At 39.2% G+C, this 72,089-nt stretch overlaps 1 protein-coding gene and 1 pseudogene across 2 annotated transcripts; one reads left to right on the top strand and one right to left on the bottom strand.

Moving 5' to 3' along the window:
* The first annotated feature begins 25,544 nt into the window (after positions 1–25,544).
* LOC109268859 (gametocyte-specific factor 1-like) lies at positions 25,545–37,355 on the top strand (annotated as a pseudogene).
* A 2,976-nt stretch (positions 37,356–40,331) lies between these two features.
* Positions 40,332–65,207, bottom strand: SPAM1 (sperm adhesion molecule 1). Of its 2 annotated transcripts, none has more exons than XM_019452615.2 (4): positions 65,110–65,207; positions 54,071–55,227; positions 53,529–53,618; positions 40,332–40,932 (listed from the first exon to the last, which is right to left on the bottom strand). In XM_019452615.2, the coding sequence occupies exons 2-4, from the start codon at positions 55,025–55,027 to the stop codon at positions 40,387–40,389; spliced, it is 1,593 nt and encodes a 530-aa protein (XP_019308160.1). In that variant the 5' UTR covers positions 55,028–55,227; positions 65,110–65,207; the 3' UTR covers positions 40,332–40,386. The 2 variants fall into 2 exon arrangements, with proteins under 2 accessions (XP_019308160.1, XP_019308159.1); XM_019452614.2 differs by lacking the exon at positions 65,110–65,207 and adding an exon at positions 65,027–65,062.
* Positions 65,208–72,089: the final 6,882 nt, after the last annotated feature.

Raw genomic sequence — 72,089 nt, 5'->3', positions numbered from 1 at the left:
AAATGATAATATAAACATAATACATAAAAATATATATTAATAACTTTCTTGTTTTGGTCTAGGGGTTCTTTTGATTACTTCGCAAGGTATATTAAGGGGTTTATACAGTTGAACTCTTTAACATTTTTTAATAGATAAGCATGTACCTGAAAGTAATTTGCTTAAAATTTTCAAACAGAAATTTGCAAGTCTTTCATCTTTTAAAACGTCCCTGTTTTCTTTTTCAATGTGTTTATCATTCAGTGGTCCCTAAGCAATGGTTACATTAGCACATTATAGTAGCATATTTTTAAAATATGCTGTTATAAGTTTATAGAGTATGGATATGGTTTAATTCTAGGAATATTAATTATTTGTGAATTTTTATCATTCAAATATTAATGTAGTCTGAGAGCAATATACTTTAATGCTGTACTTTATTATTTTTTAAGTTTATTTCTTTTGAGAGAGAGTATGTAAGAGCATGCAAGTGGGGGAGGGGCGGAGAGAGGGAGAGAGAGAACCCAAGAAGGCTCCCAGTGGTCAGCACAGAGCCCAACACTCACAAACCATGAGACAATGACCTGAGCCAAAATCAAGAGTCGGTTACTTAACCAACTGAGCCACCCAGGCACCCCAGTGTTCTACTTTAAAGTTCAAAGAAGTTAGTTCAGTTTCGTTGTCTATAACATTTTATTTTCAAATGGGTATGCCCATTTAGGTGTGCAAATTTCAAAAACTACAAAAGAGAACAAGAAAGCAAATAAACAAATCAGATTGAAGTGTTTTGATACATTCAATACTGCATTGCAATATTGATAAAAAGTGGAAGTTTGGGGTTCGAGAGTGAACGGCTGTAAAAGAATTCTTGAGACGTTTTTGGTGCAAACAGGTGATTTTGTTATAGCACAGGGATGGGACGTGTGGGCAGGAAGAGCTTTCCTGGGATTGCAAGGAGTGACTGATGATATACTTGTAAGTTTGTGGAGGGAGGGGATAGACATAAAGTAACTTTCTAGGCCATTTTGACCCTTTTAGGACCTTGAGGGGCAGCTGCTGTTAAGATCAGGTTACTTTGAGTCTTTAATGAAAAGCATGAAGGCACTAAGGCAGCCAGAGCTCCCTGAAGAAGGTCATGCTCTGTATGTTTTAGGTGCCTGTCCATGGGCTGCAAGCTGTAAGGAGATTTAATTCAAACTGCATTTTTCTTGCCTTTGTTCTCATCAATATGCTTTTAATGCTTACATATTTTCTGTGAAAATTCATGGTTAAGACTAAAGAAATTGCTTGTGTTTAGCAAAAAGCAACTAATTGAGACATCTCAACTGATTTCAACATCTCAACTGATGTATATTCATCATTAAATATTTTGATAAGAGTTTCTTGTCATTTATGTATCTTACTAGTTAGCCAACGTGGTAGCTACAACTATTGTTAGTTAATATTTGCTCCCCCCACCCTACCCTCATGGGTATCCTGAACTTTTCTGACCCTTGACTTTGGGCTTGGCCATGCGGCTTGCTTTGATCAATGGGAGATTAGGAGGATGTGATCGTCAGAGGCTGGAAAGCACTTGTACAATTCGGTTTGTTTTCCTGCACTTTTGCTGTCGACAGGAGAACATGCCTGGGCCAGCTTGTAGGTAAATGGAGCCCATCAGCCGCTGATGAGCTGCCCCAGATAACCCTAGCTAACCCCAGCCATCCGCAGACACATGAGAAATAATACATAATTGCTTCTTGAGGCACTGAGTTTGGGGACGGTTGGTTGCACACCATCCTTTCGGCAATAGCTAATGTAGAGGCCACTTGCAGGCAACCAGCTTGCACGATGGAAACCTGAGTAGGAAAAAGGGGCCACAGCCACCACTGAGCTACATGCAAACAGACAGTGCAAAGGGGCTTATTAAGCAACCCATCTCTAAATAGCCGTAGGCCACAGCTCACCAATTAAACCAGGCGCAGTTCCCAAACTTACCAAAATAGGGTTAATTCCATACCTTCCCTTATTCCCTCACCCCACCCTATAATTGTGGCCCCGCACCACCACCTCATTGCGGACGGTCTCTCCTTTACTGCTCTGCCAACCACTCCCTTGCTGTGTATTCAATACACTTCTGTCTCTTTTGTTCTGCGTTGGGTGAATCTTTCGCCACCTGGGCTGCTAACCTCCACCCGTTCAGAGAGCCCCACAGACAATCCAAACGGACACCAATAAGAAATGCAAGGGACAGATTGCCGTGCCTGGGTTTGAGTCCCACCTCTGCCACAGACTAGCTGTGTGACCTCTGCCCGTTTAATCTCTCTGAGCCCGTTTTGCAGCCTTTTCTAACTTGGAACATAAAAACGGGAGGCTCCGGAAAGCAGCTTTTCTGGGAGAAAAAGAACTTTGCACTAATTGGCAAGTTTGACAATGTAGAAATTATACTGAGAGACTAATTGAGGCTGTAGGAGGATTTAATGGTAGTTATGAAGAAAAATATATAAATGAAAAAGAAAGGAGTCAATGATCACCTTCATGAAAAGCAAAAGTTATATAAAAAGGAACCACGTAGTACATGACTCGGCTCAACAGTAAACAGTCAAGATAATTTCAATGCTGAGTACTGATATAAACAAAAATCGTGCTAAGTTGAAAGGAAGGAGCAACTGGAATATATTTATATTTACCCTCAAATTTCTCAACATTAGCACTTTAGACATTTTGGGCCACGTAAGTCTTTGTCGTGGGAGACTACTCTGTGCACTGTAGGATGTTAACCTCATCGCTGCTCTATCTACTAGAGGCCAGCAGCACTCTCCCCATGTTGAAAACCACTGGTGTGCACTAAGACAGCAAGACGTAACGTCTAAAACTGTTGAGGTCCTTAAGCTATAAAAGTGTGTTTGGGGGCCTCTGGCCAGCTCAGTCGGAAGAGCATGTGACTCTTGGTCTCAGGATCACGAGTTCAAGCCCCACATTGGGTGTAGAGATTACTAAAATAAATAAATAAAACTTCTTTAAAAAAGATAGGAAAGTGTGTTTCAGTTACTGATTTTGCACCATCTGTTCCGCATGCAAGAAGTCCATTCCCCCTTCCCTTCTCCGGAATCCTGGAGCACGAGAAATGCCCACGTTCAACTGTGCTGTGTAATCACATTTAGACTTGCTTACCATTTAGTCAGGCTAAAATAAAGGATCCTTAGATTAATAATAATATGACTACATCAGTTTCCTAGGGCTACTGTAATAAATCACTAGAAACTTGTTGGCTTAAAACAGCAGAAATATATTTTCTTACAGAAATGACCAGAGCAGGAAGCTTTTATACCTTTCAGACAAAGAAACAAGCTTGCAAGGAACGGACAAAACAAAGGGGTGGGGGTTTCAGGTAGTAAATGGCAAAGAAGCAATTAGAAAGATAAGGGTTTGTTTAACAAAATCTATTTGTAGATTTCTCTAGTCTTTGGATTGATAAAAGTCTGTCTCCAACAAAAGGAAAATTTATTTCCTGCCTTTGGGTAGAAAAGGGGGAACTTTTTCTACATTTACTACTTCTTAATTGCTGTCAGCCTGAAAAAAAATTTTATGTCAAAGAGGAAGATTTTGAGGTGACATATTCTGGTTTCCCTCACATGCGTATAACCTTCTCTCCCTTGCTTGTCTCTCTCTTGTACATCTTTCCAAAACTCCAAAAACCTGGAAAATTCTGCTGTGTCTATTCCATCATCCAGCAGCTGATGATAGGGAGAAAGGAGCTAAAAGGACTGATATTTAGTTTAGCACTCAGAATTCAAGTGCACCCCAATGCTGGCAGGCAATACAAATACTTTCCCTAGACATGTAGTTCTCTTACTATTTTATAATCTTTTGTGTTTCTGGACTCAATTCCAAGATGGGGGGGGGGGGGGGGTTGGAGGCTTCTGCAACACCACAAGCAATTCTTGGGACACCAGCAGGGTGTCTGAAAATTCAGTATAATTTAACTTAATTCTGACACTATCTACCCAAAGATAGCATTAGATTCCACAGATTGAGGGCTTGCCCTCACCCCACCCCCCTGCAGATGCCAGTCACAAGCCCAGATTGTCACCTGTGCTTCTAACTGGCTATAAGATCAGACGTTCCAATGACCTCCTCCTCAGGTTTGATTAATTTGCTAGAGCAGCTCTCAGAACTTAGAGAAACATTCTGCTTACTAGATCAGTGGTTTATTATAATAGGATATAACTCGGGAGCACCAGATGGAAGAATGCACCGGGCAAGGTATGGAGGGAGGCCAGAAATGCCATGCCCTCTCAAAGCATGCCGCTCTCCCCTAATCTCCATGAGTTCACCGACCTGGAAGCTCTCAAATCTTATAGTTCGGGGGTTTTATGAAGGCTTCATTAAATAGACAGGATTGATTAAACCACTGGTCGTTGATTCAATCTCCAGTGCTGTCCCTCAACCCTCTCACCACAGAGTGGGTTCTCCTGGTAACCAGCCCCCATCCCTACATCCCGAGGCAATTTCCAAAAGTCACCTCATTAACATAATAAGAGACACGTTGGTTGCTCTCATCACTTAGGAAATTCCAAGGATTTTAGGAACTTTGTTCCAGAAATGGGGGAAAGACCAAACATATATATCTTACTATGAATCACAGTATCACACATAGCTCCTCCTGTTTCCTCAAAGCTCTGATACCCCTTCTCCTGATACCCGTTCTCCTATTTTCTCATCAGATGGTGACCTTGCTTCTTAGGCACTAAGAAAATAGAGGCAGTCGGATGAAAGCGTTCTTATCTTCCTCCCTGCTATCAACCAAACTATCAGCCTCCCTACATTTACAAATCCACATAGTCTGGCTTTCCTCCTATTTTTAAGAGTAAACATCTGGGTTCCAGGATACGGCCAACCCCTCACTGGTGCATTGTCCCTGACCACTTCTTATAAACTTCAAGGATTTTGCTCCTACAGTAATCCCCTTACCTCCCGTGTCATCAAATTTTCTGTCTCCACTAGATCATACTTACCAGTTGACATACTTGAATAGCACCCTTCTTTTAAAAAAAAATAAGATAAAGAAGACAAAATAAAATGCCCCGGGACTTCACAACTGTGTCTACTCATTGCCTGTTCCCTTCACGACAAGACTCCTCTGAGAACAAAGTCTCCACCCTGCAGTCTACATGTTCACAGTTCATTCTCTGGTGAATCCACTCCAATGAGGTTTTGTCTCCACTGTTCATGGACATACTCTTGTAAGGTCACCAAAGACCTCCAAGTGACCAAACTGGTAGCCAGGCAGTCACGTCTTACCTGACCTCCCCACGGCAAGGGCGGCCATGGCACCAACACCATGCTCTCCCGGTTCCTCTTTTGTGCACGTTTGCAACTGTGTGTACTTGACTCCACTCAGGTCTCCTACATTCCTCCCTCCAGTATATCTTCAACAAAGCCGCAGGGCTTGTTTTGTTTTGTTGTGTGTTTTGTTTGTTTGTTTGTTTTTTTGAGAGAGAGAGAGAGAGAGAGCACACAAGCTGGGGAGAGGGGCAGAGAGAGAGAGAATCCCAAGCAGGCTCCACACTGTCAGCACAGAGCCTGACATGGGGCTTGATCTCACAATCCTGGGATCATGACCTGAGCTGAAATCAAGAGTTGGCGGCTCAACTAACTGAGACACCTAGGCTCCCCTCTTTTTTTTTTTTTTAAGCACATATATTAGTCCTTTATTTGAAAATCTCCAATAGCTCCCCGTTGGTTCACCTAAAATGTCTTTGTTCAACGCCTGTTTCCACATGGGGGGCTGACTGGCAGTCTGCACCCAAGAGCTAATGTTTAAACCTCTGCTTCCTGGGGTGCCTGAGTGGCTCAGTCAGTTAAGTGTCTGACTCTTGATTTCAGCTTGGGTCATGATCTCGCAGTTGGGAGTAGACTGGAGGCAGGCTCTGCACTAATAACACAGAGGCTGCTTGGTATTCTCCCATCCCTCTCTCTCTCTCTTCCCCTCCCCTGCTCACACTGTCTCATTCTCTCTCAAAATAAATAAACATTTCAAAAAAACATACAAAAAATAAACTTCTGCCTCCCTAAAAATCTTATCTGAAGAGGGAAAAGGACCAAGTGTGGGGACAGGAATTCCTTCTTTAGCCTTTCCAAGGCCAACCTTCCTCATCCCAGCTTCTGGCCCAGACCCCTGTCTCTTCTTCAGGGACATACTGATATTCACTTCTTCAAAAAAGACCTCTTTCTCCAAAGCACGGGAGTGTGGCTTTACACTGTGCCTTCACCAGGACACACAGGTCAGAATAGAAGCAGTGGTGGCAAATCCTGGGCTCCAATCCCCACTCTGCCAACTGCCAGCTATGTGATGTTGAGCAAGTTACTAAATCCCCCTGTCCTTCCGCACCTGCCTTTGTAAAATGGCGATAATAGTAGTATTTGCTTCATGGGGTCCATGTAAGGAGGAAGTGAGATAATAGATGTGGAATTCTGGAAACAGGGCTCCGGACACAGCAAGAGCTCCTAACATTAACTAGCTGTAATGCAGAGATATGCCTGCACCCGTTCACAGGACACGCACAGGTAACCAGGAAAAATGTTCTCTGGTGAGAACCCTCATCATGGAAGACCTAGTCAGCGTATCTTTGTTAGGCTGAAAAAGAACATGAACCCAGCGTGTGGCAGAGCCTTGACCTGCACATGAAGTAATCCCCACACTGCTCTGCAAAAGCTCATTTAGGAATGATGGTTTCCACCTTCCCTTCTCCCAAGTCCCCTGCCTCATCCCCATTGAGAGTTCAAAGCTGTCGACCTTCCCTCTTCTCCAGGATCCTTTGAAGTTCAAGTTTTACTCTAATCTTTAGTGGAGCCTCAGGGCCTCAGTAATTCATCTGTTCCTTTTATTATGCCTCAGTGTTTCTGATCAAACAGAATTTGAGCAGAAGACAGAATCCATCCTGTCAGACAGCAAACAAAGAAACTCTCATAATAGCCCAGTGTTCTCCCATGGCCTCCAGCCTTAGGTGTCCTGGAATGCTCCTGCCCTGTAGAAAGGCACTTAACTGTCTTGAATATAGAAAAGGGACAAGCATAGTGAAAGGGCAGTTGAGCTGTTAAATGTATCTGTGTCATGAGTATACTGATTGCTAAGTTTTCAAAAATGCTTTACAAGTATAGCTTGGTTGGTAGATAGGTCAGCAAGTTTTTTCTATCAAAGTCTGGATAGTAGGTATTCTAGGTTTTCAGGCTATACTGTCTGTCTCAACTACTCAGCTCTGCCAGTGTGAGGGAAAGCAGCCATTGGCAATAATAACTGAATGGGTTTGACTGTGTTCCAATGATAGGCTATTTACAAAAGGAGGAGTGTATTTGGCGCAAGGGCCATAATTTGCCAAACACTGGCCTAGTATAAACTTTCTCAAGGTGGGGCGCCTGGGTGGCTCAGTCATTTAAGCATCTGACTTCAGCTTAGGTCATGACCCAACATTTCATGGATTCAAGCCCCGCATCAGGCCGTGCACAGACAGTGAGGAGCCTGCTTGGGATTCTTTCTCTCTCTTTCCCTCTCTCTCACTCCTCCCTGACATGAACTTTCTCTCTCTCTCAAAATAAATAAATAAACTTTAAAGAAAAAAAAGAGTTGGTCAATCTGGAGTCATTGTCCATGCCACCTTCCTGGTTTTTTCAAAACCTATGCACCTCTATAATCGTATTGATTATGAAATTATTAAAGCTTACTCTGTTTTTAAATAAACTGATTATGAAAAAAATTAATATTACTACAGTAAAAGGAAAACAAGTATTCTTAGTACCCAAAAGGTAACCTTAAAAAAAACTAAGTGCAATCAATGAAACCAGAAGCTGGTTCTTTGCAAGAATTAACAAAATTGATAAACCACTAGCCAGTTTGATCAAAAAGAAGAAGGAAAGGACCCAAATAAATAAAATCAAGAATGAAAAAGAAGAGATCACAACCAACACAGCAGAAATACAAACAAGAATAAGAGAATATTATGAGCAATTATATGCCAATAAAATGGGCAATCTGGAAGAAATGGACAAATTCCTAGAAACACATACACTACCAAAACCGAAACAGGAAGAAATAGAAAATTTGAACAGACTCATAGCCAGTAAAGAAATCAAATTAGTAATCAAAAATCTCCCAAAAAAAAACAAGAGTCCAGGGCCAGATGAATTTCCATGGGAATTCTACCAGACATTTAAGGAAGAGTTAACACCTATTCTCTTGAAGCTGTTCCAAAAAATAGAAATGGAAGGAAAACTTCCAAACTCTTTCTATGAAGCCAGCATTACCTTGATTCCAAAACCAGACAGAGATCCCACTAAAAAGGAGAACTATAGACCAATTTCCCTGATGAACATGGATGCAAAAATCCTCAACAAGATATTAGCCAACCGGATCCAACAATACATTAAAAAAAGTATTCACCACTACCAAGTGGGATTTATACTTGGGATGCAGGGCTGGTTCAATATCCGTAAAACAATTAATGTGATTCATCACATCAGTAAAAGAAAGGACAAGAACCATATGATCCTCTCAATAGATGCAGAGAAAGCATTTGATAAAATACAGCATCCTTTCTTGATAAAAACCTTCAATAAAGTAGGGATAGAAGGATCATACCTCATGATCATAAAAGCCATATACAAAAGACCCAATGCTAATATCATCCTCAATGGGGAAAAACTGAGAACTTCCCCCTAAGATCAGGAACATGACAGGGATGTCCACTCTCACCACTGTTATTCAACATAGTATTGGAAGTCTTAGTCTCTGCAGACAACACAAAGAAATAAAAGGCATCCACATTGGCCAGGAGGAGGTCAAACTTCCACTCTTTGCAGATGACATGATACTCTACATGGAAAACCCAAAAGATTCCACCAAAAAACTGCTAGAACCGATTCATGAATTCAACAAAGTTTCAGGATATAAAATCAATGCAAAGAAATCAGTTGCATTCCTATACACCAACAATGAAGCAACAGAAAGAGAAATCAAGGAATCGATCCCCTTCACAATTGCACCAAAAACCATAAAATACCTAGGAATAAATCCAACCAAAGAGGTGAAAAATCTATACACTGAAAAGTATAGAAAGCTTATGAAAAAAATTGAAGATACAAAAAATGGAAAAAGATTCCATGCTCCTGGATAGGAAGAACAAATATTGTTAAAATGTCAATACTACTCAAAGCAATCTACATATTCAATGCAATCCCTATCAAAATAACACCAGCATTCTTCACAGAGTTAGAACAAATAATCCTAAAATTTGTAAGGAACCAGAAAAGACCCCAAATAGCCAAAGCAATCTTGAAAAAGAAAACCAAAGCAGGAGCATCAGAATCCCAAACTTTTAGCTATACTACAAAGCTGTAATCATCAAGACAGTATGGTCCTGGCACAAGAACAAACAGATCAATGGAGTAGAATAGAGAACCCAGAAATGGACCCACAAATGTGTGGCCAACTAATCTTTGACTAATCAGGAAAGAATATCCAATGGAATAAAGACAGTCTCTTCAGCAAGTGGTGCTAGGAAAACTGGGCAGTGACATGCAGAAGAATGAACCTGGACCACTTTCTTACACCATACACAAAAATAAATTAAAAATGGGTGAAACACCTATATGTAAGACAGGAAGCCATCAAAATCCTTGAGGAGAAAGCAGGCAAAAACCTCTTTGACCTTGGCCACAGCAACTTCTTACTCAACACATCTCTGGAGGCAAGGGAAACAAAAGCAAAAATGAACTATTGGGACCTCATCAAAATAAAAAGCTTCTGCACAGCAAAGGAAACAATCAGCAAAACTAAAAGGCAACCGACAGAATGGGAGAAGACATTTTCAAACGGCATATCAGATAAAGGGTTAGTATCCAAAATCTATAAAGAACTGATCAAACTCAACACCCAAAAAACAAAAAATCCAGTGAAGAGATGGACAAAAGACATGAATAGACACTTCTCCAAAGAAGACTTCCAGATGAGCAACCGACACATGAAAAAATGCTCAACATCACTCATCATCAGGGAAATACAAATCAAAACCACCATGAGATACCTGTCAGAATGGCTAACATTAACAGCTCGGGCAACAACAGATGTTGGTGAGGATGCAGAGAAAGAGGATCTCTTTTGCATTGTTGGTGGGAATGCAAGCTGGTGCAGCCACTCTAGAAAACAGTATGGAGGTTCCTCAAAAAATTAAAAATAGAACTACCCTACGACCCAGCAAGTGCACTACTAGGTATTTATCCAAGGGATATAGGTATGCTGTTTTGAAGGGACACATGCACCCCCATGTTTATAGCAGCACTATCAACAATAGCCAAAGTATGGAAAGAGCCCAAATGTCCATTGATGGATGAATGGATGAAGAAGATGTGGTATATATATTCAATGGAGTATTACTCGGCAATCAAAAAGAATGAAATCTTGCCATGTGCAACTACGTGGATGGAACTAGAGGTTATTATGCTAAGCGAAATTAGTCAGAGAAAGACAAATATTATATGACTTCACTTATATGAGGACTTTAAGACACAGAACAGATGAACATAAGGGAAGGGAAACAAAAATAATATAAAAACAGGGAGGGGGACAAAACATAAGAAAATCTTAAATATGGAGAACAAACATAGGGTTACTGGCGGGGGTGTGGGAGGGGGGTTCGGCTAAATGGATAAGGGGCATTAAGGAATCTACTCCTGAAATCATTGTTGCACTATATGCTAACTTGGATATAAATTTAAATAATAAAATAAAATTTTAAAAACCTAAGTGCAATTAAAACAAAACATTGCAATTAAAATGTTAGTTGAAATTTGAAGAATAAGATTTACCACTGAAGGGAAGTCTCTTTAACAAAGCTAGTCTCATATCGTGCCTCCTTGTTCCAACTGCCCTCTCTACCTTAAGACCTCTATAAAGCCCTTTCTTGAATTATCCCTGCCACCATAGTGTGTGTGCATGCTATTTTGTGTGTGCAGTGTTTCTACACATGTTATTTTGCCTACTTAGAATGCTTGTTCCTGCTTCTATTCCCTCTAACCCATCGGGGAATATTTTCCCTTGAATAAGGCAGACCTATTATAGCTGTTCATAGACCAGCAGGCCATCCGTTGACGTATATGTCACAAATGCCATTTTATATTGGCTGGGAAATTATTGGGTTATTTTCTGACTCCCCTGCTATACGGTCTTCTTTTTGAAGTCAAGGGATCAGGAGCTAAGACTGTAACTTACCACAGCAGCTTCTGAGAAATAATTATTACACTGGAGGAATATAGGAAACAACTAAGATTTTTAAGAATATAAATCAGTCAATTCTGGCTGTAACTTTTCTTTTTTTGTAATCTAAATCTACATTTTATCTGTGAGGCTCTGTAAATTCATATTCTTAAAACTAGTTAAGAGCCATCACCTTCTTAATAAGGGGGAAATGGTTAGCTATTTCCAGCAAAGCCAGGGATTAGAATTATTCCCTCAAAACAGAGAAGAGAAAAGTTGAGTGATTCTAGGCCACTTTGAGGTTTAGCTTTCCTTAAATATTCCCAGATGTCACCATTCCAATGTCAGGATCCTTTTCTTTCTTGATCAGTACCCTTACATCTCATGAGACCTACTGAGAAGTAGGTCTTTAAAATAAATGCCTTAGGGGCACCTGGTGGCTCAGTCGGTTGAATGTCCAACTTCAGCTCAGGTCATGATCTCACACTCTGTGAGTTCGAGCCCCGTGTCGGTCTCTGTGCTGACAGCTTGGAGCCTGGAGCCTGCTTCAGATTCTGTGTCTCCCTCTCTCGCCCCTCCCCTGCTCATGCTCTGTCTCTCTGTCTCAAAAATAAAAACATTAAAAAAAATTTTTTAATAAAAAAGTAAAATAAATGCTTTAAAATAAATACACAATTCTTAAAATAAAAAATGTTTATGTTCATACTATCCAAAATGATCTTGCATTTTACAACTGTGCCATGCATACTTGGGAACAGTGACAAGTTAAACAACAAAATTTTGGTTTGAGGCTGACATGGGTTAGAATTGTAGTTCTGCTGTTTACCGACATCTGTAATCCGTGTTTCTGTTTCCTTACCTATGACACGAAGTAATAAGAGTTACCTCACAGGAGTCAAATAATAAAAATTCAACTGAAAATTTTAAAGATCTCGTGGTTTTATTAATTAATTCATGGATCAGGCAGCATTGAACAAGTAGAGGGGAGCTCCAAAGGGCTATAGAAAGGGAAAGGTTTTTAAAGCCACAACAAGGAAATCACAAAAAGCAAGAAGGATTATTTCAGGTGTGGTCACCCTCCTTTGGTGGCAAAAAGGTCTTACAGGGTGGATTACCTCATCTCGCTTTGGGTGATCAAAGAAGGGTCCATGTGACAGACTACCTTATCGATGCTGACCAGAAAATTCCTGACTGACCTATTTAAGAGTACATTTTGAGCAGTGATTGAAATTGCAGTTAGGTTAGGTATTAAGCTAATTTGGTTTGGTGCCATGACCTAGCACAAGTGACTCCATTTTGGGCCTCTGGTTTTCTTTTTAACACAGGACTATTCTAGGGATTTTGTTAGAATAATAACGTAGAATAAACACTAAGCCCAAGATCTTACCAATATATGATAAGCACTAAATAAATACTCATTATTGATGCTAGTGTTACTTATATAATTTACATGCTACATTATCTTCAATGAAGATGAAGGAAGATGTTATGCATATCAAGAACATTTTTTTAATTGAAAGAAAAGGATTATCTGACATAGCTTTCCTGACTTAAAATATAGCATCATTTCCTCAACATTTCCTTTTGCCTTCATTGAGTACACAATTTAAAAATAATTCAGAAAACAATTCTATGATAATAAGCTCATTTTCATATGTAAGCAACATACATACAAGTGAAAAAGAACAGAAATGTAAACACTGCTAACCTGTAGATGTAGGGTTGATATAAAAGAGATGTGGTGCAGAGAAACTTGTGTCACTCGGTATTTTTTAAAAGTGTTATTTCAGGGTTGCCTGGGTGACTCAGTTGGTTAAGCGTCCGACTTTTTATTTTGGCTCAGGTCATGATCTCATGTATTTACTACTCTTGTACTTAATTTTTTTTTGAATGCTAAACCAAACATAACTCAAATCACCTAAAATGCACCAAATTATAAATTTTTTTATAAAAGCATCAAATGATTTAATGTCTTTTCCTTATTTCTACTAAATTGGTATTTAAATCATAGCACACAGCCAAAGAAACCCATCAGCCAGCATTTGACCTGTCTGAGTATTATATTAATGAAGTTTTTCTTATCTGTGAAGAATGTCAGAAACGTTGAAAATGGTAACACCCAGCAATTACTGTGTTTAATATCTTCCGTCCATTGTTCCAAGAATTTGTCAATTATAGCTCATTTTATCCCCCTAACAACCTTATTGTTATTCACATGACACAGCCAAAGATATTGAGAAATAGAGTTTGAACAACATGCCCAAGGTCACAAGTAGTAAGTGGTGGATCTAGGATTCGATCTAAGCCATCCAGCTGCAGACGCTGCCCTATTTACCACTCAGTAACCAGTTCTTCTTCCAAGAGAATTCTTAAGATAGTTGAAACAATAGACAGCACACATCATAAGGCAGTCTTTTTTATGGGGGAAATTCTAGGTATTTGAGTTTTTGTTTTTAATCATATTGAACCAGAGTCGGCTTCCCTGTATCTTATACCAGTGGTCTTCATACTTCTGTCTAGAACAACATAGAAGAAGTCGAGAGTCAGAGATCTTTGAGAGGAAAGAAACCTTAAGTTCAGACATCCTTCAGGTGTTTCTTCATCTAAATGGAATTTAAACAAAGCTATCATCTCCCTGGTTACCGTGCAAGCTTCACTCCTCCAATTTCTTCAAACTGAGCTTCTTCTTTGGGAAACACCGCAGTTTGTCAAAGTCTCTCTTTTTGATACTCAGAAACCGAATATAACGCTCAAGATTTGGTGTACTGCAAAATCAAATATTGCAGATAATATTACGGTTTGTTAGAAAAGACAACCCTGCCCTGCCCATATGTGTGTATCTCGTACTAACGTTGGACTATTGTGTTATGACACAGTTGTCCTTGTAAAGCCAAAGTGTGCTCTCGTGCCAATCACAAGAGTAGAAATCAGGGCCTCACTGTGATGAGGTAGTCGTTCCCAATGTCAATAGTTAATGGAAAAGATACATCCAGGGAGTAAAATTAAGCCCTGGGAAAGGGATCTATGATGAGAAAGAAATGGACCATCTTCCTCACTCCACGTGGGGTCTTTAGAAGTGTTTGGAGGACTCTTGGTTGTTGGGGAAATTAGTGCACAGGAAGGCAACTGCATGGTTAGCGAGGAAACCCAATGTTATGGCTGGGTAGGGAGGGGGTCACCCCCACCTGGGATCCTGAGGTGAGCCAAGGTTCTGCCATTAAAAAAAAAGCCATTCCCAGAGGCTGATTGTGTAAGGTAGTCTTTGTGTGCAAATTCTCTCCAGTTTTCTAGCACCTTTCATTAAATTATAGCTTGTGCCAGAGTAAGGATATATAGGGTACGGCTGTTGGTACCAGTGTAATCTCTTTTTTTTTTTTTAATGTTTATTTACTTATTTTTGAGAGAGAGAGAATCCTAGGCAGGCCCTGGGCTGTCAGTGCAGAGCCCAGCACGGGGCTCAGGTTCACGAACCTCGAGATCATGACCTGAGCCGAAGTGAAGAGTCTGATGCTCAAACGACTGAGCCACCCAGGTGCCCTAGTACCAGTGTAATGTCTTAAAGGCTGTGACGTCCCACTGCTCATTTCTATCTGGAGACTCTCTGCCTACTGCCAAGCCTGGGGAATTAGTTATTCTATTAAGGGAGCTGGTGAGCTTCCTGGCAGCATGCTAATACTTTTAGCTTTTCAACAGTTACATTATACCTTATAATAATGATAAAGTTCAAATCAATTAAAATGCTCAAGAGCTTTTCAGACATCTCAGCTATACATATACTATACCAGTTTGGCTTATATATTTTTTAAATGTTTTTATTTATTTTTGAGAGAGAGAGAGTGAGCAGGGGAGGGGCAGAGAGAGAGGGAGACAGAGGATCCAAAGCAGGCTCAGTGCTGACAGCAGAAAGCCAGATGCTGGGCTTGAACTCACAAACTGTGAGATCATGACCTGAGCTGAAGTTGGACACTTAACTGACTAAGCCACCCAGGTGCCCCCAGATTAAAGCTCACAGTTTTTCAATTAAAGTTTTTTTTTTCCCCTGATGTTCAGCATGTCAAGATCATACAGCCAATCTTAGTTTGATTGTAGTGCTCGTGAGCTCTCTTAGCCTTGGTCACATTCCAATTGGACAAACGTGTTATTATGTTTTCAATCAAATCATTTGTGAGAAAGATAAATAAGATAGGGTCAAGGATAAAACCCCACTTTTTGATCCGCTTTGATATGAATTCACTTCATATTATCCAGTACATATTTCATCATCAAGTCCTCAAGGATATCATAGGAAGCTTATCAAATGACTTGCTGTACTTACAGTACACTGTGTTTATATCATTCTTGTTAACTTAGTAATAGTTCTTGAAAAATAGAAAGAAGAATAATTGGTCAGGGGCGCCTAGGTGGCTCAGTCGGTTAAGTGTCTGACTTCGGCTCAGGTCATGATCTCACAGTCCATGAGTTCAAGCCCCACATCAGGCTCTGTGCTGACAGCTCAGCATGCTCCATGCTCAGCATGAAGCCCAGTGCAGGGCTCAATCCCACGACCCTGGGATCATGACCTGAGCCCAAATCAAGAGTCTGACTGAGCCACCCAGGTGCCCTCCACCCTGTATTTCTTTTTTTTTTTTTTTTAATTTTTTTTTCAACGTTTTTTATTTTTATTTTTGGGACAGAGAGAGACAGAGCATGAACGGGGGAGGGGCAGAGAGAGAGGGAGACACAGAATCGGAAACAGGCTCCAGGCTCCGAGCCATCAGCCCAGAGCCTGACGCGGGGCTCGAACTCACGGACCGCGAGATCGTGACCTGGCTGAAGTCGGACGCTTAACCGACTGCGCCACCCAGGCGCCCCTCCACCCTGTATTTCTAACAAACAGCAGAGTTTGGGAGCTACCATGCTCTTACCTCTATTTTTTTCTTGGATATGATGCAGCAAATCATTTAATTGGAGAACTAATATGATTATTGTATTTCATAGATTCCAAGACATTTTTATGCATGTTAATATTTTTTAATATGGTAGGTCTTACAATTGATCATTTATGGTTTAATGGAGAACTTTTTTTTCTTTCTTACTGGAACTTAAAATGATGTTGCATCTTACAAAGACAGAGTATTCGATTCAATGAAATATGGTGTTACAAGTTGTAAATTAATTTCACTGTCTCAGAATCAGAAATTTAGCCTTTAAGTTCTTGACAAATAAATACCTGCCATTGGTTACAAGGTGGAAGTAACTGAGGACATGGAGGAGGAACTTCACATTTCCTGAGAATTACTGGAAGAAAGCACTCTTTGTACTGCAAGAAAAGCCAATAGTGTCTAGGGTTTGGGGTAGCAAAAATTGAGAAAAAAAAAAAAAGCGTTCATGAGGAATTATAGGCTATTCTAACTTCTCAGCTTAATGTGGTTATGAGTGAGTTTTTAATAGTAGTGACTTGAAAATTATGTTTGGTAAGTTACAGAGGATGAAAGTTTATTCCTTTGTAGCAGCCTTTTATTGTCTTGCCTTCAGGAAAGCTTCCTAAATAAGGGTAACGAAAGTAATGAACAGGGGCCAGACTGTGACATGGTGACAGGCATGTACATCCGTGTAGGTTGCACAATGAAACACAGTCACAGCAGGAAAAAAAAGTACTGACCAGGATCACTTAATTGTATGAAGGGAGAAATGAAAACGAGTAGCAAAAAATATCTAGTGACAAAGCAGGAATGGGAAATCTGGAGCTTGGCTCAGAACCCAGTATCCTTCAACTCTGTCAACCTGTGAGGCTGCCTCTCCTGACACCTGAGCAAAGTGTGCAATTTTTTTGAAACTTGAAAATCAAGGCTTTTTTTACAAATTAAATTTTTTCAGGGGCACCTGGGTGGCTCAGTCGGCTAAGCATCAGATTCTTGGTTTCAGCTCAGGTCATGACCTCATGGTTCGTGAGATCGAGCCCCGGGTCGGGCTCTGTGCTGGCAGTGCGAGGCCTACTTGGAATTCTCTTTCTCTCTTACTGTCTGTCCTTCTCCTGCTTGCTGTCTAAATAAATAAATAAATAAATAAATAAACAAACAAACATTTTAAAAAATAAATTTAAAAGAAATTAAATCTTTTTTAATAACCTAAGAAACAAACATCTTCCAGTTCCATGTTGCTAATTACACTTCAGTGAGAAGTCTGCTTTTTTTTTTTTTCTTTTTATGGAAGTACAGATTTTTTCAGCAAAAATATCTTATCTTGGGGAAGAAGTTTGACCTCAAGCATTATCCCTTTCATTTCCTGACAACTATTTAAAAAGAAAAAAGGAGGGGCGCCTGGGTGGCGCAGTCGGTTAAGCGTCCGACTTCAGCCAGGTCACGATCTCGCGGTCTGTGAGTTCGAGCCCCGCGTCAGGCTCTGGGCTGATGGCTCGGAGCCTGGAGCCTGTTTCCGATTCTGTGTCTCCATCTCTCTCTGCCCCTCCCCCGTTCATGCTCTGTCTCTCTCTGTCCCAAAAATAAATTAAAAACGTTGAAAAAAAAATTAAAAAAAAAAAAAAGAAAAAAGGAAAACAAAAACCAATTTAAGTTGCTTTCTTGAGACTATGGCAAAAATCCAAGACTGGTTGAATCTCGTAGTGGCCTTGGTTTAAAGATCATTAAATGCATCTTAAAAAGTCTGCCTTAACAACAACAAAAATTTAGAGAAATTTTGTATCATAGATTCCAGACACTTAACATGAAGATGTATATGTGATGGAAAAGGAAACATTCTTCTCAGGTTTTACTCCACTTGGTTAGCACTATTCACAACCAGTAGGATAAGGTGACACTGAGGAACAATGGCCTTAATAAATGGTGCTAGTTAAATTGTGTATCTATAGGGGCGCCTGTGTGGCTGTCTGTTGAGCGGCCGACTTCAGCTCAGGTCATGATCTCACGGTTCGTGAGTTCAAGCCCCACGTTGGGCTCTGTGCTGACAGCTCAGGGCCTGGAGCCTGCTTTGGATGCTATGTCTTCCTCTCTCTCTGACCCTTCCCTGATCACACCGTCTCTGTGTCTCAAAAATAAATAAACATTAAATTGTACATCTATAAAGGATATCCAATTAATCTTGACCCTACTTTTCACCATAGAAAATAATAAAATCTAGGGAGATGGCAAGTCTAAATACGAAAATTAAAACAATAAAAATTCTAGAAGTTAACAGAATTTATTGATGACCTTGGTCTAGGCAAAGATTTCTTAAGCAGGACAGAAAAGGCACTATCCTTAGAGAAAACGATTGATAAATCAGGCTACATTAAAATTAGGAACTTCTTCAACAAAACTAAAGGGCAGCCTACGGAATGGGAGAAGATATTTGCAAACAATATACCAGATAAAGGGTTGCTATCCAAAATCTATAAAGAACTTATCATACTCAACACTCAAAAAACAAATAACCCAGTTAAGAAATGGACAGAAGACATGAATATACACTCTTCCAAAGACATCCAGTTGGCTGACAGATGCATGAAAAGATGCTCAACATCACTCATCATCAGGGAAATACCAATCAACACCACAATGAGGTACCACCTCACATCTGTCAGAATGGCTAAAATTTGCACAAGAAACAACAGGTGTTGGTGAAGATGCAGAAAAAGGGGAAACCCTCTTGCACTGTTGGTGGAAATACAAACAGGTGCAGCCACTCCTGAGAATAGTATGGAGGTTCCTCAAAAAACTAAAAATAAAACTACCCTACGATCCAGGTATTGCACTATTAGGTATTTGCCCAAAGGATACAAAAATACAAATTCGAAGGGGCACATGCACCCCAATTTTTATAGCAGCATTATCAACAATAGCCAAAGTATGGGGAGAGCCCAAATATCCATTGAATAATGAATGGATAAAGAAGAAGTGGCATATATATATATATATATATAAACCCATAAAAAAGAATGAACTCTTGTACTTTGCATGACATGGATGGAGCTAGAATGTATTATGCTAAGTGAAATAAATCAATCAGAGAAAGACAAATACCATATGATTTCACTCATGTGTGGAATTAAAAAAAACAAAACAGATGGACATATGGAAGGGGAGGTGGAAAAGAGAAAAGAGGGGAAACAAACCACAAGAGACTCTTAGTCATAGAGAACAAACTGAGGGTTGATGGAGGGAGTGGGTGAGAGATGGGCTAGATGGGTAATGGGTATTAAGGAGGGCACTTGTTATAATGAGCACTGGGTGTTGTATGTAAGTGATGAATCATTGAATTCTACTTCTGAAACCAATATTGCACTGTATGTTAACTAACTAAAATTTAAATTTGAAAATAAGGGAAAAATTATAAACTTCTGATTTTTAAAAATACCCATTAAGAGAGGAAAAGTGCAAGCCACCAGACGGGAAGAAAATATGCTGATAGGCATTTAGGCTGGATTAGTGCTTCTAATGGGCATATTGGAACCCATTCTTTGGTGCACATTCTACACATTTCTCCTAGATATAACATAGGAGTGGTTAATTACATAAATTAGTGAGATTATATAGTATAGTGTAGTTAATATAGTATCGTGAATATGATAGTCATACCATAGAATATTATACAACAATGAAAATTAACAAACTACCACTATAACACTGAATGAATCTCACAAAAATAATGTTCAGAGCAGAGAAAGGCAGCCACAAAAGGGTATATTTTACTTTTATAAAATTATAAAGTAGAAAAACAAATCTATGATGATAACAGCCATACAGTGATGACCTTTGATGAAGAGGACAGTGACTGGACAAAAACACAAAGGTGTTTCTGTGTGAGAATGCTTTGAACTATAGATTCTTTGAACTGTAGATTGTAGATTTTTCTGAATGTATGCTATACTTCAATAAGACAATTATTATAAAAAGGAAAAAAGAAAATTATAGTAATAATCATCAATTGTGGAAGTAATTAGGAACTGATAGAGCTGTAAGCTACAGGTGATCCAAAAGAATCACTGAATTTCAGCTAAAAAAAATTACCTGATGCGACTCTACATATTTCTATTAAGGAGGACATTTATTAGTATACTAATCTTATTCCAGATAAAATTTGTTTTATTTTTTAGGTAATTCCCATTACTTTGTTTATCAGATGTCTTTTAAGTTTTTTTTATTTATCCTTATTTTTTTATTTACCTTACTTCTATAACCTAAACCAACCCTATGCAATTTGATGAATTGTAACTTTTCTTCAGAGCTGTTTTTTCCTGCTGAATTTTCTCACATTAAAGTTTTTAGTAGGAATTATATTCTATAATCTGCTTTGACCTTAAAATGAACATTTTAGGGGCACCTGGGTGGCTCAGTAGTTTCGGTGTCCAATTCTTGATTTCGGCTCAGGTCATGATCTCACCGTTCATGCCCCTGCATCGGGCGTGGCGCCTCCTTAAGATCCTCTCTCTCTCTCTCTCTCTCTCTCTCCCTCTCCTCCTCCTGCCTCTCACATGCATGCTCTCTCTTTCTCTCTCAATAATAATAATGATATGAAAAATGTAATAGTTCACATGTTCAACAAACTATAGAACTTATTGTTTTGATCTCATCTCTCTAGGGAATATGTATTACTGCATTCCCTTTTGAGTTTGATGGAAAAATAAAACACAGACTTCACACGTACATTGGCCAATAACAAAGGCATTCCTTGGTCAAGTGTTAGTCTTCAGAGTCCCCACAGGGGTACAAAGATGGGCTGTGGGACACCTGTAAGGAAACTACTTTGTGGAGTGTCATTGTTGTAAGATCACGAGAGGGGAAAATAATGAGCTATCAAGTTAGAAATGATCTCTGAAAAAGAAACAAATGTATTATAGAGAATGTGCTTCTAATGGAATAATTTTCTTAGAGATTGGAATGTAGTTGAGCAGATTCCTAATATGGATGACATCCTCCACATTTAGGGGATGGCTGGCAACTCTTCCCACCCTCTAGGAACTGAGGGTGGGAATTTCCAGGTCTTCACTGATCTTAAAATACATATCTTTAATCCTAAAGCACTCAATGTTTATTAAATGGGAATAACAAACTTCACCCAGGAAATATAATTTGAGGAAATTATTAGCAGTGATAAAGTAGAAGTTATATACAAACTAAGTGAGGAATAACCCTAATGATAATAAATCAGCTAATGAGTTAGTAATTATTATTAATATTATTATTATCATCAGGGAGCACTTCCTGTATGCCAAGCATCTCACTAAATTCTGTCATGCTTTCGCTCATGTTATCCTCATCAGAATTTCTTGATTGTACTGGTGAAAGAGGCGTAGACAGGAGTTGACATTTACCTGGGGTCCAGAAGTGTTCAGAAGTGTGATCCAGATCTTAAACCTGCATTTGCCTGATTCATAGCCATGCTAGCTAGCTATGCAGCAAGAATAGTAGAGTTAGCCGTACGTCTCCTCTTTTCTTCACATTTTGCTCCATTTAGATATATATCTTCATTTGATGGACTTGTGAGTTGCCGTGACACATCTTCAGATGGATAGAATTAATTTGGGCGGGGGTGGTTACTTTCCCAGGTGCCATGTGTGATGGCTAGCAAAGGGCTGTTTTATCTTGGGCAGAGCCTCCTGATGACAGCACGGGGTGGAGGAGGGAGACTCTCTGGAAGACCCTGACATCTTATGTCAAATCATGACCTTTTCACTCTCTGAAGTGTTTTCCATCTACTATCCATTACCTTATTTTGTTCTCATGATAATCGTGTGTGTCACATAAGACATTTATTAACATCTTTTTATTAGAGAAGAAATGGTTGCCACAAATACTAAGTAATTCCTCCCTGATAAATCCAAGGTAGTGGTATATTAATCATGTTTTTTTAATTTTCTGTGTATTATCACGTATTGACATCTTGAAACACCTCTCTGGCTGGGGAGAGACTGCTCCTCCCAGGGCTAGCCAATTCCTAGAGACAGCAAAGGGCATGCTATTTGATAAGCAAATGAAGCAATCCAAAGCTTTCTCTCCTCTATCTGGTCTGCACACCCCAGCGGGCGATATTCCTCTGTCTTAATCGTACCAGGGCCAGGTACCAGGCAACTAGAGACCACCCCTATAAATCTTTTTTTTTATTTAAGTTTTACTTATTTTGAGATAGAGGGAGGGAGGAGGGGGGGTGGGGTGGCGCATAGAGAGAGAGAATCCCAAGCAGGCTCCACGCTATCAGCACAGAGCCCAATGTGGGGCTCGAATGCACAAACTGTGAGATCCTGATCTGAGCCAAAGTCAGATGCTTAACCAATTGAGTCACCCAGGAGCTGGAGACCACCCATATATCCCCAAGCCTGACAAAAATGGCCTCTTACAAACTCTTGACCCTGTCCTGCCTTGCCTTTCCCACAGAAACCCCAACAAAGGCCACGACCTAAGCGTTCCCCCACCCACACCCACTCCTGCCTCTGCTTCCCAACACAAACCTCCTGTTCCTCACGTGTCCATGTGTGTGAGCCGTGCCTCTTGTTTCTAGTAGAACTGGGAGTAACAGTAACCTTTTCTTTCAATGGTATTGACCTGTCCATGTCGTCATTCACTCATCCACACAAATGAAGACCCAGGCCCCAAACAAACCTTTCCCTGCCTCTTTTCCTACTTGGCACCCTGCGATCCCCATCACTTAACATTCAGCCCTGGTGTCTCTTTGTGCCCTGTACCCCGCCAGGACAGATCCCGCTTTCTTCCTCATCCCACCCCGTTCTCTGATGCCTTCTCAGCTCAGGGAAAGACACAGGACATACTTCCAGCATCCCTGTCCCCTGAATTGCAACATCGTCACTGTGAAAACCACCTCCAGCCTTGCTGCATCCCACCTGTGCTCACCTCCTTGACTCTGTGGGGCTAGTCGAGATTGGTCCAACATCACGCTCAGTTCTTTCCGTCTGCTCTGGCTCTCTCTGCCTTTCTCTTTCTCTGTGACCTTAAACAAGGCACACAAATGTTTGACCTCCTGCTGGGAGGAAGATGAAAAATGTTCCACTTCACGGGGGATTTGCGAGGACTCGTGACAAGTTCCTGAGGTGCTTTTGAGAACCTGCCTGGTCTCGGGCAGAGGAAGCAGCCTTGACAGCGTGGCTGCGCATTATCATCGTAAACATGGCAGCGCGTAACAAGCTCTTGTGACTGGGCTTTTGAAACGACTTCCTCGGGGTAGGAACGGACTGAGATGAAGCTGTCGTCAGCTGTCACTTCAAAGGCGGCCATAATGCAAGGAGCTGGTAGCACTGTGTTCCGTCTTGTGTCCACAGCGCTGCGAACATAAATGTAGCAGTTCCTTTGTTCTGAATTTCTCATTTAGAGGCTTTCATGTAGGAAATCCGATGGTTAATATAGGCAAGAGCTCACATGAGTATTTTTTTTTATGGTAAAGACGTGATCTATGAGATTTCAGACAAAAGTTTCTCTTCGGTTGTTTGGTTGAAAGAAGTAACTTGCTCATTTATATCTGTAACTTTTCCTGTGACATACAGTCTAGCCCCAAATATATTGTGTAGTCAAAACGTGGTTGAGGGACACTAAGAAAAGCAGATGATGCTACCCAGAAGGTCCATCTGGGTGACTTGCAATATACTATCTTCAGCAGGAAGAAAGATTACATCCACCGTGGCAGAGAGCATAAGACAGTTTTCAAATTGGAATCAGGAACGAGTCCAAGAGGTTTACAGGGCTGTGGCTGACGGCGCCCTTAGCCCAAATCTTGAGAGTGGTGGGGTGGTCAGGAAGTTGAGGCTGGCAGGCCCCAAGATCAATCTTCTGCTTCTGTTCCTTATTACTCTTTACCATATGACTTCACAGAATCAACCTAAATAAACAAAAATGGCAGAAATTAGCTGCCATGGTTTGAACGCTTGTGTCCCCCTGCATCTCAGATGGGGAAATCCTAACTCCCCCACAGATTGAGATTAGTAGATGAGGCCTTTGGGAGTTGCTTAGCTCATGAGAGTGGAGCCCTCGTGAATGAAATTAGTGTGTTGATAAAAGAAGTTCCAGAGAGATTCCCTAGTCTTTCCACCATGTGAAGACACAGAGAGGAGGGGCCAGTTGTGAACCAGGAAGAGGCCCTCACCAAAACATGACCATGCAGGTGCACTGATCTTGGGTTTCCCAGCCTCCAGAGCTGTGGGCAATAAATTTATGTTGTTTATAAGCTACCCAGCCCATGGAATTCTATTATAACAGCCCAAAGAGACTAAGATATCAAGTAAGATACTTTCTTCCTATAACCTTGAGCTGGGTAGATAAGCTCATTGACAGAGGAAGATATAAGGGAGGAAATTCAGAAATGTAAACAGTGAAGTCAAACTAGCTCCAACTGGAGTCATTTCCCTCAGGCAGGACAAGCTCCCAAGTTGATTATAACCTGACAAAATTCCATAAAAGAAATTAAAAGAAACCCACCATGTGTGTGTATAGATCCCAGAGAAGCACCTAGCCTCCATACCATGAGCACCATTTTAGAAAATGTTTTATTTTTTGCTGTTCCTTTTTCCCCGCTCTTGTTCTCTGTCCTCCCCCATGCTCAATTTTCTCAACATACAAGTGAGACCCGGGGCAGTCACAGCTTTTGCTTAACACAATTTTATGTCACTCGGCGGTAACAGCGGCACTCGTTTCTAGCATGTTCCAGGAGAAAGTATTTTACTTGGTCTTGACAGTAGCTCAGCAGTGCATTGAATTCCCTCTCACAGACACATAAGGACCTGCAGCCAGGTCAAGTGGTGACATGTGTCACTTGCACACAGAGGTGTGTGCAGCCAGGATGGTCTGAGAAGCAGCCTCATGGAAAGAAGTCAATCAAATGTGACTAGACCATCCAAGGGAAGCATCAGCCTGAGAGGCTGACCAGAGAGGGTGTGTCCAGGCACATTGGACATAATTGGAGCTCATTGAACATAATTGAAGAAGACTAGCTTAGGAGGAAATTTAAAACAGGGTAGGTTGAGGAAAGAGCCTGGCATAAGGCTGGCTCTATGTCTGCTATCTGAGGAATTCCAGCTATGTCTCAACCTATCTAAACCTCAGTTTCCTCATCATGGACACGATGACAGCTTCTACCCTCAGATGTTATGAAGTGAAACGTGATGATGCATGCAACACACTTAATACAACACGTGCACAGAGTATAGGCTCGTTCTATTCCAGCTATTAGAATTACCAAAACTATTATTACTATCGCTATTTACCCTAAATGAAGGGAAGGGTGGCTGTATCCCCTTTCATCGGGTGTCCATAAACTTGGTGTGGCAAGGAGGGTTGAAAGAAATCCTATTTGGACAAATACAAGGTCCCAGCACATGCTGACTTTCATCTGCCATCCCATTATCAAAAACGAGGAGATGGAGGTAAAAGGAGATTACAAAAGTTATGCAGGGTCATGTAGAAAAATAGCAGAGTTCAAATTCAAGCCTGAGTAGTTTTCTCTGTCTTGATAGCTAAACATTTCCAACACAACCCTTAGCTTCTTAGAGTCATCCACAAGCACTACCGGAACTTCCCCGGTTATGGCATTTCCCTTTTCAGTTTCTATCTTGGTCCTCTTCTCACCCTAATAAACTGCTGCTCAGTCTTCAAGTTGTAGCTCCAATGTTATCTTCTTGGGGACTTATGAGGTCTTTTCTAAGACTACCAGGAAAGTGGGTCTCTCCCACCATTGGACTCACACTGGATTTGGGGTTTCGTTGAAGATACGGTCCACTCATTTATGCCAGCACTCTTAACCTGGGGTCTATGGCAGGGGCATCAGAGGGAGGTCTGTGAATCAGGCACATGGATATGCATTTGAACGTACACTGGGACAGAAACGCACACACAACAGTAATTTTTATGTGATTTTTCCCCCCAAACACCTTAGTGAATACATTATTTCTGTGTCTATTATGGCTGCTCCTATAGACATGCCCTGTATCCTCATCAGTGTTGGCATATGTCAGAACAGCTTTCCACTGGTAGGAATTAAAATATGTGCCCTGCCATTATGATGATGAGCATCTGCCTTTGTTTACATCAGGATTGGCTTAAGTTAGAAAATGTCAAAGAAAATAATAAGGAAGAAATACCAAATATTTTTTGGCTCTGCTTCCTCCTACGTGTGACAGAACACCACAGCCCGAGTTGTTTTGGCAGGATGACTTCTTGTCAGTGGAAGGAACGCGAAAACAAAAATGCAGGACTAGTATCTCATAATTTTTCTTCCAAAAACTTGCAAGTGTAGATCTTTTCTAAGAAAAGAAGACTAGGGTTGAAAAGTCAAGACTTTACCAAAATTGGGTGGGCCCTAATGAATCAGCCTGCTCTTAAAATAACAACAAAGTAAATGGTAAAATCTGTGTACCCCCAAAATGGTCAAGTTAGTATATGGTTTGGGGCAAAGGAGACAGGTTAAAGCAGTACCTCCAAAAAAATGAAATTATTCCATGATGGTCGACTTTTTAAAAATAATGTTTCGAGGCATCCAATGGAGGAATTGGAAGCTGCTTTATGCAGCCAGCTGATGCCTTCAAAAATAAACTCCTATTTAGCAAGTCCATTCAGAAATTTCAAATCCATCAATATCTTTGAAATGCTGAGAAGTTTCTTCTGCAAATATAACTCGTTGGGCACTTTGTGAATAGACAGAACATCTGTGGTGCTTGTGACACAGCTTAGAGGAAGAATCTTTATGCAGTAAGTTCTACACCCATTGCTTTCTCTGGCCCTGCTTGTCTATGGTAAGGTATCAACTTTGTTAATGCTGGTGCCTTGAATCATTGCCTTTTCAAAATGTTTTCTCATGAAATGAAAGCAGAATATGAACTCCTTCTCTTTTACAAATCTGTGATACAGAAATATGCTGACAACTTGAAACCCCGCAACTCTTTAAAGTACTTCTGATCAGACAACCTGAAAATTGAAACATGAACTCTTAATCTTCCCTTTGCTGACATCAACAGCATTCCGTTGCTGAAGACGAAACTCAGTGACGTGAAGCCGGTGGAAATTAAACAACATAAATCCACTATCCACGTCAGATAATCTTGGAATATCTTGGCGTTCTCTTACGATAAGCCCACTGTGTCTTTTGTGAACATGAACTGATTCTGTTTGCCACAACATGCCATTGTGAGCACAGCTTTTCAGCCTGTGTTCCCGTCAAAGCAGAAAGTCTACAGAAAGGTACCTAGACATCACGCCAGACCCTATTCAGTAATTTCAGCTTCTCATTCAAGCCATGGGAGAGATGCCTTCTCATTGAAGTTTATTTTTTAGCAAAGAAAAACTTTATGGTTTAATTTTATTTGCACACATTGGATTTCTTTCTTTCCTTCTTCCTATTTTTTTAGAAAGTTGCCTGAAATTAATTTTGCATGTAAAGGAGGATGGAAAGGGCACAATTCTTTATAAAAGTGTTTTGATCTAATGCAACAAAAGCAGCTATATCCATAATTTTGTTTCTCGTTGTATATAAATATCTGAGAAGAAAAGCTAGCTTTCACCAGATTCCCAAAGCCTCTATGATACAAAAAGGGTTAAGAATAATAGCATGAAGTTAAACATATCTTGAGGTCAGAGAATCTTTATAATCTGCCCCCCTTTCCACAGCACCTGGGAGAGTGACTGCAATTAATGCCCAGAATGTTGGTCATGGTAGTTATGGTTTTCCCATTCCCTAAAGGATGTTGACCACAAGAGACAGAGTTGGCTGAATGGGCAGGTACACTCGTGAAAATTAATTTTAAAACTGAGGGCAAATCTCTATTCCTCATCAAGACAAGGAAGAAAGCTTCTGTATTAAATATCTTATGGCCTGGAAAAGGAAAATCTGACTGGGAGGATGTAAAATGAAAATTTGTTTCCTTTCGTTGATACTACAAAATGGTGGGGGAGAATATGTTTTTGTTTTTTTTTACTTGTACTGCATTTCCATACTGGATTCAAAGTCAAAGTCTTTAACAATTAAAGTAAACATCATTAGGATACTGATATTTTCGTGGGCCATATTATGTCCCTTCGAAATTCATATATTGAAGTCCCACCCCAGTACCTCGGAATGTGACTTTATTTGTAGACAAGGTCCTTGCAGAGGTAATCGAGTTAAAATGAGATCACTAGGGTGGCTTCTAATCCAATATGACTAGCATCCTCACAAAGAGGAAATTTGAACACATACAGGATGGATGGAAGACACGGGGAGAGGATGGCCATTTACAAGTCAAGGAGAGAGACCTGGAACAGACCTATCTCTTATGCCTCTTGGAGGAAACGAATCCTGTGGACTCCTTGACCCAGGACTTCTATCCTTCAGAACTGTGGTGAAATAAATTTCTGTTGTTTAAACCACCTACTCTGCAGTGCTTTGTTAGGGCAGCCCTAGCAAGCTAGAACATATATACAGAATAAATCCCAGGAACTCCAGACAAAGACCATGAAAATAGGCTAGGGGGACCCTGGAAGTAACACTGAACTGGGACACAGAGGCAGATAGGATTATTAATCCCTATGACCACCGCCTAAGGAAGGAGAAAGCTCTTCAGCTCTAACATAGATCAGCAGCTCAGAGCTTCAAAGTTTTAAGTTCTTCCATCATACTTTAAGTCTATCAGATAACGTGATGCCTCTGGTATAGGAGTCAAGATTTGTGTGTCTAATTAGTAATTTTTTTTCATGCACAGAAGTGTAAAATGTAAAATCTCAATGTGAGGGGTAGAGGAAAAGGAGGAATTATAAAAGCAGCCTGAAAAGTAAATCCTTACTTTATTGGGCTCCGGCTACAATCGACTTGGCTAACCTGCTTCTGCTTTTTGCACAGCAAGTCGTCAGTTGCTTTTCTCTGCCCCTATTCCCACCTCTGGAGGAATGTGGGTGTTTCCTGGCTCCTCTCCCTTTATACCCTCTCATGGTTTCAGGTATCACCTTAATGGCCTTGGACTCCTGTTGTGCTTCAGGCTTGAGTTTGCATCCTGGCTGTGCCCTTTACTTCTTGTAGGTTGCTTTGGGCAATCTGATCAGCCTTCCTGAGGTCTGAGTTTCTTTAGAACGCAACAGTATCACCATCACAGGGTGTTATGGAGCGTGAGCGAGAAACTGCCTCTAAGTTCTCAGCATAGGTGTGGCCCAGAGCAAGTGTGCAATAAATGAGAGCTGAGTTAAAAATAACAACAATACAACAAACCGGTATATGGTACTTACTATGTGCCCAACACTGATCTAAAAGCTTTACATGTATCGACTCATTTAATTCTCACAACAGATGAGGAAACTAAGGCACAGAGAAATTATGCAACTTGCTCAAACTCACACAGTCAGTAAATGATGGTTCTTCATTACTCAGGTAGTCTGACTCCAGACACTATCTTCTCAAAATATTAGGCATACTGTATCTCTCCGACTATTATTATTATTTATTAATGACACAGCCCTTCTTTTCTCCCTTGAGCTTCCAAATCGTATGGCTTAAAAACAAAAATAAAGGGGTGCCTGGGTGACTCAGTCAGCTAAGCGTTTGACTTCGGCTCAGGTCAGGATCTCATAGTTCATGGCTTTGAGCCCCACATCAGATTCTGTGCTGACAGCTCAGAGCCTGGAACTTGCATTAGATTCTGTGTCTTCCTCTCTCTCTGCCCCTCCCCTGCTCTCTCTCTCTCTCTCTCTCAAAAATAAATAAACATTAAAAAATTAATAAAAACAAAATGAAAACAACAACAACAACAAAACTCTCTGGATACCTCACAGTCACCTCAGATGCAACATGCTCAAACGAGTCCCCACACTGCTCACCATCCCTGCTCCTTTCTTGGGAGTGGGTGGCATATAGCCCAGCGAGAAACCTGGTGTCACATCAGATTCCTTGTTTTCCCTAACCTTCCCACACCCCAGCAATCTATTGATTTCTATTTCTATCCTCTTCTCTCCATCCCTAAAACTTCCCTTGAAGTTCAAGACGTCATCGTCTCTGCTCTAGATAATAGCAACAGCCTTCCAACTGGTTTTTCTGCCTCTAGGCTCAAAGAGCCCATATCTCCTTACCTCACCTTCTCCACGGATTTGTTTTTAAGTTTATTTATTCATTTTGAGAGAGAGGAAGAGAGAGAGAATCCCAAGCAGGCTCCGCAGCACTGTCAGCACGGGGCCCCATGTGGAGCTCCGGTCATGAACTTTGAAATCGTGACCTGATCTCCAACAGTTGGACACTCAGTTGGACGCTCAGCCGACTGAACCACACAGGCATTCTCTACAGATGTAAAATACAAATCTGACCGTTTCAATGCTGCCTAAAAGATTAACTTGGGGTCCATTAGCATAGCCCAGAAGACCCTCATATATGACTGCTATCTACCTCTCCAGCCTCAACTCCCCCTCCTACCAAGTCCCATACTTCCCTGAACTTGACTAATCTTCTGTTGCTCTCTTCATCCTGCTATCCTTCCATCCCTGTCTCAGTCTCTGACCACTTACTTTCCCACCATCTCTCTTTGTCTCTCTGTCTCTGTCTCTCTTTCGGTCTCTCTCATACACCATGTTGTTTCACGACTAGTATATTAGAGTCTACATTTTAAAATATTGCTCAGCTTATCCACCGGGAATACATAAAACGATCACAGGAAGATATGATCACTAACTTTCCCACCCACCATTTCTCTCCCTGCCAAAATACTCACCAAATTAAATTTGTTACTTGAAGAAAAATAAAATCGCTTGAAAATCAGTTTTATAAGTAAGCAAATTTTTAGAAAATCATCTCTCAAAGACATAAAACTTCTAAAGCAACCACATGCCAGCAATTATTTATATTCTGTTTTTAGCATCTTCATACCTCATGTTCTATCTGAAAGATAAAATGACTGGTTTTCTCCTGGTGACATAATGGACTAGCGTGTGACCAGTTATCATTTCTCTTCTCTGAAACCAAAAGCTTCAAGGACATAGAGATGGAATTGTTAAAAAGGCCTTGGGATTGACACGGTTACGCGCCTGCCCCTGCTGCTGAAAATGTACAGTTTATCACTGTGTGTCACGAACGTCAGGATGAGGCAAACTTGTGGTAGCCTATCCAGTCTCCCTCTTTCCTTGAATGCCAGTTTCCCATTTAATCCATAGAAGTTACATATTGAAAGTACAGATGAAACTGAGTGCCCCTTGATCACCTGCGCTCTGGGTCGAGCACTCAGAAAAATTCTCAGTAGTTGGTAGATGGTGCTGCGGAGTAAAAAGAAGAAATCGGAAGCAGCCCTAAGTTCTACGTACCGTTATTTCATCTCCTAACCTGACGGGAGAGCAGTATTGTGTAATGGCAGAATGCACAGGCTTGGAAGTCAAAGTCACCAGGGTCTTCTTTGCAGCTGTACCTATGTGACGATGGAGAAGCACTTAATCTAAGGCTCTGTTTCCTCATGCAAAAATAAATAAATAAATAAATAAATAAATGGGCAGTTGTGTGTAAAACATATAATTAAATATTGAATAACAAATGGACGCTCTTCTTATTTATGAAGAGTGATAGGGCAGTGATTGACAATTTCAGGAAAGCTAGTTCTTAACATCAAATGGGAATGAGACATTACTAAAATCTTTAGTCACTGAAATCTCTCACCATTCAAGGATTTAAGTTTTGTATATGATGCAGAAAGTATACCTTTGGCTGTTCAACTTTCAAAAATATGTATATACTACATACTATAATCTTAATGATTTTTTCTACTTTTATAAAATGGCTAACCCAGAAATCTTTTCTCTGATCTTCAATTAAGAGAAAAATAAAGTAATCCATAATGATATGTTCTCCAAAAGTTACATAACTATATATTAACCCAAGCCCATCCTTGTCCTTATATCTATTATTTAGGATTAGCAAGTTGGTGTGGGGGAAGAAATAGATTTCAGTAAAAACTGTATGTGCTACCTTCTACTCTGAAGTTTGTTATTAAAAATGTGTTGTAGTGATGAAATAATTGGAAACCAAGTAAGTGAACAAAGTTGGATTAACACAATGTGTTAAAATTTTATAGGGTCTAGTTGGAAACACAGCACATCAGTCAAAAGACAGAAACTCCTAGATGTATTAATTTTTTTCTGATAATAGTTGCATATTGGCCTAATAACTCACTGTGCCAGAGGTAGGCAATTTGTTTTCAATCAAATCAAACCTACTTATCCTTTTTAAGTAAAGAACAATTATAAATACGTCTTATTGAATATAATACTCCTCAAAATGAAAATTTTAAAGCCAGTCTTAGATTCCAAGTGTAAACTCTAAATCATCTAATAGAGGGAAAACTCAGGATCTTATATAAAGCCTTCAGATAAATAACAATCACTTTCCAAGTAGCTACCATTCTGATGACAAGCACTGCACTAGCTAACTTTTGTTTATTTTTTTCTAGTCTTCTCAAAAACTGGCTTTTCACATTTGAGGAAACAAAGTCAGAGAAGGCAAGGGACTAACCCAAAGTCAACAACTTGCTAATGTTTAAACTGGGATTAGCTTATTCTTGTATCTTCCTACTAGGGGTTAGGCTTCCCATGAAAAACTGTCTTATTTTATTTAAAAGATACTTCTTACAAAAGAGTTATTTGCCAAAACTTCATACGGCTGTATAGCTCATGAAAACAATGAGATTCAGTGGGTAGAGGAATTTGTAGCTCTTCGTGACTAATGTACTTTTAAAATATACTAACGATCATTAAAGCCAAATACCCCATGAAAAATAATAGGCAAAAGAAATAAAGTGTTCTTTTAAAACCTGGTCTTTGGTTTCCTGTTTCATATTATAATTGGTTGATGTCTGAGAAAGTCTGTGTTCATTTTCAGAAATGGCAACAATCTCCTAAAATAGAGTCTGGGCATAAATGAGAAACAAAACGAGCTTTACTCTTTAAAAAAAAAAAAAAAAGAAAGAAAGAAATGTCTTGGCAAGAAAAAAGAATGCCCTTAACAAACTATGAAAAAACATGAACTTTAGTATTTAAGAACCAAGTTTATGAATGATTGGTAACGACAGAACTTGACAATGCCCAGTGTTGGGAAGGAAAACTTTCTTTGTCTCATTCGCTATTGCTGAGTTCCTTCGTTGAAACAGACGTGTTAGAAGAGAATTCTGCAGTGTCTGTCTACGTGGAAATGCACATACCCTTTGCATTAGCAATTCCACGTCAGCCTGGCAAAAGTGTGCCGATACACACACACACACACACACACACACACACATACATACAAATGCTAACTACATTTTTGACAGAGGAGACAAAATCTTGAGAAAATGAAATGTCCAACAATAAGAATTTGAAAAGAATTGCCAGATAGGGTACAGTGAAGCACATTGTGGTTACTACAGATACTCCAAATACATTGTCATGTGGGAAAAGCAAGTTGTAGACCATTGTGGACACCATAGGCCTATTTATGTTAAATATATTGTCAAATTAAACAAAAATGCCCTTAGACTGATGTGGCTCCATTGCGGTGGCAGCCTATAGAGGCAAAACAAAATCTAAACCTACAGATGCCTCAAAGTCACAAAATTAAAACACTAGGGACAACCAGTCATAAACAGCCAATAGGTATAAAGCTTTAGCCAATCAATAATTTCCTTTCGTTGCTTCCCTTCTGTTCTCTGTATGAGTCTTTCCCCTGGTCCTTGTCTGCGGAGCCCTCCTAACCACTCTGGTTTGGTGCTGCCCGATTTGAATCAGTTTTCGCTCAAATAAACTCTTACAATTTTTAATATGCCTCAGTTTATCTTTTAACAGTATACACGCACATTCGCTTTTACATTTCTAGGAAATTTCTGGAATTACATAGAAGAAACTGTAACCGGGAGTTATCACTGGTAGAGAGAGGAGGGAAGAGGACTTTTAGTTTTCCACTGTGTAATTTTGTATTATTTCACCATAAGCAGCAATGACTTTGTAAGAACAAAAAGGATTTTAGAACAACATAATATAAAAGACTGTACAAGTGATTCTATTTAACAAAATTATGAAGGGCACCTGGGTGGCTCAGTTTGTTACGCCATCAGCTCTTGGTTTCAGCTCAGGTCATGACCTCCCAGTTTGTGGGTTCAAGTCCTGCATTAGGCTCCACGCTGACAGTGTGGAGCCTGCTTGGGATTCCATCTCCCTCTCTCTGTCCATCCACCTCCTTTATCAAATAAATAAACTTTAAAAAAAAAGTTATTAGAGCTACAGGAAGTGAGGTCCCCACCTGCTAACATCCAGGATGGAAGTGAGCATTGCTGGGGCCCGAATGTGAGGAGAAAGGGACTGACTGTAGGCAGAGCGTGTCTCCGCCCAGCCCTTGGATTCAGCTCCTTCATTTCCAACCTGGAAGAAATTTACATCTATTCCCTGGACCATGAAAAGCTATGACAATCCCCCTGAGATAAAAACCACCAGATCAGGGCCTAAAGGATTCCTTACCCTCTTATCAAGTGCGGAAAGAATCATCCTGATGTCGAAAGCAAAATGGTTTCGACCATTTTGACTTCTCCCTTCAGTGCTCGCCACCAGGTACATCTGGCGAAATCAGTCATCATATCTAGAGCTATGACGATAAAAGTCATATTGAGCAGGATGTTGTCAACCAAACCAGGAACCTTGCTCTCTGGCTGAGAGCAAATAGCAGTGTCCTCCTTGGGATGGAGACTGGGATAAAGATCTGGGAGAAACAGACCAGCACCCATTTGTCTGGGGGCACAGCCAACTATGTGGCAATAAAAACCCTGCAAACAACATCGTTGCGGAACATGAGAGTAACCTGGCTTCAGGCATGCGTGCTCTCTCTGCTGAATGTTCCGCCGTGGAAAAACAATGGAAATGCATGGCACCTAAAGATCTATCTCATCAAATGCCAGACCCTAGAAGTCTCTTGCTTCTTCCTGCTACCAGTGGGTCTTCATTTTTTTCCCCCTCCTAATCTAGTCATAGAAAGATTAACTGCCTGTGACTTAAAAAAAATTTTTTTTTAATTATTGAAGCTTAAAAATGTGCAATAATAATTTGAATCATTTTGAGTACTTTTACAGCTCCATCTTGAATCAAATGTTAAACAGAGTTTAGTCATACAGAAGTAAGATCTATCACAAAAAACTTTCCTTTTTCCTTACAGGAAATTTAATGCCTCAAAGAGTTTACCTTAAGATCTTAGTGACTTTGTACTATAACCTGTGAGTACACAGCAGATTGGATTTGACACATCCCAAACAATACCACCATTTTGAGGCTTCATCCTTTTTACTTCTTAAAGGAAGTCTGAGGCAAGAACAGGCAATGACATTTGTGACATTTGTGACATCTGGGCAGATGAGTTTTTTTCTTCTCTCCCACCTTCTCTCTCCACCTCCTCCCTTCCCTCTCTCTTTGGTTGCAAACAAAGGAGAAAAAAACAAAGAGAAAACATATCATTATGAACAAAGAGAAAAGCATTTGTTTTGGTTTTTTTGTTTGTTTGGTTTGTGTTTGTTTTTGAGAAAAAGCACAAAAGGGGGAGAAGCAGAGAGAAAGAGGGAGACAAAGAATCTGAAACAACCTCCAGGCTCTGAGCTGTCAGCACAGAGCCCAACGCTGGCTCAAGCTCACAAGCTGTGAGATCATGACCTAAGCTGAAGTCTAGATCGTAACTTGAGACACGGTCAGATGCTCAACTGACTGGGCCACCCAGGCGCCCCTGCATTTTTTCAGCTTTTTATCGAGCACCTTCCCTGTACCAAGAATTATGCTACGTCACAGTATCCAAAGCACATACTTTGCCTTCACTGAGTTTAGCTGGGAGTGGGGTGGAAGGGATATAGGCCAGAAGTCACTCTTCCATTGCAGTGCGAAGTTACATGGCAAATAAATGTCTCATAGTCCTCAAATATCTACACAAAATAATATGTACCTAACTGTCCTCTTCCTTAATAGGTCAGACGCCATCTAAAGATCACTATTACTTTACCAGCAGCCAATTTATAGAAAAATTGGGGAAAGTAATTTCTTTCATGACTACCTCATTAATAAAGATGAGCATTAAGGAAATATTTCTCATTTTGTGGACTTCTACTCTTTGTTTTGTCCTAATCACTCCTATGGGATGTCATTTTTCCTGTTAGCCACTTTTATGTCAGCAAATGTTTGCTATATTGAATCCAACAATGAATTCTCCTGGATGGATATATTTATCCAAAGTTCACTACCAAGAGTTTTTTTTTTTAATTTTAAATTTTATTTTATTTTTTGAGAGGGGGGGGGCATGCGCATGTAAGCAGGGGAGGGGCAGAGGGAGAAGGAGAGAGAGAATCTCATGTAGGCTTCATATCCAGTGCAGAGCCCAATGTGGGACTAGATCCCATGGTTGTGAGATCATAACCTGAGCTGAAATCAAAGGTCAGAAGCTCAACCGACTGAGCCACCCAGGCACCCCAAGAGCTTTTTTCTTTTTTTAAACACCATTTCCTGTCTTCATCACTACTCAGCAAGTACCCTTAAATTCCTACTCATGATCTCTTAGCAAACGTCTGCTTTCTTCCAACAATATAGAATGTATCTATATAATAAACCAAATGGTCTACTTTATATCCGTACTCCTTTCCAGTTCACTTTCAAAAATAAAAGCAGGTACCTTCTTTAATAACTTCGAAACTAAGCTCTCTGCTGTACCTGTGAGACTGGTTTTGTATGACACTTGAGAGTTTAGGGATGCAATCTGTATCTAACAAATGAATTCTGCATCTTTTGAAGCTACCTTGCTCAATTCCTTTAGCATATTGTGCTAACAGGATGAAACTATGTTTCTATAGCTCTCCCATCTTTAAAATGTTTGTATAGTCCACATTCTATGGACAATTTCGGTTGACATATCTATCATCCCTATCAGTGTGCAAGTTCCTGAAGAGCAGGGATACCATTTGTGTCTCAGATACAAACAGGATCCTTAGTGAAAATACGGGATCTAAGAGGAAATCCAACTTTGCTTCTGTAAACCCGATCGTATATAAAGTTGTGTATTACATAAATTGTTCCTGCTAACTCTCTTTTTCTGTTTAGTGGTCTCTTTTCTTACTGGGTTCATGGCCAAGTCTGCTATGGAAGAAGTCTACAGTTTTGACATTCCACTTGACAACAGCAATACAGATACCTTCCCACATCCAATAAAAACATATCCACCTCCTTCCTCCTACAGACACTTACACAATTAGTTCTGAGGCCAAATACTTTCTGTGTATTATATTAGTCAATCCTTTCAAGAATCCTCAAAAGTATATAGCATTGCCATTATATAGAATAGAAGGTTAGTTCCCTCAGGCTTGTATAGTGAGTAAATAAATGTTGGAGGCTGGGATTTGCCCTTACAACTGTCCAACTCCAGAATCCATGCCTTTTCCAATTTGTCTTGCAGCCTCCATTCTTTCTAAGTCCTGATCATCTGAAAGCCATTTATGTATTCTAAGTAAACTAGTCCATATAGAGTATCCTTCCCAGATCATTATCAAATTGTCTCTTTTCATGGTTTACTTATGAAAACATGGTTTTGACAATAGAATTGTGATTGGAGGCGAGAATAAAAGACAGAGCTAAGAAAAAGGGCAACATTGGTCCAAGAGGGCCTACGTTGTGAAAAGCGGCCATGACAACTCCCGCACTTAAAATTCTTTAGTGGTGGGGTGCCTGGGTGGCTCAGTCAGTTAAGTGTCCGACTTGTGATTTTGGCTCAGGTCACTGTCTCACAGTTCGTGAGTTCGAGCCCCTCATCAGTTTCTGTGCTGCCGGCCCAGAGCCTGTTGGGATTCTCTCTCTCCCTCTCTTTCTCTCTCTCTCTGCCCTTCCCCTGCTCATGCATGCTCTCGCTTTCTCTCTGTCTCTCAAAATAAATAAAACTTAAAATATTTTTTAAAATAAATAAGAATTTAATAAAAGGACACTTTTAAAAATTCTTTCGTGGTTCCCCATTGGCTTTTATTTGTTTAATACATAATTAGTGGGTCCCTACTAAGTCCCAGCTACTGTTCACCAGAGGAAAGTAGACCAAACAGCTGCCCTCATGATGCTTACATTATAGGGAGGTGATGGAGAGTAAAAACAGATAAATGTAGCATACTGTGATAGGTAGGCATGGAAAAACAGGGCAGGTTAAGAAGTCTGGGAGTGTCTTCCTTGTAAAGTCCAAATTTTCGTTTGGCAGACAAAAGATTTCACCATTTGGTCATCATCTACTGTATGCCACGGTAAAAACTACACTCAGTCTTTCCGAAGTTCTTTTTGTCTTGTGCCCCCACTCTAACCGTTCTTCAGTCTTCTGAGTAGTGGACACATCATTTCTTTCATGACATCCTTGAATTTTTCCTCTGGCACCTCCAAATTCTTATTTGTACGCCAGAGCATGCTGAACTTCCATAATAGCATTTATCACAGACTGTGTTGTCATTTCCCACTGTCAATATCTGTCTTCTTCAAATAGATGACAAACTCACTGATGCAAGAGCCATGCTATTTCACCTTAAATCTGTGACACTTAATACCAAGCCTGGCAGGGAGTAAACACTCAGTAAATACTTCATGAAGGATGGGAATGCACACTCAGATGAAATAAGGCCATTTAAGCACACAAGATTATCAAAGACCATCATGAATGAAAGAAAATAAGCCTATTGTTTATACTTGTACTGAATACCTATTAAACCATGTACCAAGTTGACAGGATAATCACTGTTTAAAGGTTACCTTTTTATAAAGCATAACTCGAACAAACTGTCAAGATGAAATGGCTAAAATCCGTAGTTCTGTGCTTAAGACAGACAAATACACTTAAGATATTACATTTTAAAAGATAAAGTTTATTACCAGGGCACCTGGGTAGCTCAGTCGGTTAAGCGCCCGACTGTGATTTAGGCTCAAGTCATGATCTCCCTGTTTGTGAGTTCGAGCCCCATATTGGGCTCTGTCCTGACAGTGTGAAGCCTGCTTGGGATCGTCTCTCTCTCCCTCTCTCTCTCTGCCTTCTTGTGCTCTGTCTCTCAAAATAAATAAATAAAAACTTTTTAAAAAGATAGTTTATTACCATAATAATTTCTTGACATGTTTATTACAAATTACAAACTACTTATAAAGACATTCATTTGCAGTGCAATGGCATTATTTAAATCTTCACTTGTCTCAGTGGAAAAATGGCCTCTAAGTGTTATAGGCCTTACATTCAGTCTTTGATAGATTGAGCCAAGAATATAGCAGATAGCTGTTACTTCTACATATACATTCTCCGTATGTAAGATATTTGCTATAGATTCATGGCAATTAGAAGATACAAAGTTGGGGGGCACCTGGGTGTCTCAATCGGTTAAGCATCCGACTTCGGCTCAGGTAATGCTCTCGCAGTCCGTGAGTTCGAGTCCCGCATCGGCCTCTGTGCTGGCGGCTCAGAGCCCAGAGCCTGCTTCGGATCCTCTGTCTCCGTCCCTCTCTGCCCCTCCCCTACTCATGCTCTGTCTCTCTCTCTCTCTCTCTCCCTCTCTCTCTCTCTCTCAAAAGTAAATGAACACTAAAAAAAATAATAATAATACAAAGTTGGATATCATCTTACAAAACAAATTCTCTGTAACATTAATAACGAATATTCTATTTTGATTTCCAAAATCAAAATGTGATATCAATGGATTTAGAAGTAACACTATCCTGACTACAATTTTGAAAATTAAAGGTGCTAGCCAACATATCCTTTGTTTAGCAATTAATAATAATCACAAGTTCAATTTAATCATGAAAAAAGCAATCTGTGCTCATAAAATCAAAATACTATCTTGGCCATGAGTTTTGATTCACATTTTAAATATAGATTTTCCAGTATATAGGCATTATCACTTGCCCAAAAAAATAATCTAAGCTAGCTAAACTACTAAATATAAAAATGTGAGGGGCATCTGGGTGGCTCAGTTGGTTAAGCATCTGACTTTAGCTCAGGTCATGATCTCACAGTTTGTAGGTTCAAGCCCTGCATTGGGCTCTGTGCTGCCAGCTCAGAGCCTGGAGCCTGCTTTGGATTCTGTGTCTCCCTCTCTCTCTGCCTCTCACCATCTCTCTCTCAAAAATGAATAATATTAAAAAATTAAAATATGTATGTATATAAATGTGAAATATATTAAAACAATGTATGTAGATAGAAAATTTAATAAGCACTGAACTTGTACTTGAAGAGGTTGTTTATTTTTGTTTTGTTCTGTTTTGAATGTATACAATCTAATAGCCCACTTGGGTGGAGTCGGCTCTAGTTTCTCTAGCTAGAAATCTGGCTTTGCGGCACCTACTGAGATCTTGACTAGGAACACATGGAGATGCTGTGGAAGGTAGGATGGAGGATAAGATATTGCCGAGAGTGTCATGTTTCTTCCACCTGGAATGGTAATCGCTGGGTTCTGCATTTAGAAATGCATCTATACAGATATCTTCAGCCATACATACTTTAACGGTATGAATCTTAGCCATATCAGCTCTCTCCTTACAGTTGACATTGGCATAACAAAGGCAATAAAATTTGTTGGAAAATTCCTGCAGGTCTTCAAGTGTGGGTTTCCCATGCACTGTGTAGTTTCCACTTTTCTCAAGTTGAATAGTAAAACTGACTGGGTTCAGGTGAAGATAGTCGCTTGAATTCCAATTTTTCCTTGCACACACTCCTCGCTCCTGGCAAAGCACTTGGTTACACATTTTGGCTGCTAGGGTGACATTGATTAAGTAAGGATTCAACGTATTCTTCATGTAACTGTCAAGCTCTGTGCAAGATTGCTGTAAAATTATAAGAAGGTTAGAATATCAAGGGACAAGTTAGCTCAGACGTGGATTAATTCACTGTGTAAGCGGTTTCTAAGGAAACATGATAAAACAAGACCCAGCAAGAGGTAAGAAATAGTTTATCTTTTTTACCCTCTCGAGCGAGATTGTGCCAACTGTTTTTGTACTTTTGTAGGTAAGTTTCACGTGCCATTTCATGTCGCTGAATAACTGACCAGTCGAACCTTAACTTTAACCTAGCCTTGGACTTCTTCAATAATTCAGAAACTAATGGGGCAGGATGGCAGAGCAAGTGGTCAGAAAATGGTCTCTGAGGCCCCTCTTCCCTGACTGGTCACAGTTCTATTAATGACTAGCTGTATGACCTCGGGACTCTCTCAAGCTTTCTAAGTCTTGGTTTCCTATCAATCAACAAGTCAATTAACCTGGCTATGCTTCAGCTTCATCATTTGTAAAATAAGGATAATTATAGCAGGTACCTCATATGGTTGTTGTGAAGATGGAAACATACAATGTATATGAAAGTGCTTAGCATGAGGCCCAGTATATGTCATTGGTTAGCCCTGAATAAATTATAAATAGATATAATAAGATTCATATTTGTGGGACAAGTTTAAACAGAATGAGAAAGAGAGGTTTCTCAACTGCTAACTCAAAACAACTAAACGGGTTCAACTGAGTATACTTTATATTAAATGTTACGGGTGAATTATGACAGCTCTTTTACAAATATACGTATTTGTCAGAGCACGCGTGATGAGTAATGAAAATGATTCATCTCGAGACTGGTGCGTTCTAAAACTGGGACACTGTCTTTTTAAAAACACAGAAGATAGTCACTTTCTTTCATGATCCGCAGTTTCGTCGAGTGAGCTGGCTATGCCAGTCCCCAGCAGACCAAAGGAAGTGGTGGTGGTAGGTCAGAAGGCGAGTCGAAGAATCTTGGCAGCTTCCATTTGAATCTATTTCTTGTTATCTTCCTTGAGATGATGCCATAGATGGTAGGAAGAATAGGGTCTTCCAAGAATGTCTATACCCTATTGCCTTGGATACTGTGATTATTACCGCACATGACAAAAGGAACATTACAGACATGACTCACAGATAAGCGTATGAACCTTGAGGGGCACCTGGGTGGCTCAGTAGGTTAAGTGTCCGGCTTTGGCTTAGGTCATGATCTCACGGTTTGTGAGTTCAAGCCCCTTGTGAGCTCTCTGTTGTCAGCATAGAGCCCACTTTGGATCCTCTGTCTCCCTCTTTCTTTGCTCCTCCCCTGCTCATGTGCTCACTCTCTCTCTCCTTCTCTCTCTCTCTCTCTCTCTCTCAAAAATAAACATTAAGAAAAAAAAGAGGGGCGCATGGGTGGCTCAGTCGGTTGGGCGGCCAACTTCGGCTCAGGTCATGATCTCGCGGTCCGTGAGTCCGGTCCCGCGTTGGGCTCTGTGCTGACGGCTCGGAGCCTGGAGCCTGTTTCAGATTCTGTGTCTCCCTCTCTCTGACCCTCCCTGGTTCATGCTCTGTCTCAAAAATAAATAAACGTTAAAAAAAAATTTAAAAAAAAAAAAAAGAAAAGAAAAAAAAGAGTATGGACCTCGAGATGGAGAGATTATCCCGAGTTATCTGGATGGGCTCAATCTAATCAATGAGTCCTTAAAAATGTAGAAAATTTTCCAGTGGGGATTAAAAAAATGAGATGGAAGAAAGAGAACAAATTCCAAGGTAAAGGAGACTCAACCCAGCATTGCTGGCTTTGCAGATAGAGGACAGGGTCAAGAGCTAAAGAATGTAGTGGCCTCTAGAAACTGGAAATGACCCTTAGCCATAGCCAGCCAGAAATAGACATCTCCTTGCTGCAACCATGAGGAAATGAATTCTACCAACAGCCCCAATGAGCAAGTGAGGCTCCTCCCCTAGAAAGGAATGCAACCCTACGAACATTTGGATTTTAGCCCCTTCAGATACATGCTGGACTTTTGACCTATAGAACTGTAGCATAATAATTCTCTCTTGTTTAAACCAAGCATGTTGTCACTATTATGGCAGCAATAGAAAACCTCTTCTTAATCCTAGTTTTGCATGGTGTTTAGAATAAAATTCAACTTCTTCCAACTTATATACAGCCTGGTGTGAGGTAACCCTTCCTTCCTCTCGAGTGCCCCTCCCTTACACTCTGCCTTAGGCATACTAGTTGTTTCATAAGCATGGCACATTCATTTCAAACTGCACTTACTTGTCCCCCCTGCTTGGAGTGCTCTTTCCGCTAATGTTTAGCACGGTCACTTAATCTTGTCGATCAGACTGCAGCTTTAATTGAAACTCAGACACCTTTCCTATCTACTTACATCTATTTTAATTCTCTGCATAGTACTTATCACATCAAATATTTTTCTTGTTTGTGTATGGTGTCTATCCCTCCAACTTTAATATAAGCTCCATGATGCAGACACTTTGTCAAAATTCTTCAACACTGTATTCCCAGGGCCAAGATATAGGAGAATTTACAGAGTTCAGAAAACGGTCTGGGTGACCTAAGAGACCAGAGCTGGGCAAAAAGAGGAGTGAAGGATGAGAACAGTTTGAGAATCATTCGCGCACACAAGATGTAGTCTTTGGAAGGATCTAAAACTGGCTTTCTAAAAGATAGGACCTGGTTTTTAGACTTTGTCAATATCCATGGTGCAAACACATATACCATGGCCAATTTTAAGCTATCAACCTGAAATCACTGAGTGAAGAATTGGGAATCAAGCATACAGAATGGAAGTATGGTGAGGAGAAGCACACTGGTACATACCTTTTCTGCTTATACAGATGCAACAGACGTACATAACCTCAACAGGATGGATGATAATAAAGTGAAGTACGTAACTGATACATTTTGAGTATTTGTTACTTTTGTTTTTAATGTAATTAATTTCATTCTAAGTCTTTATAATTTAATTTTTAATAATGATTGTGTTTAACAATCAGTTCACAAAATTTCTGAATATTTAACAATCAGGTCTCATGAGCTGGGACCAGTAGGAGCTGCCTGGCACACCACTGGATCTAACAAAATGGAATAGAAGGAAATAGTTTGCTTACATCGAATAACAATCGTTTTAAGTCACTTTTAGTCATTAAACCTGCAATTACCAGTTTCTCCAGTTGCCAGTGAATCAGAGGAAATAAGACAAGTAATCCATGATTCTATTGACTACAAATGGCATAGAAAAAAAGCGGAAGTAATGATAGAACTAACATTCAGAATCATTCAAAATAATCATAAATTGGGGAAAGTAGCAGAAATACATAAAACAAAGTCCACAGGGGATAATTTCAAGGCAGTGTCATTAGGTAAAAATAACCATATTTAAGTTGAAGAACTGTCCCTGTATGACTAAAACTGAAGATGATCTGACAGTCATGTAGAACAATGTAAATCTAATATTAAAGTGCAATAAAAAAAAAACAGGGGTGACAATTAAATAGTATGTCACACCATACTAATAATTGGGGAATGCCTGATTCATTCCTCATCGGGTTAAGGGTGGAGTTCTCAGTTCTCAAAAAAAAAAAAAAAAATGTAAGTAGTATGGAGAATTTATAAGTGATTCCATCATAGAATTAATAAGATCCTTGAGAAAAGAGTTTAAAGGTTTCAGAAACAGTGACTGAAAATTACAATATATTCGGGAAAATTATAATTTTTAAATAATTTTCTGACATGAACTATTTGCAAAAGGGACATATACCTTTCTCCAAACTTATATTTTATGTTATTTCTCTTTATGGGTGATCAAGTCAGAGATAACAGAGTTCTACCACGTAGGTAGAAGCGTTCAGATTACCTTGAAAGATTCTCATAAAGGTGACTACTATTGAGTACTTTTATAAATGAAGTAACAATATAACGAGTCTATCTGAAGGACAAAAGATCAAAAGGTCTCTTCTGGTCTTAGAGTGCCGTATAAAGTCTCTTCTCTGTAGATCCTAGGAAAAAAACCCTGGGTCGTGAACTTCATGGGATGTTCTCCCTGGCACCTACATGGCTAGTATTTCCACATCTGTTAGAGAAGAAAAAGTTCAGCTCCAATTCAGCAGTGTCCAGACGACAGCTTTACTCCTGTTTTGACTCAAGAGGATTGAAGAGGTGGGGGAGAAAGACCTGCTACAGAGAATTAAACGAAGTTGAAAATAAAGGAAGCGGGAAAAGGATTAGGTGATGACAGTTAAAGGCTTTTTGAACTAAAGAAATGCATTAGGAGAAAATGAATACAATTCATCTATACTGAACAAAAATAGACATGTTTTTCCTAATGGAACAAGTTTTACTCAGAACTTTACCTAAAATAGACAATACTAAATATAACCTGTGGAAAATAAGACTTCCTTTTCCTCTCCCTTAGAGGAGTTTCGAACAATTTGGTAATATTTCTAAAAAGTAATTCCCAATTGCCTATGCACCCTCTTGCCACTCCCGGCTCTTTCCTCCCTGCCCAACCCCCACCAAACCATTCTTACTAAAGTCTTTCCCATCTCAGAGGCAACTCCTTCAAGCCAAAAGCCTGGGAGTCATCTTAACCACTTCTCTTATCTGTCCTTGTCACCTGATCCCTCAGTCAATCCTCTCTGTTCTACTGTTAGGTTATATTTAAAACACATGCCAGCACCTGTGGTGCAAGCCATCAACAACCTGCTCTCCCTTCTCCCTCTCCTGCCCCGCTACCATCAATCTTCAACTCAGCTAAGTAAGAAATGTTTGCCAGAGATTGCAACTCTTCTGCTCAAACCTCCTAGTGGCCTTCCATCTCAGAGTAAAAGCCACATGGTGGCCTAGGAAGCCCTATATCCAACGCTCTGCCTCTCACTTGACCACACCTCTTACCTCTGTCTTCCTTGCTCACTGCACTCCAGTCACACTGACCTCCTGGGTCTTCCTTGGCAAGCACATTCCAGCCTGAAGGTTATTGCACTTACCACCCCCAGGCATCCAGAGACTTGGTCCCTGATTTCCATCAGATCTCTGCTCCAACAGCACCTCATCAGACTGCCCCATAACACCATTTTATCTCTCTGTATCCTGCCTACACTGCTTCATTGCTCTTTATTATGTTTATCACTACCTGATGTATCCTCTCTATGTTGTATATCCACTTGTGAGGATGCAGCTCCATGGTGAAGGGAGTTTGCTTCGTTCTCTACTATATTTTTAGCACCTAAACAATTATCTGGCATTAATCATAAGAGATGTTCAATAACCCAAGGGTCAGCAAAAGTATTCTGTAAAGGGACAGACAGTAAATAGTTCGGCGTTTTGAATGATACAGTCTCTGCCATAGCTCTTCAATTATTTATTGGCACTGCAAAAGCAGCCATAACACCTAAACTAAGGAGCATGACTACGTTCTAATAAAACTTTACTGATAATGCACTAAAATTTAAATCTTGCATAATTTTCATCTCTTATAAATACTGTTCCTTTGGGGCTTTTTTCCCCCATCCATTTAAAAAGGTTAAAATCAAGGGTGTCTGGGTGGCTCAGTCAGTTAAGTGTCCAACTTCAGCTTAGATCATGATCTCACTGTTTGTGGGTCCTGAGCTGTCAGCACAGAGCCTGGAGCCTGCTTCAAATTCTGTGTCTCCATCTCTCTCTGCCCCTCCCCATTCATGCTCTCTCTCTCTCTCTCTCTCAAAAATAAACATTTAAAAAATTAATAATGACGGGGGGAGCACTCAGGTGGCTCAGTCGGTTGAGCATCCAACTTCAGCCCAGGTCATGATCTCATGGTTTGTGAGGTCAAGCCCTATGTCGAGCTCTGTGCAGACAGCTCAGAGTCTGGAGCCTGCTTCAGATTCTGTGTCTCCCTCTCTCTCTGCCCCTCTCCCGCTTGCACTCTGTCTCTATCAAAAAATAAACATTAAAAAAATTTTTTTAATTAATAATGGGGATAGATGGTGGAGCAGCATGGAGACCCTGAAACTGTCTTGTCCCTGAAATGCAGCCAGATCAGCACCAAACCATTTTGAACACCTAGGAAATTGATCTGAGGATTAATACAAAAAATTGCATAACTTGAGCCACAGAACTTGACAAAAAGAGAAAAATATTTTTTTACTTTATTTTTTATTTTAAAATTTTTTATTCCATTTCATTCTCTTTATTTCATTTTATTTTATTATATAATTTTTTTAATTTTTAAATTTTTTCTTACCTTTTCTTCCTTTTCTTTCCCTTTTTTCTCTATTCTATCAAGATTTTTTTCAATAAGCAGACCAAAACTCACCCAGAATCTAGTTTCCTTTATTTGATTTTTTTGTTTTGTTTTTAATTATTTAATTTTAATTTTATTTTATTTTTTCCTTCCTCCAAAATGACAAAATGAAGGAATTCACCCCACAAGAAAGACAAGGAAGAAATGAGAGCCAGGGACTTAATCAACACAGATATAAGCAAGATATCTGAACTAGAATTTAGAACCATGATAATAAGAATACTAGCTAGGGTTTAAAAAAAGCATAGACTCCCCTTCTGTGGAGATAAATAAAATCTAGTCGGGACAAAATTAAAAATGCTATAACTGAGATGCAATCTCAAATGGATGTCACAACAACAAAGATGGACTAAGCAGAGCAGTGAATCATAGATTTACAAAATAGAATTATGGAGAATAAAGAAGTAGGAAAAAAGAGGGAAACAAGGGCAAAAGATCACGATACAAAACTTAGAGAACTCAGTGACTTATTAAAAAAGAATAATATCTGAATCATAGGAATCGCAAAAGATAAAGAGAGAGAAAAAAGGGTAGAAGGTTTATGTGAACAAATTATAGTAGAAAACTTTCCTAATCTGGGGAAGAACACAGACATCAAAATCCAAGAAGCACAGAGAACTCCCATTAGATTCAACAAAAACTGAGCATCACCAAGGCATATCACAGTCAAATTCACAAAATACACAGACAAGGAAAGAATTATGAACAGTGGGGGGGGGGGGGGAACACCTTAACCTATAAGGGAAGACAGATCAGGTGTGCATCAGACCTATCCACAGACACTTGCAATCCAGAAAGGAATGTCAAGATATATTCAACATGCTGAATTGGAAAAGTATGCAGCCAAGAATATTTCCTTTATCCTTTATCCAGGAAGGCTGTCACTCAAAACAGAAGGAAAGATAAAGAGTTTCCCAGACAAACAAAAACTAAAGGGGTTCATGATCACTCAACCAGCCCTGCAAGAAATTTTAAGGGGGATGCTTTGCGTGGAGAAAAGACAAAACAAAACAAAAAAGACCAAAATCAACAAAGACTAGAAAGGACCAGACAACATCACCAGAAACACCAACTCAACAGGCAACACAATGGCTTTCAGTACTCACTCTGTCAATGGACTAAACGGTCCAATCAAAAGACACAGAGTATTAGAATGGATAAGAAAACAAGACCCATCTATATGCTGCTTACAAGAGACTCATTTTAGACCTAAACACACCTGCAGATTGAAACTAAGAGGATGGAGAACCATCTATTATGCTAATGGTCATCAAAAGAAAGCTGGAGTAGCCATACTTCTATGAGACCAACTAGGTTTTAAAATAAAGACTGACAAGAGATGAAGAAGGGCATTTTATCATAATTAAGGGGTCTATTCACCAAAAAGATCTAATAATTGTAAATATTTATGCCCCCAATGGGAACACCCAAATATGTAAATCAATTAATCATAAACATAAAGAAACTCATTGATAATAATACCATAATAGTAGAGGCCTTCAACATCCCACTTACAGCAACAGACAGATCATCTAAGCATAAAATCAACAATGAAACTCTGAATGACTCTGAATGACACACTCGACTGGATGGACTTAACAGATATATTCAGGACATTCCATAGTAAAGAACAAAATACGCATTCATCTCGAGTGCACATGGAACATTCTCCAGAATAGACATATAGTGGGTCACAAATCAGCCCTCAACAAGTACAAAAAGATTGAGATCATACCTTGCATATTTTCAGAACACAATGCTTTGAAACTCAAAAGCAACCACAGGAAAAAATTTGGAAAGACCATGAATACTTGGAGATTAAAGAACATCCTACTAAAGAATGAATGGGTTAACCAAGAAATTAAAGAGGAAATTTAAAAGTACATGGAAGCCAATGAAAATGAAAACATGACTGCCAAAAACCTCTGGGATGTAGCAAAGGCAGTCATAAGAGGGAAGTATATAGCAATCCAGGCCTTCCTAAAATAGGAAGAAAGGTCTTAAATATACAAACTAATCTTACACCTAAAAGAGCTGGAAAAATAACAGCAAATAAATCCCAAAACCAGCAGAAGAAGGGAAATAATAAAGATTAGAGCAGAAATCAATGATATCAAAAAACAAAATTAAACAAAACAATAGAATAGATCAATGAAACCAGGAGCTGGTTCTTTGAAAGAATTAACAAAATTGATAAACCACTAGCCAGTATGATCAAAAAGAAAAAGGAAAAGACCCAAATAAATAAAATCACACAGGAAAGAGGAGAGATCACAACCAACACTGCAGAAATACAAACAATAACAAAAGAATATTATGAGCAATTATATGTCAACAAATTAGGCAATCTGGGAGAAACAGACAATTTCCTAGAAACATAAACTACCAAAACTGAAACAGGATTAAATAGAAAATTTGAGCTGACCCATAGCCAGTAAAGAAATTGAATCAGTAATCAAAAATCTCCCAGCAGGGGCACCTGGGTGGCTCAGTAGGTTGAGCGTCTGACTTCAGCACAGGTGATGATCTCGCAGTTTGTGAGATCAAGCCCCGTGTCAGGCTGTGTGCTGACAGCTCAGAGCCTGGAGCCTGCTTCGGATTCTGTGTCTCCTTCTCTCTCTGCCCCTCCCCCACTTGTGCTTTGTCTCTATCAAAAATAAATAAATGTATAAAAAAATTTTTTTAAATCTCCCAACAAACAAGAGTCCAGAGCTGGATGGCTTTCCAGGGGAATTGTACCAAACATTTAAAGAAGAGTTAGCACTTATTCTTTTGAAGATTTTCCAAAAAATAGAAATGGAAGAAAAACTTCCAGACCCATTCTATGAGACCAGCATTATCTTGATTCCAAAACCAAAGTCCCCATTAAAAAGGGGAACTACAAACCAATTTCCAGGATGAACATGGATTTGACAATTCTCAACAATATACTAGCAAACCAGATCCAACAATACATTAAAAGAATTACTCACCACAATCAAATGGGATTTATTCCTAGGATGCAGGGCTGGTTCAATATCCACAAATCAATCAATGCAATACATCACATTAATTAAAGAAAGTATAAGAACCTCATGATCTTCTCAATAGATGCTGAAAAAGCACTTGACATAATACAGCAACCTTTCTTGATAAAAAGCCTCAAGAAAGTATGGCTAGAAGGATCATACCTCAAGATCATAAAGGCCATATATGAAAGACCCATCGCTAATATCATCCTCAATGGGGAAAAACTGAGAGCTTTCCTCCTAAGGTCAGGAACATGACAAGGATGTCCACTCTCACCACTGTTATTCAACACAATGTTGGAAGTCCTAGCTTCAGCAATCAGATAACACAAAGAAATAAAAGTCATCCAAATAGGCCAGGAGGAAGTCCAACTTTCACTCTTTGCAGATGACATGATATTGCATGTGGAAAACCCAAAAGATTCCACAAAAAAACTGCTAGAACTGATACATGAATTCAGCAAAGTTGCAGGATATAAAATCAACGTACAGAAATAGGTTGCATTTCTATGCACCAATGATGAAGCAACAGAAAGAAATCAAGGAATCAATACCGTTTACAATTGCACCAAAAAACAAAAAATACTTAGGAACAAACCTAACCAAAGGGGTGAAAAATCTATACACTGAAAACTGTAGAAAGCTTATGAAAGAAATCAAAGAAGACACCAAAAATGGAAAACGTTCCATGTTCATGGATGGGAAGAACAAATATTGTTAAAATGCTGATACTACCCAAAACAATCTACATATTCAATGCCATCCCTATCAAAATAACACCAGCATTCTTCACAGAGCTAGAACAAACAATCCTAAAATTTGTATGGAACCAGAAAAGACCCTGAATTAGCCAAAGCAATCCTGAAAAAGGAAACTAAGCTGGAGGTATCACAATTCTGGACTTAAAGATGTATTACAAAGCTGTAATCATCCAGACAGTATGGTATGCCACAAGAAGAGACACAAATATCAATGGAACAGAATAGAGAACCCATAAATGGACCAACAACTGTATAGCCAACTAATCTTTGACAAAACAAGAAAGAATACCCTTTGGAAAAAAGGGTCTCTTTAGCAAATGGTGTTGGGAAAACTGGACAGTGACATGCAGAAGAATGAACCTGGACCACTTCTTATACCATACACAAAAATAAACTCAAAATGAATGAAAGACCTAAATGTAATACAGGAAGCCATCAAAATCCTAGAGGAGAAAACAGGCAACAACCTCTTTGACCTTGGCCGCAGCAACTTCTTACTTGGCATGTCTCCAGAGGCAAGGGAAACAAAAGCAAAAAATGAACTATTGGGACCTCATCAAGAGAAAAAGCTTCTGCACAGCGAAGGAAACAATCAGCAAAACTAAAAGGCAACTGACAGAATGGGAGAAGATATTTGCAAATGACATACCAGACAAAGGGTTAGTATCCAAAATCTATAAGGAACTTACAAACTCAACATCCAAAAACCAGATAATCCAATGAATAAATGGGCAAAAGACATGAATAGACAATTTTCCAAAGAACACATCCAGATGGCTAACAGACACATGAAAAAATGCTCAACGTCACCCATCATCAGGGAAATACAAATCAAAACCACAATGAGATACCACCTTACACCTGTCAGAATGGCTAAAATGAACAACTCAGGCAACAACGAATGTTGGGGAGAATGCAGAGAGAGAGGAACTATTTTGCAATGCTGGTGGGAATACAAACTGGTGCAAAACTCTGGAAAACAGTATGGAGGTTCCTCAAAATATTAAAAATAGAACTATTCTCTTACCTAGCAATTTCACTATTAGGTATTTATCCAAAGGATACAGGAGTGCTCTTTCAAAGGGGTACATGCACCCCAATGTTTATAGCACCACTATCAACAATGCCCAAAGTATGGAAAGAGCCCAAATGTCCATCAACTAATGAATGGATAAAGAGGAGTGGTGTATATATATACAATGGAATATTATTTGGCAATCAAAAAGAATGAAATCTTGCCATTTGCAACAATGTGGATGGAGTGAGAGTGTATTATGCTAAGCAAAATAAGTCAGAGAAAGACAAGTATCATATTTCAGTCATATGTGGAATTTAAGATACAAAACAGATTAACATAAGGGAAGGGAAGCAAAAATAATATAAAAACAGAGAAACAAACCATAAGAGACTCTTCAATACAAAGAACAAACTGAGGGTTGCTGGAGGGGGTGTTGAGTTGGGGGGTGGGCTAAATGGGCAATAGGCATTAAGGAGGACAATTGTTGAGATGAGTACGAGGTGTTACATGAATCACTAAATTCTATTCCTAAAATCATTATTACACTATATATTAACTAACTTGGATTTAAATTTTAAAAAATAAATGATAAAAAAAGGAAAATATAGTTGAGTGTAAAGAAAAACATTTAAGTCACCTCAGGGTGCCTGGGTGGCTCAGTCAGTTGAGCTACCGACTTCAGCTCAGGTCATGATCTCACGGTTTGTGAGTTTGAGCCCTGCGTCGGGCTCTGTGCTGACAGCTCGGAGCCTGGAGCCTGCTTCTGATTCTGTGTCTTCCTCTCTCTCTGCGCCTCCCCCACTCATGCTCTGTCTCTCTCTGTCTCAGAAATAAATAAACATTAATATATATATATGCATATATATATATATATATATATATATATATTTAAGTCACCTATACTTTTAAACATTTTGCTTCCTGTATCTTCACACTTTTCTTTTTGCAGGGCATAGAAACATTTTCTTTCTATTAAATTTTGCATAGTCTTCAGAAAAAAAATAATAAAAATAAAAAGGTAAAAATCATTCTTGGCCCTTGAGCTGTACAAAAGCAAGTACTAGGTCAGAGTTGGTCCATGGTCATCATCTGCTGACCCCTGTAATAAACTGCCATTGAATGACTAAATGAGGAAGTAAAGTAAGTGCCTAATAAACTGGAATGAATGAATGAATGAACTGACTATTCTTTCATTGACTAGCTCACAGGTTTTTTTGAGGAGAGAGATGTCACAGTACAATGCAGAAAAACACACTATGTCAGAAAACTGAGACTGTAGTCCTGTTTTTGCTACTTACTAGGCAGATAGCCTAGAGAACTTGAATAAATTTCACTGAATTTCTGTTTCCTCACTGGAAAACAGGTACAATGCTTTCTGCCATATAACATAACCACGCAAATGAAGGATAGTTTGATGCAACCAGTATTAATTGAGCACCCATTACTATGTGCCAAGCACAGTACTGATTTCATGATTCAGTACCACCACGATTCTCAAGAACGTTAGAAGTAGAAATGTTTTCATCGATTTCCTATCAATTAAACTTACCACATTTTGGCTGAAATTGAGACTTCCCCATATTATCATTCCAGAGACACCCAGAGAAACAGTTTCACCGATTGTATTCACGAGGTCACCCTGGCAAAGTGACAGAAAGAGTTAACAGAAATAAAATAGAAATGTTATGCATAGGACAGTAACATCAAAGCAATAATTTAAATATTTTCCCACTATTTATTTCTATCTTTCATGCCACCACTACCCTACTATAACAAAAATAGATTTTTCTGTTATTATTTTAATTGCTTATTGACAAAAGGGCAGACCCATGAAATAAAAAGAAAGGGAACTGAATTACTACATCGTCTGTGCTATCTAGTTTTTTCATTGTTGCTAAGATATTATATGATTACACTAAAATGAAATATATTCTTATTTTGCATTCACATAATAATGCAGAACTACCACCTGTGTGCATATTCCTAAAGGATATTTAAAGCCAAATTTCACTCCCTTCAAAAATAATGTTGAATTCCCTAAACACCATTTGTGAACACTGATTCATAGCCCTTACACCTTGATTTACTCACCTCAGAAAGATATTTTAAATCCAAGTCAGTAAAAACTGGACGGGTATAGACAAAAACCGGAAGTGGCTGTTTAGCACTGGATACTTTAGAAACCCGAATGGCTTCCTGAACACGATTACGGACAAAGAGAGAGGCATTTGGAGAAGATTTGAATTTGCTATTCAAATAAATGGATGGGAAAAGGGCCGTGCTTTCATTCCACAACCAGTTGAGCTCATCATTTCTTTTATATTCTACATCAGGGCAACTTCCATCGTAACTGGGGTTCTTAATATTATGATTGTAACAATCAGGAAAAAGATAGTAACCCCATAAATAATTTGGCCGAAGGGATTTTCCCAATTTTAAAGTCTTTAGCATGAAACACTTTCCTGCGTTTTCAAAATCTACTTTGGCTCTCTCGGCTGCTTCTGTGTCATTAAGTTGTACATGTTGATGCTGAACCAATTCAATAGACAGACGCTTGTAAATATCTTTAGGTTTCCAGTTTCTTGCCCAGATAGGCCTCCAGTTTTCCCAGTCAATGACAGCCAAGCCCACACCTTCTGTTTCTATGTAATGGGAAATGTCATTCTTGGCTTTGTGCAAGTGCTTTTGTAGGGATCCCAACTGAGGGATTCCTCCGTGTATACTTTGGCCAGTCTTTTCACTTACGTGAGGATAGTAACCAAGTCTATCAGCATAAAATAATGTAATGGCTTGTCCAGTGGCACTTTTTAGGGGGCTTCCTGTTATAGAGAAAAGGCTCAGATCTAGCTGCACGTTAAACTGTGTAGCACAACGTTCAGTTGGGACATTCCAGCCCCAGAGGAAAGAAATAGTTGGGATTAAAGGGGGTGCTGTGAAATCCTGAGTCAAGCAACACGGAATCAGAAGGAAGGTAAACACTGCCTGTGTTGCTCCACTGGACTCCACAAAGCTCCTAAAGAAGATACGCTTGAACATGAGCATTCCCATTGCAGAGATGAATGACTATGAAAATTTCTTCCTACGCACTTTGGCTTATCCAATATTTCATGCAAGATATAAGCACAGAAAAGAGATAGTGGAATGAAGCCACATTGATGGATAAAGACGTATAATGATCATGTTACTTTTAAATATTACTCTTCTTGCTTCGTGTTTCAAGAATGTTTTGCAAGTTGTTTCATCTATAACTGAAAAAAAAAAAGAAAATATAGAATATATTGTTACCTGATGTTTCTGTATCAGAGACTGTAAACTTTACCAAGCTCTTAACATTAAGTGCAGGAGTTTAATTCAATTTTTGAAGATGGAGGGATCTTGTGTTTGAGTCAATAAAGTTACTTTCTCTTCTGTAGGATACAAATCCTGTAATAGCTGACATTCGTCTCATCTACCCTGATCATTACTGAGCCTACAGAGAAGTGAATGTGGCTGTTTTTATTTTGCCTTCCTACTTGTACAGAATGCTGTGTCAAGCAATATCTTAGCAAAAGCCTGTTAAATAAAAATTAATTTCAGTTGAACTTCTCATTTGGGTTTGTTATTTCTTGAAAGACCACTTTATAGTGGCAGGTCAAAATTTGAAAACAACCTTTCATTGAATCATGAGATTTCTTTTTTTTTTTTTTTTTTTTCCTGAAGGGGGGCAGGTAGAGTCACTTCTGCCAGAAGTAATAGATCAAAAGTGTGCTAGAAACTATTGAATTAACCAAAGTCTCCTACTGAGGAACAAATTTAAGTGTTATTTGGAATAGTGCTCCATCATATCTCAAAGTAAATTGAATAGAGGAGGAGTTAAGATGGTGGGGAAATAGGGGGACTGGGATTTCCTCTCAAACAGAGTTGTATTGAGGTCAGATCACTTGGAACACCCAGAAAATCCATCTGTGGAGTGGCAGAAGGATCTCCACAGGTGTTGGGAGACAGCTTGGTGGGATCGAGGTGTATGTGAACAAGGGGAGATAAAAAGGTGTAGGCATGGAGTGCAGGACCCCCTTCTGTGGAGAGAAAAAGGGAGAGGAAGACAGAAACTATGGAATTGCATTATTGTGTTAGTACAAGAGAAAGTAAATTGAGTAAAAGGTTAAATAAAAGACGTACATATTCATAGACGTCTGTGTACACACACACACACAATTTATGTGTAGGTACAAAAATATGTAAATTTTTTTATGAAACAAATTTAACTCTTCTTCATACATCTCTGGACAAAGCCTAGGGGCACAGAACTGGAGAAGACCTGGGTTAGCATCTAGAAAACATCTGTTATTTAGAGCATCTAGTAGGGACGTAACACAGGAATCTCATCTCCCTAGAAAAATCTTACCTGACTTAACTCCAGATAATTAGCATCTCTCCACTAGTATGTATAAGGCTTGTTCTCAATTTATACTTATGAGATTGCTTCTCAAGTGTCCTACTTGCTCATTGTCTGAATAATTGCCCTTTTAAAGCACTCCTGCTAAGCCTTTGATATCCCCCTAATTCCTAACAGTAATATTTACCCAGAAGTCCTTTCATAGGCCAACCACCAAACTTGTCTTCAGTAGTGTCCAGGCCAGAAGCCTGTTGGTTTTAATGTCTTCCTAAAGCATTGGCAAGTATTTAACATTCCTTTAAAAAATCATTTTGTCTTAGAATAAATTTAAAAGCTCAAGATTTGACTACACCCCAAATCCTATTTAATTAATTCTTATTCTTGCTGTAAAGAAATTTTATCACTGGAACACATGCTAGCTAAACCTTTGAGCCAGGAATGTTTTATCTGAGAATTAGTCCAAAATTATTTTGTAATGAAAACTATGTAGGTAGGTACAGACACTTACAGTGTATTATTAACCACTATGTATTGTGGCATTTGTGACATGAGAAAATATTAAAAGCAACTTCAATCCCCAAAGATGAGGTGCTTAAATAATTATGGGATTTTTTTAAAATTTTTTAATGTTTATTTTTGAGAGAGAGAGAGAGAGAGCTCAAGCAGGGGAAGGGCAGAGAGAGAGGGAGACCCAGAATCCGAAGCAGGCTCCAGGCTCTGAGCTGTCAGCACAGAGTCCAATACAAGGCTCCAAGTCACAAGCTATGAGATCATGACCTGAGCCAAAGTTGGACGCTTAACCGACTGAGCCACCAAGGCGCCCCTACATATTTTTGATCTTCTAACTTTCTTTCATTCAACTACCATATAGTTTTTCAAGTAAAAACTGGGAGAGAAAAAAATTTAATGCCAGAATCTTGCCAGAACAGATTTGAAGCTCAGCTTCTCTTTAGTGGAAAGAGAAAAAGAACCATCCGCCTTCTTACTGTTTATTCGCTAGGATGCTTGTTCAAGGGGTTCTTGTTTTACTTTTTGAAGGACTTAGTAGTTGGAATTTTTGAGGTAAGGAGAAGAAAGTCACAGACAGAAAAAATCAAACAAAACAGCTACATTTCTTGGCTTAATTGTAAGATCTGCTCTTCCACAACAAATGCTTTATTTCCAGAACAAATGCTTTGTTTCTAGAAAATCATAATTAATAGATGTAGAAGTCAGTCACAGGGCTGTCTTTGGACACCTCTTGTCTGATATTCTTATTTACTTTTTTTAGTAGGCTACAAGCCCAACTCGGGTCTTAAACTCATGACACTGAGACCAAGATCTGAGCTGAGATCAAGAGCCGGACATTTAACTGACTGAGCCACTCAGACAGCCCAAGAACTGAATTTAGATACAATTCTCTTACTATTAAAATTATTATAGATTTTGAATATAAATTATTATTATAAATATAAAGGTGAAAAGTCAGAAATGTGGACAAATACTGATAAAGCCAAGATTATAACTTCGGTGAAAGCAAATGAGAACTGAAGGGAGGGGAAAAGATGGAGAGCCCCACGGCTTAAGATGTCTTTCCACGGCACCTCCTCACTCCCCATTACCCTACTGTCCCCAGAACAACTGAACATGACACATGCGTTGTGACAATACTCATCAAATAGCCCCTAGCCTCAGGATGCTAAAGGTAACTTTAATGTATCTAAATTACCTCCATAAATACTTTGGAAATCATTCTTTAACATGAAAAGTACAAAGCAAAACTTCGAGTTAGCTCCCAGCCCCAAATTTATTCTTTTTGTAGCCTTTATATACTAATTACATTTCATAGGCTGTGTATCATTTCTGAAGTTCTACTTGGTCTCTAATTTCAACTCAAAGGCTGACTTGTACCTCCAGTTACAAGTTATAGTAATCTAAGCTGAGTTCTGAGCAAACTTAAGAGACCAACATAACATCCCCCAAGCAGAAAAATCCATGTGCAGTTTTCTTCTCTTGCAGCAAAAATTTATTCATGCTTTCAGCAAAGAAAGGCGCCTTCAAGCAAGATTTTTTTTCTAGGAAATTTCTTACTAAGCTATGTCTAATAAATCACTTGGCCAGAAATAGATATGATGATTCACTTGATGAAACAAGAGAAGTTCATACTAGTTTTGGAGGCATTCAATCAACTCCTTCTTCCCCTTTCCCTTTATTAGTATTAGTATTAGTGTTTTCAGTATTATCATTATTATTCTTGTCCTTTGGTTCCTTCTGCTACTTTTGTCTTAACTTTGTCAGTGTCTCCCACAGATAATTTTTGCACAGGCTGGAGCTCCTCAAGGCTAAAGAAATTACTCATTCTTGGGTCCCCTACCTGGCTCAGTTGGTGGAACACATGACTCTTGATCTTGGGGTTGTAAATTTGAGCATCACATTGGGTATAGAGATTACTTGACAATAAAATCTTCTAAAAAACAAAGAAAAAGAAATTGCTCATTCTTTTTTTAGTTTTTTAAATTTTTTTAATGTTTATTTATTTTTTGAGAGAGAGAAAGAGTGTTAGCAGGGGAGGGGCAGAGAGAAGGAGACAGAGGATCCAAAGCAGGATTCAAGCTCTGAGCTGTCAGCACAGAGCCCGACATGGGGCCCGAACCCACGAACTGTGAGATCATGATCTGAGCTAGAAGTCGGACGGTTAACCGACTGGGCCACCCAGGCGCCCCAGAAATTGTTCATTCTTAGTCCATTTATCCACTACTAAGCACTAAGTGTCAAACTACCTCTACTAAAGAGGTAGTTTTAAAAACAGGCACATTACAGAACTTCTAATTCTTTTTCACAGACACTTTATAGGGCTATGCAGTGGAAAGAAAAACAGACAACTTATTTTTGAAGCAAAATTTTAAAATTTTCCTCTGAAATGTCAGCAGGTCAGAAATTGCTCCAGAAAAACCTAAATACTCTTCACTATTCAGCATGTTGGGTAAGAAAAAGGAACTCTTCACCCAGTCAATTAAGGAACGACTTAATCTCAGTGCACCTGGGTATCAGTCTGTTAAGCATCCGACTTCAGCTCAGGTCATGATCTTATGGTTCATGGGTTCAAGCCCCACATCAGGCTCTATGCAGACAACTCAGATCCTGGAGCCTGCTTTGGATTCTGGCTCTCACTCTCCCTCTGTCTCTCCCCTACTCATAATCTGTCTGTCTCTCTTTCAAAAATAAATAAACCTTTAAAAAGGAAAGACTTGGGGCTCCTGGGTGGCTCCGTTGGTTAAGCATCTGATTTCAACTCGGGTCATGATCTCACTGTTCATGAGTTCAAGCCCATCAGGCTCCAGGCTGACAGCTCAGAGCCTGGAGCCTGCTTCACATTCTGTGTCTCCCTCTCTCTCTGCTCCTCCCCTGCTCTTGCTCTCTCATTCTCTCTCTCTCTCTCTCTCAAAAATAAACATTAAAATTTTTTTTAAAAAAGGAAAGACTTAATGTTTTAAGATGTTGTGTGATGGAGGGAGGAGGACCTGTGTGTGTGTGTTGAATCCCAGAAAATTCAAGTGCCTTATAGCAACAAAAAGGATTGGTAAGGATGGAAAATTTATGTAAAAATGCCATAAATTTTTTATTAACATTTGAAATGAGTTTAAGAACCCAATGGTAAAACAAGTCCTAACTGCAGTTGTTTTGACTGTTAAGCATTTGTTTGAATTAATGAAAGATTTCCCGTAGTCTAGTATAGATGAAGAATGAACTGGTTTCAAGGAAGTACAGCATCTACTGGAAAAGTAATTTCTCCTTACAAAATTAAAATGAATTAGCATTAATGTTTTCAAAGTGATAGAGAAAGCCATGTTTGACATTTGTTACTTATAGGAAAACACTAGTTTCCTGAAGCCTGCTCCTTTCCCGAGGGTGGGAAGGGAGAGGGGAGAAGAGTAAAAAAGAGAGCCAAATAAATAACAAAATCTCTCAAAAGCAGTTCCCCAAATCAAATTTTATTTAATTGATATAGTAAAACATAGAGATATAATTTATACATGTTCATTTTATGCGATAAAAGTTTGTCCTGTTGAGCCATGATATAATTAGAAAGTAATACATCTCAGACGCCAGAAAACCACAGCATGATTAAGCATGAATTCTAAATGTTGAAGCCTTAAGCAAGTTATATTGATATGTTATAAAAGATATTAATATTTCAGCTTTGAAGATGCAAGATAGCTTAATACCAAAAGTGTTTAATTGAAAATAAGAAAGTAATTCATCTTATTCTAAGAAGAAAATTCCTTTGGAAAGAACATGAATGGACCTATAATGACATTCTGTGTCCAAAATATCTTTGTAGACCCCAGAGACCTTATGAAAGAATGTATACAATGTACCCTTAATTGTAAGATTAGGTTGTTGTTCAAATTTCCAAGCCACTTAATTGATACTCAATAGATACATACATGAGCTCGTTAATTAAATAAATAAATTTGATATACTCTGAATTTCAATAAACTCAAAATTACGGCCAATGGGGACACTTTAAAATGAAGATGTTCAAACAAAAATCAAAATGTATCATCCAGAATTTACAAAGCCAGCAAAGAAAATACCAGAGCAGTAAGAGAAAGAGACCTCAGTATCGAACTGGACTCAATTCCAAATACAACAAGAAAAAGTGGGACTTTACGGCCATGGAGCAAAATGGGGGGGGGGGGGGGGGGAGGGAGCGGTGGATGGAAAATTACTGAGGGAACATCTGGGGTAAGGGAAGATTTTGGCTAAACTGACCTAACAGGATTCTTGCTAAAGGCAGACCAGGGTGATCAGGCATCACCTGGAGGATAGTAGAAACTAGGAGACCTAATCAGATATCCCAGGTGACCAGATGTGAAGGATGGGAATTCTTGCTAAACTGACTTAACAGGATTCTTACTAGAACTAGCTTCTACAGGGAAGGATGCAGAAACTCAGCAGCGTTTGAGACTTAGTCAAAAAGAGAGTTCAATGAGCATGATTATCATAGTCAAGAGAGAATCTTTGTCAGTCCCCACTACTATGCATGCTTGATGAGTTAATCATTTAACTAAGTAAATGAACTCAATGTACTTGGAATCTCAGTAAATTCAAAATTGTGGCTTATGGTACCACTTTAAAATGAAAATGTTCAAACAAAAAATGAAGCATAGCATCCAGAAGCCACAGAGTTCAAACATTACTCAGAAGACAATTATGTCTTCTATAGCCAAGCATGAGGCACTGACACACCCAGATATGACTGAAATTAAGTACTGGAATAATTGAATAAAGTCTTAAAGAGTCTCTAAATTCTAGAGGCTAGTTAAAACACAATAGCTTTGCTAGAGATCTTCTCTGCAATGCCACTTGCCAAGCCCCAGACTGAGCTTGGTAATGCCTGACATGCCATCAACCCAATATCCCACCATCATAAACCTGGGACCAGCCCTAGTTCCCTGTAATTGCAATGTCTCGGCTGCCTAGCAAAATAGGCAAAAGGCCTTAGTACCAATCAAGTCAAAGTTTAGGAGTACCAAGTACCTCTGTGATTACTGGTGACTCGCGCAATGAAGTTCACAAAGGTATCCTAGCTACAACGTGAGCTATGAGTTCACATTTGGTCTTCTGTTAGCAGTAACCAATGTTTCTCTTCCTGGACCAGTCAAATGACTTTTGGGTTTTATTTCTCTGAATTGTCAAAGTTATAGTTACTAAATCTACACATGGGATTATATCAAAGAACCAAGTGGCCACTATGGTCTAATACGATTTAGTATACGTGCTGCCGAAGTGAGCGCTATAGTCTAACACAAACAGCTGACAGCTGTGCGGACAGCTCAGAGCCTGTTGCCTGCTTCTGGTTCTGTGTCTCCCTCTCTCTCTGTTCCTCCCCTGCTCACACTCTGTCTCTCGCCCTCTCAAAAGTAAATAACCATTAAAATTTTTTTTTAAAAAAAGGAACAAGATACGAGCTCAGTTTCAGAAGACAATATGACAATTATTTTCCTTCTTATCAATTTAAGATATTTGGCACCTAGTGAGATAGCAGGCTCCTAATAAAAACATTAAAAAAATTTTTTTTTAATTCATACATTCACTTTTAACTTTTTTCTTTCTATCTTAACAGAGTCTTTCATCTGCCAATGGGACCAGAAGGCCAGTGACACCCACAGCCAAGGGGTTAAGGAGCCCAGATCCAGAAAAAGGATTGAGACGTTGTTTCCACTTTTAGCTCTACTATGCGAGAGCTGGAAGATTCACATTATTCAATCTTTAGGTATTAACTCTTGAAAGATATACTGGTAATACCTAGATCAATCTCACTCCCTATGAAGTAGTTTTTACAGGAAGCTTGTAAAATCTAGACTTGCATATTATTTCTGCTGGACTACCTATGTTATGAAATTTTGCTTATTATGGTTCATTTGCATTTACCCCAAACTATAAGAAACACAGCTGTAGTCCGGTGTGGAGACAGTTGTTTTTGACTTACAGCAACCAGAAAAGCCAGTATATATAATTAGATTAGGAGTATCGCTAGAAAAATTTAGGGATTGTGAATTCCTAGTGCTAGAATGCCAAAGAAATGTTTACTGTGGATATTGAAATTTTTAGATGATACGGAGAAGTTTGGGGGTATAACAGGACTCTACCTCTCCTCGAAAGAATGTAAAAAATGACAGAAGGTAAGAGGAAGAGTCATAGCAGCAAAATTTACTTCAAATTTTAGAAACTCCGTGAAAGTTGTCCTTACAATGATATCAGCCCCTTATCTTCACCTATAGGTTGGGAGGCTGCTGCCACTTGGCCTCAGAGGAGATCACATGCTTCTAGTTCAGGGAAATAGGGAAGCTCAGATAACGCCTCCACACTGAGGCCACCTGTGGCCAAAGCATAATTACAAAAACGCACGGCAGAACAAAGGCTAAAACATCACCTAAGCAGTCCTGTGCATTTTAGGAGAGTAGTTGTGAACATGATTATCCAAGAAAGTGATGTTGGGTAAGCCTATTCCTCACATGTTTTTCCCAAAGTGCAGGCCACAGACTATTAGTGGGCCATAAAACTGATTTAATTGGTTGTAATGAGCACTTTTCTAAAAACAAATAAATAAGTGAAACAGACTAGAGTGGAATGACTGGGGTAGGATAGAATAGGGCAGGTCAGAATAGGAATCACCAGAATACCATCATCACATGTAGAAGGATATTATTTTATGAACCGTTTTCCATCCGTTATATACTTACATATGTGTACACTGGGTCTCAGTAGAAAATGTATTTTTTACTGTGGAATGGATCAAGCCACTCTGATAGCAAAAGCTTTGGAGTCTGACACACTTGAGTTTTGAATACCAAGAACAGGCCCTTTCTTATTAAGTGGCCTTGGTCAAGTTCTCCGATCTCATTAATTTAATCTCTTCAGCAACCAGAAAAGAATCCAATCTGTCTGAAGACTCCTCAAAGAAACGTTTATAAGTGACTAAACTACCATGAAGTCTCCCATGTACATGTAAAAATATTAACTAAGGTTTGTATGTTTTTCTCCCGTTAATCTGTCTTTTGTCAGTTCAATTTATAGGCTCCAGGCATAGAATCTAACAGGGTAAAGGCAATTTCTTGTTCCTCCCTGAGACCTGACACATAGTAAATACCAAAAAAAAAAAAAAAAAAGTAAGTTGTTCCTGTTATTATTAATATTGTCCCTTGCCTCCACCCTCTTCTATATGAAAGGCAGGGAAAAGCATGACAAAAGGAGGCAAAGTCCAAGGTCTATTTAATGATTCATAGACCTTTCAACATGAAAGCTTCTCTAGGAAACTAAAAAAAAAGTTATTTTTTACTCTAAATATGTGAGCATTATGGAATTGTTCTGGTTGGTGGAAGTGAGACACTCAACAAATTCATACCACAGTGGAGCCACATCCGATGACGTGGCCGTGCCTTACCAATGGCATTCATCAGCACCCAGCACATTCTGCGAGGGAACCTGCATGAGAAAGTCTCCCGGATCATGACTCTACCAGCAGATCAACTGGCTCTGGCCGTTACTGTGCCTTGCATGAATTCGCCTGTGATTGCTTCTTGGCATCTTGTGGAGGAGTCCACTCGGAAAGCAACCTATTCAAGCTCAGCCTTCAAACTCTTCCCTCAGCCCGATGGAAATATTTTTCTACCTTGTCAAATGTCATTTATCCGGACCGTTTAAATTGGATGAGTGGAATAAGTAAGTGACACAAGAATAAGTGACATTTAAAACAAAGAATAGCAAAACCAATTATTAGCGTAGAATGCAGACATCTCTACAACGTTTGCTGGTTATGCATCAGTTTGGCCAAACCAGCTAGCTCTGCTTCCACTTCACAGAAGAGGAGGCAGATCGGGTCCCAAAACTCAAAGAAGCAATAGTTAATTAACAAATTATTACTCAGCATCAAATTTCTTTTGGCTGTTAGCATGTTTACCACATCTAGGAGAATACGAGTAATCATTAATAACCATTACTGCTGTTGTTACGAAAATAAACAAATACATCTAGTACATCACATATATCAAAATGTGTGACAGGTGCTATCCGAAAAGAAAAATTAGCTGCAAAGTCAACCTTGTAATGCCATTATAAGGATTCATTAATATTTATAGTTCTTTCTGTCCCCCTACACTAGTCCATAAAAACCTGAGCACATTTACCCTTGAAAATGAGAAGAGCAGGCAGCAGTTGTACTTCTTCACCGAGAACCGAGGAGAGCACAAAAGTGCCCTAGGATTCTCACCTGGGACAAGGGAAACAGGAAATCAGAGTGACTGGCAACGAAGGATCTGGCTACTTTATGACGGGATGGGAGTGTCCCTGAGACTCACCTCCTGGAAGACGGCACAAGAAAAAATGGAATTCTGAGAGAATGGGGAAAACAGAATTTCGGCATCAGAAATTCTGCTTCAGAATTTTTGAAGAGTTGTGACCAACTATGAGGTTGGGGGATGGGCCAAGTGTGAGGTCGGGGGATGGTGACAAGATCTTTATGAAACCTACTCTTTTGCTGAAAAAAAACCAAACACACACAAAACAAACAGATAACGAGATAACTTCAAAGATTCAAAAAGAAACTTCCAAGGCACAGGTTCACTTGTCAACATAATTAAAGGGCAGTGAGTCTCTTGAGGTTGAATATAATTAGTACTTTAGTTACTCAATGAATGTTTATAATTTTGAGGGAAAAAATACTGTTTTTATTTATTTGTTAATATTTTTAAATTATTTTAATGTTTATTTTTGAGAGAGAAGCAGAGCATGAGCGGGAGAGGGGTAGAGAGAGAGGGAGACACAGAATCCAAAGCAGGCTCCAGGCTCTGAGCTGTCAGCACAGAGCCGGATGCGGGGCTCGAACCCATGAACCGCGAGATCATGACCTGAGCTGAAGTCGGATGCTTAACTGACTGAGCCACCCAGGTGCCCCCCAAAATACTGTTTTTATTCAATTGAGTATGGCTCATTTGTTTTTAATTCCTAATATGCAATAGCTACAACTTTAAAAATCCAAGATACAAGTAGTATTTATTGGGTGCCTAAACTGCTTTAAACAAATGTGCAGTATTTGTTATATCTTAAATGTTAACCTAAGTAGAGCAAGCCTCTAATTAAAATGTCATGAAGAGACTGTTTACAGGAAAGCAGTTTCAACCAAGTCCCTAAAATCAGATAATCAATAATGAATTATGAAGTCATTTAAGGATTTTTACTAAACAATTAATTATGGCATTCAAATGTCTCCATAACACTCTGGGGTAAGAATTATCATCCTCATTTTCTAAATGAGGAAGTAAGCATTAGCAAAAATTAAATAACTTGCCCACCAACCCAGTTCTAGCTAATTCTGAAGCTCTTGCTTTTTGCTGGACAAGTCACTATTATTACGGAGATGAATATATGAAAGAGGATATTTTCTGAGGAGGGAAACTGAATATTTTAATTGTCTAGTACAGTATGTAGATATGGATATAGTTCCACTGGCATAATTAATCATTATACTTTGCTATTAGAATCAACCTCACTTGAGAAGAAGGAATTCAAGTCCAATCTAAGTATCCTTAAAGGTACGCAGTTAGTTAGACCTCGTTGCAGTCAGACCTCTGACTTCTAAACCACCAGCTTGCTTTGGTTTAGGGAAGTTTAACAGAATGGGTACTCTTTGATTAATATTTTTGCACAGCTATTGTTTTTTGTTCACTTACTCCAGATGATTAGATAAATGTGGCAATTAGGTTCTATATTTTTACTTCATTTGCTCAGTTTTGAACAGGAAAATGGAAATGCTGTGTTCATAGTTACGAACTTTCCGTATCACAGGACCTAAGAAGTTAGAAGTCCTTTAGACTAAAAGACTGACACTTTCCCTAAATTAGAGGTAAATTTGAACTATTTATGGTGGTCTTTTACTTCCTGGTTAATGTATGTTACCTTCTAATTTTGCCAACAGTGATAAATTTAAGTATATCCTTGTCATGTAACTTTCTCAGGAACAGACAGTGGAATGGGCGAATTATGGGCTCATCAGTACCAAGCCTACGCATTTTTGTCATTTAAAGTATGTTGAGGAAACAGAGGACAAAGGGCCAGTGGCTTGAGTCTAGCCTCAGTCTCAAATCTGAGAAGACAGTTAAATAAACACTACATTTTAATGTTCATCCTTTCCTTCCCACCCTCTCCCTTCTTCCCTTCTCTCTCTCAGACATGCTATACTTATTAACACATCTCTTCCTAATAATAACCCTAAGAGGTAGTAGGCACAAGTGTTGTCCCTGTTTTATAGATACTACTCACTTCCCCCTCCTCAGGCAAGCAAATTTCAGTTGAATCCCTTAGATTCTGATTTCAGAACCATATCTACTCTGTTGCCAAAGTCTTGGAGGGCCTTAGCTCAGCAGTTCAAAGGAGGAAGGTAAACCAGTTGCTGTGAGGCCAGGTGGGTTCTTCAGTTCAAGAGATTTGTTTCATCAAAAAGCTACCTGGGGTGATGTGTGAGATGTTTCTGGCTATCTTCAAAGATTTAGAATCAAATTTTAACATCTGAAGGAGAGAACTCTAGAAAGAGCCCAAAGAGGTGTGGCTTGAACCAAGGTCCCAAACCAGAGGTTTGACTAAAACTAGACTGTGTCCAGAAACCCTCAGTCTCTAGTTGCACTGCTGTCTGTAGTCAATATAGGGTACCAGCAGAAGGAATAGAATTGTTGCATACTCAACCCTGGCCCCTTCTATATTCTTACTGGTGACAAAACTAGGGAGTCTCCAATATTTTTGTCATAATTTGCCTAAATTGGCTGGCACTTCCAATGCCTCCCCTTCTTCACCCAGAATGCTTAGAACATTCTGGTGAACACTGTAATACTCTATCTGCTTTGGTTTCAATTCTGGTTTCTCCTCTGTACTTTATCTTAAATCTTCTCTTGGTTATCATCTCTACAACCTAAGTAAGGCTTTCCACACTGCTGCCAAAGTCTGCCACCCACTTGCTTGCAATTAATTAAGATCTACTTTATGATTCTGATCTTACCTGGCCCACAACCTCAGTTTCTTGCTCCAACTCCTTAGCTAATTTACTTTTTCTTAGATTTTCATGATATAATAGTTTAATAGGCTCCCTTAGTGTCTTCATTATTTGCCCAAGTGAGAATTTCAGACATCGCAGAAGAATATTGAGATGTCCTAGAGTCACTGGGGCATCTCAAGCTATACCATAGGTGCTGATTACTTTATTTATTGCTTAAACTATTTTATTTTATTTTATTTTATTTTATTTTATTTTATTTTATTTTATTTTATTTTATATTTTAGAGATCTTATTTTTAAGTAATCTCCACACCCAACATGAGGCTCGAACTTAGAACCCCGAGATCAAGAGTCACATGCTCTGCAGACTGAGCATTCAAAAGCCCCAATTCAACTCTTTTAAATGGAGCATTTATTATATGTGAAGCACGGGCATGGAGGACACCATGTAGGACTTAGGGAGGACAAGGGACAAGCTCTTCGGAGTTTGCATTTAGTGCGAGGAGACAATAAGCAAGTAAATAAAGAGACAATTTTAGAGCGATAAATACTGTTTTAATCCATTTGGGTTGCTCTAACAAAATACCACACAGTACCTTATGTACAACAACAAATTTATTTCTTACGGTTCTCAAGGCAGGAAGTCTAAGATCTAGATGCCAGCATAGTTGGGTGTGGGCTGTCTTCCAGATTGCAGGCTTCTCTTTGTATCCTTACATGGTGGAAGAAGGTGAGCAGGCTCTGTGGGGTCTTTTCCCATTAGGGCATTAATAAGGGCATTAATCCCATTCATGAGAACTCATGACCTCATACATGTACCTCCTAATACAAGACCCACCTCCTAATACAATCACACTGGCTATTAGTATTTCAACATATGAATTTTTAAGGGACACAAATATTGAGACTAAAGCAAATGTTATTACAGAATTCAAAAAGAAGAATGAGAAAAATAATCAGGGTTGAAAAGGCAAGGTTTGTCCATTTTCAAGTTAATATATAATGTGGACTCTTAAAGATATTGTATCAGTTAACAGTTAACACTCCCTCCAAAAATTAAGAAGGCTGATTTCTCCACATCCAAGCTAACACTATGTTATTACGCTTTGCAAAGGCTTTGCCAATCTAAGTAATGCAAAAGTGGTATCTCATTGTCACTTGAATCGCTATTTCTTTTATTCTGAAAAACTGAGCCATTTCATAGTTTCTTTGCTGTGATTTTCTGTCTATGTCCTTTTCCCATGTTAGGTTTGGGTTGTTTTGAATTCATTTGCTTAAGTGTCCTTTAAAGAGAGCACTTTTTTTAGGAAAGTTCAATTTTATTTATTTTATTTATTTTTTATTATTTCAAATCTTTACTTATTTTGAGAGAGAGAGAGAGAGTGCACATGCATGCACAAGCACATGTGTGTGTGTGAGAGGGGAGGGGCAGAGAGCAGAAGGGAAAGAGAATCTCAAGCAGGCTCCATGCTGTCAGTGCAGAGCTCAGCACAGGGTTCCATTCCAGAAACTATGAGATCATGATCCCAGCCAAAATCAAGAGTCAGACACATAACAAACTGAGCCACTCCAGGAGTCCCGCATGTTCTAAATGTGTTCTCCAATTTGTATTTTAAACTTGTCTGTGATACTGCTTCCATGTAAAAGGCAAACTTCCTTTTTTTTATGCTTGACTCTAAATATTTGGAGAGCAAAAAGATTTCAGGTCAGGTTCCCTAGAAGCTAACCCAAGATAAGGTTTCTTGTGCAGTGATTTATTAAGGAAGTTTTCACAGGAAAAGGCACTCAAGAGAATGAAAGAAACAGAAGAAAGGAGATGTAGACAAAAATGGTGTAATTTCAATAAGCTCCTGAGGAGGGCAGTATAAGCCTGCTCACACAGAGGATCCAATGAAGGGCTGTGGGAAGCAAAACCACACTGAACGGGAAGGAGTGAGGATGGAAAGCACACTGAATATGGAAGGGGGGATGCACAACAAATTATGTAAGGGACCTTGGGGGATCTGTGTGGCATTGCCAGTGTCTATTAGTAATATGTGGGTCAAGGGTCAACGAAAGGAAAGAATAGAGAAGTTTAAACCCAACATTTCAATGTGGAAATCTCTTATTATTTACTTGTGATTAATTATAAAACTAAGCAACACAAGAAATCCACCTAATCAGGACAATTTAGTCCAACGTGACCTAGTCACTAATGATTATTCATGGATAATTTTTTTTCTCCTTTCCCTCACCTCTTCCTGGATTTTCACAATCAAACCTGATGGTGCCAAAGTTATGGGAAAAGTCAGTTTTCAATAAGTTGAAGGCCAAATAAGTAACTATAGGTTAGATCTTGGGAGTCTATGAAAAGAGGCAATGGATTGAAAAGAGGATGCTTAATCTTGGTTAAGGAACACAGAATTTAGCCTTGCTAAATTTAGCCTTGCTTTATTAGCATTGTTAATAAAGAACGTCTTTGCTGCATTTCTGGAGCAACTGGAAAATAGCCCCTGATATTGACTCTCATTAGCATCTCACACTATTTCTTCTTGGAAGATATAGGCTCCACTAAGGAAAGGTCTTGCTTTTACCTCTTGTGAAGTAAAATTTTATCTTGTAAGTATCAAGCTGAGAACATTTGAAAGACTCATGACTCTTTTAGTGACAAACACTTCTCTAGGACAGAGCATTACCCAATTTAGGGCTGCTTTCTTCCACCTGCCACTCTCAGGCATGTGCATGTTCCCTGGGTTTGGAGGGGAGGGATTGGGGAAAAATGAATACTGACTGCTAATGGGCTTGGGGGTTTTGTGGGGTGATAAAAATGCTCTAAAATTTAATGGGGTGATTAATGCACAACTCTGTGACTATAGTAAAGACCATTGACATGGATGCTTTAAATTGATGATAACAAATAACAAATAACAAATTAAATTGATGAATTGTAGGGGCGCCTGGGTGGCTCAGTCGGTTGAGTGTCCGACTTCAGCTCAGGTCACGATCTCGCAGTCCCTGAGTTTGAGCCCCGCGTGGGGCTCTGGGCTGATGGCTTGGAGCCTGGAGCCTGCTTCCGGTTCTGTGTCTCCCTCTCTCTCTGCCCCTCCCCCGTTCATGCTCTGTCTCTCTCTGTCTCAAAAAAAAAAAAAAAAAAAAAATTGATGAATTGTATAAGATGTGAATTATATCTCAAGTTGTATAATTTAAAAAAATCTTCTCAGGGCGCCTGGGTGGCTCAGTCGGTTGGGCGTCCAACTTTGGCTCAGGTCATGATCTCACGGTCCGTGAGTTCGAGCCCTGCATCAGGCTCTGTGCTGACAGCTTGGAGCCTGGAGCCTGCTTCAGATTCTGTGTCTCCCTCTCTCTCTGCCCCTCCCCTGCTGATGCTCTGTCTCTCTCTGTCTCAAAAATAAAAAAAAATTAAAAAATTTTTTAAAAAATCTTCTCTTCTCTAGAGGAAAGCAACCCAAATTTTGACACTTAAAATTCTCACAGACTAAAATCAACAAAATATGGATTCATTCTCAAAACTTACCGAACACACAAATAACAAGCTAATATTACTGAGGTTAGCAAGAATTAAAAAAAAAAAACAGATATAGAATCTCTTAATGTTCAAGGAATTATAACTATCAAATATTAAGTACTAAATAAAGTAAAAATTAAATACTAAAAAGTAAAAATATGGAATCATAAAAATGATTAAGCAAAAGACTATCAAATGATAAACAGGATAAGCAAGAAAAAAAAAACACTAAACAAAACTATAGAACTCCAAAACGAGACATAACATTGTAAAATGGGCCAGATTACTTACAAAGGAAGGCAATTGGATAGAAAGAAGTTTTTTATCCCCCAAAACAATAGAAATCTATGATAAAGATCTACAAAAATCTTAAGGGAAAATAACTATCCATTTATACTTTTATACCCACTAAGACTATCTTTCTACATTAAGGGTAAAATTAAGAAATTAACAAATTAAAAACCCAGAGAGTTCTCCACCAGTCGACTTTCACTAATGGAACTATAAAAAATGATCCTCGGTAAAAAGGAAAGTAATCCTAGACAGAAGTTTGATATATAAAATAGTAAAATGAGGGAATAAAAGGTCAATATGTAAGTAAATCTAATCAAACTATGTCCATATTTAATAAAAATAATAATGATGTTTAATTAGGGAAATTAAAGTGAAAAGAACTAACATACTGGACAGAAATGCCAATT

The sequence above is a fragment of the Panthera pardus genome, unplaced genomic scaffold (genome assembly GCF_024362965.1).
Source record: "Panthera pardus isolate Hobbes unplaced genomic scaffold, ASM2436296v1 HiC_scaffold_8, whole genome shotgun sequence".
Taxonomy (NCBI): Eukaryota; Metazoa; Chordata; class Mammalia; order Carnivora; family Felidae; genus Panthera; species Panthera pardus.
The sequence above is the reverse complement of the archived record's forward strand: the minus strand, read 5'-3'. Positions and strand labels throughout refer to the sequence as shown.

Bases quoted from the DNA above. Each gene is read 5' to 3' on its own strand.
- SPAM1 (XM_019452615.2), bottom strand. From the start codon at position 55,027: ATGGGAATGCTCATGTTCAAGCGTATCTTCTTTAGGAGCTTTGTGGAG. The intron at 53,619-54,070 runs GTGAGTAAATCA...TCACTTTGCCAG, and splicing joins ATTTAAAATATCTTTCTGAG to GGTGACCTCGTGAATACAAT. The intron at 40,933-53,528 runs GTAAGTTTAATT...ATAATTTTACAG, and splicing joins TCAATTTCAGCCAAAATGTG to CAATCTTGCACAGAGCTTGA.